Genomic DNA, 72,089 nt, shown 5'->3' on the forward strand with positions numbered 1-72,089 from the left:
GTGGAAGATTCACTTTGGAAATACGACCCATTTACAATGTTAGATTTTGGATAACTTCGTCATTGTAAATCGGATTTCCACAAAATAAAGGTCACCATTGCTTGCAGATACCTCTCTTTCTCCTTAAAATTGAAGACAGGATGAACTTCAGAGCGAGAAATAAGCCGAGGCGGCGGAGAGTTTTACAATGTTATTTTCCAATGTAAATGACAATATCGTGTAGTTTTACGAAAATTCATCAGAATTTGCCCAGATTTGTTGCATTCGAATGTTAACACCCTCTACCGACTGTCAAATCCGAAGACGTTTTAATTTCGAGCTACCCTTAGCTCGTGAGGTGGTTATGTCACATGGCCTGGTCAAAAAAAAGTGTTGTGGTTCTTCTTCTTCAGGCAATAACAACTTCTAGTTTCCAGACCGTACATCCAATCATCTTGAGATTTTGCACACTTGTTACTCTTCAAGACTTCTATTAGAGTATGAAATTTCACGTCGATCAATAAAGCGATTCAAGAGATATCCATTTTTAAAAAAATATTTTCGTTTAATTAATGGTATCTGCCAAACCACGTGACCTATCGCAAATTCTAAAATGACATTTTAGTAGACTGACATGCAGAACAGATCTGTGAATTTTCTCCTCGAATGGATCAAAAATGAGGGAGGAGCTAGGTTTTAAAGGTTCATGCTTAAAAACGTCATAACTCTGAAACCATGTGTCGGATGATGTCGTGCTAGGTGACTTTTTTGTTCGTCATGAGTATGCGATGCCGCTTGCAAAGTTTGGCCTCGATCTGTACAGCCTGTTGCAGAGAAAAAGCGGTTTTCGTGTTTTCACGAAAAACAATATGGCTGCCGAACCACGTGACCTGCGACGTCATATTTACCATTAAAATATTCTACAGACCGAGTCCCTCCTATGGTGAAAATTTTATCTCAATCGGCCCTATTATTGCAGAGAAAATGTTTTTAAAAGGAAATTAAAACTTAAAATGGCAATAGCACTCACTGTGAGACGTGGCCTGGCAGGACAAAATGGTGTGTTTCTTCTACTTTCAACAATAAAGACTTATCGCTTCACGACCGTACATCAAATCATCTTGAAATTTTGCACACTTGTTCCACCTGATGAGAGCTACATCGCATTAAAAATTCAAGGCGATCCATGCAGTGGTTCAAGAGTTACAAGCTTTTTAAAATTTAACTTCCATTATTTATTGCGGCCAAACCAAGTGACTTATCAAAACGTCTCAAGTAAGGATGAAACATCCCCCCATGAGGAACATTTGTGTAAAGTTTCCACTCGATACCTCCACAAATTATGGAGGGGATTCCTTTTCTAGTTTGAGATTTTAAAACGTCATAACTCTGAAACCACGTGTCGGATGACATCGTGCTCGCTGACTTTTTTGTTCGCCATGGGTATGCGAATATGCATGCCAAGTTTGGGCTCGATCCGTTCAGCCGTTGCGGAGAAAAAGGGTTTTATGTGTTTTTTCACGGAAAACAAGATGGCGGCCGAACCATGTGACGTATGACTTCGAAAATTTTCGCATTCTGAGTTTTTTTTAACTAAGCATCTGGGGAAAAAATCTCATTTTCGGGGGAGAAAAATTGTGTTTGACGAATTCTAACCTCTTAACGTTAGCATTTTTGATATACTCAATACACATGTTTTTTGTTCCCATTGCAGAGTTCTTTAGAACGAGCCATCCCTCAAATTTTTCCATTGAGCCGTTTCGGAGATACAGAGGGGCAAATTTGAAGGTGTTTTACAAGATGGCGCCCATACCACGTGACCTATGACGTCATCATTAGCATTAAAAAATTATACGATCCTAGCCGATCATTTGATGAAAATTTCCTGTCAATCCGACCAGCGGTTGCTGAGAAACTTAATTATGAATTTTTCGGAGGTGCAAAATAGGGTGGAAGAATAATAATAAGAAAAACTCTAGCAGTAATAATAGGTTACTCTCCATTTATGGAGAGTAAACCTAATAAGAAAAACCCTAGCAGTAATAATAGGTTACTCTCCATTTCATGGAGAGTAAACCTAATTAACGTCACTTGTTAATTGTAAACGTGACATTAGTGACGAATTGGTAAGTGTGTGGAGAAGGTATGGAGAATTGTTCGGCCAGGTGAGGTTCCACCTCCCTCTCTCTCCCCAACACTGCAGTTACACTGAAGCACTCCCGAGAATGCAAGTAATATTGGCAAGTGCAATTACCCATGAATCTACAGCCTTGTGCAGTTTGAGGTGGGCCCAGCACATATAACCTTTCACTTGTTGCTGGATAGTCAAATAAAGGGGCATCTTTGCAAATGATAGATAGGGTTATAACTGGCCACAAATTTGTTATATCCTTCCTTTCTCCATTACTATACACCTACATATTCAAATCCGCTGTTGTATTTCTTTGTTTCGTTTGTATAGTAAATTCCCCATTAACCAAGTAAAGCACAATCACTAGTAAAACCAGACTCAGTCTGAGTACAAACATCACCATCCCCAGGGAGTATCCGAAGAAGAATCCTTCTCCTCTTGGCTTTCTGAGTTCACATATGCCCTCTTGAAATTTATGGCAGTCCTCAGCTGCTGTTTCCGGAAGGGCTTCCTTCACCTTCAAATGAAATGCTCACACAGTTCTGGATAGTGCTACATAAAGAGAAAGCATTGAGGCATTTTAATAAAATCCATTTGCCTGTGTCCAAACAGTCCCATTGATGGTGGACGTGCCCCTTGACCGTCTATTCCTTGTGTTCTCCCTACTTTATGTTGCGGACCAATGACACACGTTTTGCAACACTGGTCTGCCACTGGAATAAATCCCAGTGTATACCATTCCTTAGCTACCATGGATACCATTCCCCTTTGCTCATGAGTTATATGAGCCAACCATGGTTACATGGCTTGCAGCGGTATTACACCGCCGTGGCTAGACATCCATACCTTAAAATCATCGTTAAGGAAACATCCATGATTGACCCACCTAGTGCATTTCTGATCAGTCATGGTATCCTGCAGAATTCCGATGTCATCCAATGTAGGGACTTGTTTAGTTGGTGTAGATATGCACTTGGTACTCGCCATTTCTCAATCCTCCGAAACTGCTTACTTACTGGTTTCATCATGGCAATTGTTTAGTAGGGTCTATCTTGATTGTTAACGGCTGTGCCCCCTTAATCTGCCCTACAACGTTCGGATGTGTTAGTCAGGTTCACTATGTTTTTTCGTTCATAATTTTGGTAGATTAGCAAAACTCTACATTTTTGGAATATTCAGAGCATGAAGAATCCAAAAATTAATGTTTACGTTTGCGTAGACACCTTTGCGAAAATGACACTCAGGACAGTGATGAAGATCTGTAAAAGCATATTCCTGAATGGTATAGACCTCGTAGATCCTGTGTATAGGACTTATACTTCAATCTGATACGACCTATAACTTCCTATAACAACCTATAACTTCAAAGGACTTGCAATATCATGTATTATGGAATGCAATATCTTCACAGTTGCAGCCTCAGGCTTCCCCCGTCGAAGGTTGTTCCTTCCTTCGCTGTTTTGCTAGCTTTTTTGATTTCCCCTTCTCCACCAAGCTTCGCCAAACATCTACTATTTGTCTAACGTTGTAAACCCCACACCCCCCCCCCCAAAACAAACAAAAAAAACTTTTATTTCCCTTTCCCCTCGTGTGCTTTTGCCTCTGCCCACGTGCGCTGTCTTGCCCCGCCCCCATTTTCCACTTGCCTTCCACCTTTTGCCCTGTTCAAGTGACTCATGTTCGTCGCTCTAGGCTTCCTCTCCCCATTGGTATTTTTGTGAATATAAGATTGTTCTTCACAGTTCTGTTTAAATATGTTTCAACTATCCCCTTCAGTGTTTTATTCAGTGGTTTATTACAACACGCTGTTTTTCTTCTTATTGAAAAAGGCTCCTTTCAATTTCCTCTTCAACTCATTCCATTTCAAAAAAATATTCAATCTTTTATGATTCCAAATCACTCCATGCTCTAAATTCTCATTCATTCCATCCCTCCTCCATCGTTCTTAAAAGAATCGCTAACTTGAAAATCACAACAAACCCAATTTGTTATATATGTTCATCTTTCATTAATCATCCACTTTCTAAACTCCCCCCTTCCCCTCCCCTTCAAATCTCCCCCCCAACCATCCCTCCCAAATTCTCCCTCCTCCCACCTCCTTCTCAAAGCTGCCGCCTCCTCCCCACTTCGTCTCCCTTCTATGTCATACCTCCACCTCCCCCAACCTTCTACTTTCCTCTGCACCCCCTCAAACAAACTCTCACTGTGCCTCATTCCATCACCATCAAACCTTTCGCCCTCCTCATCCATCTCTTTCTTGTAACTCTTCTGTAATCTCTGACACACTATCAACTGCTCTTCCTACATCCCCTCTCACCCTTCATCTGACCCTACCCCTCCCCTCCCTTGTCCTGCACCCAATGCTCCCCCTCTCGCCTCACTAACGGTATGGACCTCAAACATCCGGGGCCTTCACTCAAACCTGATTGATCTCTCCATTCAGGTTGCTTCTGAAAATCCAGACTTGATCTGCTTAACAGAAACTTTCCTCCTTCAAGATGTCTCTGATTCCTTAATATCTCTTCCTGGTTACTCCCTCCTCCGGTACGATAGACCTGAGCCTCGTCCTGGTGGTGCGGTGTCCATCTTTATCAAAAACTCTCTTCCTCACTCTCCCTGCACTGCCCTCTCTCCACCCCACCCACCGGAGTACCTCTGGCTACGGCTTCCTCTCCGCTCCCACCTTTTGTTCATATGTGTTCTGTACCGTCCTCCAAACAGTGATGACTCCATTTACATTTCTCTGTCGGACAACATGGACCAACTTCTATCAACTCATCCAAACTCTCTCTTCCTCATATGTGGCGACTTCAACTGTCATCATGCTAGCTGGCTGGGTGTGGGTTCATCTCTCACCAGCCATGGCACCTCAGCAAAGGAATTCTGCAACTCATTGGGACTGACACAATCTGTCAATTTCCCAACCCGGATCTCAGTCAATGGAGTATCTTCTCTTCTGGACTTGGTTATGACTAACTTCCCTGCAAATGTCTGCTGCTCTTCTTCTGCTCCAATCGGTTCTTCTGATCATGTGCTTGTTAAAGTGGACATCTCACTGGCCATTCTCAGAGAGCCTCCTCAGCGCCGACGAGTCTGGCATTTCACTCAGGCGGACTGGCACGGTCTGCAAGCAGCCATCAATCAACTGGACTGGTCTCCCATCTCTAATGCCTCTGACATCAATTCTTCCTGGGAATTCTTCCAAAGCAAACTGCTCTCTCTCATGCACAGATTTATCCCATCTCGTCTTCTGTTGTCTTACCCTTCCTCCCGTCCATGGCACACTGAATCTTGTGGTGAGGCAGTTGCCCTGAAACAACTTGCCTTTGCGTCTTGGAAGGCAAATCCAACTGAAGGCAATCTCAGTTCCTTCCACAAAGCTCGAAACAAGTGTGTTTCTACCCTCAGGAGTGCCAGGAAGCACTATCTCTCCACACTCAAGATTGAACTCTCAAACCTGTCTCCTTCCTCCAAATCCTGGTGGCGTCTGGTCAAATCCGTTTCTGGTGTTTGTTCCCCCTCCATCCCCTCCCTTACCTCAAATGGCTATACAGTTGACACCGCACGTGACAAAGCCGAATGCCTCAACTCTGTGTTTGCCTCAAAATCTTGTGTCCCAAACCCATCTCTCTCTGTTCTCACCTTTCCCAGTCGAACCCAACTGCTACTGGACTCTGTGTCCTTCTCTCCTGACAAGGTGGAGAAGTTTTTATCAAACCTCGACTCTGATTCTGCAACTGGACCAGATGGCATCAGCCCTCGGGTCCTAAAATCCTGTTCTGCCGCTCTATCTCACCCTCTCTCTGTTCTTTTCACCCTCTCTTTTGCTCAAGGTCATCTGCCAGCATCTTGGAAATCAGCAAACATTACTGCTTTACACAAAAAGGTGCAAAAACAGATCCTTGCAACTACAGACCAATCAGTCTGCTCCCAATTATCAGCAAAGTCATGGAATCCATCATTGCTTCGGATATCAAATCCTTCCTCTTCTCCAATGGCTTGATCTCTGATCATCAATTTGGATTCAGACCAGGCCATTCTACTCTGGACATGTTGCTTCTGCTGTCTCAACAATGGATGGAGGTCCTCAATGCCAAACAGGAAATCAGAGCTGTCTCACTTAACATGTCACATGCCTTCGATACGGTCTGGCACCCAGCTCTGCTCACCAAACTCACCTCCTATGGTATTCAGAGAAATCTCCACTCATGGCTTGCGGATTTCCTCTCTGGTCGTAGGCAACGTGTGGCCCTGAATGGATTTCTCTCATCTTCCCTTCCTGTTCTGGCTGGAGTTCCCCAAGGTAGTGTTCTGGGCCCTGTGCTATTTCTGGTCTTCATCAATGATCTCTCTGACTCTCTGGAAAATCCTCTCTATCTCTTTACTGATGACTCCACTATCTGCCGCTCCATTCCTCATCCCTCAGATCGGCAGTCTGCAGCCTCCTCACTCTCTGCAGACCTGGACAAAATCACAGACTGGTCAAACAAGTGGAACATGTCTTTCAATCCTGACAAATCTCACACTCTTACAATGTCTCTCTGAAAGGACCGACTGGAAAACCCTCCCATCTACTGTCTCAACAATCCTCTCCAAGAAGTTCTGTCGCTCAAGCTTTTGGGTCTCACTATCTGCCATGATCTTTCTTGGGAAAACCACATTTCCAAGCTGGCCTCCAAAGCCAGTCGCCGACTGGGCATCCTCCGTCGTGCGAAGTCCTTCCTTGGCACACCTGAGCTCCTCACCACATACAAGGCTTTCATCCGCAGCTCAATGGAATACTGTTCCCCCCTCTGGGCTGGTGCTCCTGCCTCACACCTTGCTCGGCTTCACGCTGTTGAGGCCAAAGATTTCAGAATCATTGGAATCTCCTGCGATGAAGTCAACTCCGAGGGCCTTTCACTCACTCACTGCAGGCAGGTTGGTGGTCTTTCTGTCTTCTACCGACTCCTCTCCGGCCTTGCTCCCCCAGCTCTCTCTGTGCTCTGTCCCCCCAATATTCCTTCAGGTCGCACAAGATCTGCCTGCAACCCTCTTATGGTTAAACTGCCAAAGTCTAGGCTCTCTGCTCACCTTCACTCTTTCATTCCCCTTTTCTCCCGCCTCTGGAACAAACTCCCCCACTCCCTTCAATCCCACTCCTCCCTCCAGGTCTTTAAAACAGCTGTTCACCACCATCTCTTATCTTGCCCCATCGAAAACCTTGATCTTTTCTACCCCCGGTAATTCACCCCAGAGTCCTTGCAGTGTTCATATGTTTTATTCCTCTCCCACCTCCCCCCAAGTCCTCCCGATGTCCCTGCTCACAAATGTTGTGTTTGTGTCCTTCCCCCTCTCTCCCCATCTTGTCTGCCGCTCCCATTGTTTTTTGTGTTTTGTGTGTCGGTTTGTCTTTTTGTGTGATTAATGTGAGCTCTTTCACGAGCCTCGATCTTGTATACAAAAAAACAAAAAAAACAAAAAAAAAAACGGTTATATCACAAATATAAAGACAATGGTTTTCAATTACCTTTGTTTGTTGCTTTTCTATAATCCTGAGCACTATTTTGAGGCCTTTATTGGATTCTTTGACCCAGAAAACATAGGATTAGCATATTTAATTAAGTCTCTAGGTTGACTAGAAGCCGAGATCGCGCAAAATATGTATTTTATGGCGGCCATTTTCAAAATCCAAAATGGCGGCCATGCAGGTGTCTGTGCAAATGCCAAAATTGGTTTTCAGATTCTCCATGCTCTGAAGATTCCAAAAATGTACAGGTTTGCTAATCCCAAAATTTTGAAAGAAATTATATTTGTTAACATATTGAACCTGACTATCTTCATCACTGTCCTGAGTGTCATTTTCGCAAAGGTGTCTACGCAAATGTAAACATTAATTTTTGGATTCCTCATGCTCTGAATATTCCAAAAATGTATAGTTTTGCTAATGTACCAAAATTTTGAACGAAATTATATTTGTTAACATAGTGAACCTGACTATGTAGTCCATAGTCGTTTAGGTACCTTCTCCAGTTCTTCCAATGATACTCCTATCATTGCCCGTGGAATTTGCACAATTCCTTAAAGTGCAGTCGACATCATTTTCGCTTTTCTTTCCCATACAAATCCAACTTCCAGAGATCTTTTCCAAAATAATCAACCATCAGTTGCCTCTCTTCTCTTGGCACTGCTTTCATCATTGTTACCATGGAACCAATTTCCTTAGAGGCAAGCCCTTCAGTTACAGCTAAGGTCAAATGTGGAGTTACATCAGTCAGTTGTTTTCACAGCCCCTTTTGGTGGTTGGACAGTTCTATCTCAAGCATGTTTACTGTCATACACTGGATTGTAAAAGCTGTGACCTTGAGGACACTCATTACAGCCAGGCTGCTTTTACATGCTGGTCTCGACTGAGGAATTAATAATCACTCTTAAAACCACTTTATTCACAACAAGTGCACTGTTACACACATATACACTAGTACTTGCACACAAAAGTATTTCACCAAATGTGGGAACAATCCGTCCTCTATTCCTTTTTCAGGCGGACTTACCTGACTCATCTTATAAAGTCTGTTCCTCCTCCTACTGACCTAGTGTATGAAATTAAAACAGTACAACACTTTACACAATCTGCAAATTAATGCAAGTCCAAATACAAAATACAAGAAACAAGAGCTCTATTCTTCCGAACTCTGTCAAAATCAAACACACAATTCCCCCACCTTCCAGAGGCAAAACAAAATATCCTTTTGGACCTTGGTTCCCAACCTGGGGACCATGGCCCCCTGGGGTTCCATGGTGTATTTCTCAGGGGGCCATGGGGGTAATTTGAACCATACTAAAAATTAAAGTTTTTTTTTTTTTAATATTGTTTTCACTTTGATATTGTTTTGTTTTTTCGTCATTGCAGATTTGACGTTATGGCTTCTGGGTGTAAAAAAAGAAAATATCTTGACGAATACATAAAGCTTTGATTCACGTCCATTACCGTGTCTGGCCAAGAGAAACCACAATGTGTGCTGTGTCACAAGGTTTTGAGTACTGAATCCTTGAGGCCATCCAAGTTGAAGTTGCACCTCGAGATGAATCATTCACAACATGCAAAGCAGGATCCCGAATTTTTCAAGCGGCATGAAAGATATTTGAAGCGACAGAAGTTGGATGAGGGAGGAGCTTTTCAACAACAAAATGTAGCAACTGTCCAGGCTTCTTATGAAGTTTCTCTTGAAATTGCAAAGAAGAAAAAACCCGACTCCATTGGGGAGACACTCATCAAGCCTTGTACCCTCCTCATTGTCAAACGGGTTCTCAGAAAGGCAGAGGCTCGCAAAGTTGAACAGGTGTCTTTATTGAATAACACAGTGCAGCGTCGTATCCATGACATGTCGGAAGATGTGAAACAACAGATCATCAATGAGATTAATGCGGCGCCTTTCGGCTTGTTTTCTTTTCAACTTAATGAATCGACCGATGTTAGTTCCTGCTCCCAGCTACTGGGATTCGTTCGCTATGTCAAGGGAGATGATATCAAGGAAGAATTCTTGTTCTGCAGTGCCCTGGAAACAACGACAAAAGCTAACGACGTCATGGAAAAAATGAAGTTGTTCATCGATGCGGGAGGAATTCAGTGGGAGAATGTATGCGGCATCTGTACTGACGGTGCTCCTGCCATGCTTGGTTCCAAATCCGGATTCCAAGCAAAAGTGAAGATGCTGGCACCACAAGCGAAAGGAACCCACTGTATGATTCATTGCTACGCCCTGGCTTGTAAGACTCTCCCTCTTTCATTGAAGAAAGTTCTTGAAGTCGTAATCAAGATTGTTAACTACATCAAGGCAGGGGCTCTCAACAGCCGAATGTTCAAGGAGCTGTGCAAAGACATGAACGCGGAACATGAAACATTGCTGTACTATACTGCTGTATGCTGGCTTTCGAAAGGGAATGCTCTGAACCGCGTCTTTGAACTTCATGCGGAAGTCAAACATTCTTGAATCTTCAAGGAAAACATGACCTCCTGCAGCATTACGACAAAGAATTGTGGAACGCACGACTTGCTTAGCTTGCTGACATTTTCAAGCAGCAGAACCAGCTGAACCTCAAGCTCCAAGGAAGAGCGACTAATATTATTCTGTGCCACGATCATCTCAGAGGATTTGTTGCCAAGCGCCAAAACTGGCGCAGGAAAGTGAACACAGGAAACATTGCTATGTTCGAAAGAATGTCTGAATTGCATGACAGCCTGGGAAAAGAGCTTGATCCCGTTCTGAAAAATAACATTCTTGAGCATTTGCTGTCACTGGAGCTAGAATTTCATAGGTATTTTCCTGCTTTAGACGACAATGAGGCAAAAAATTGTGAGGAATCCTTTTTCCGTCAACCTTTGTATGGAGAGCATGCCAGAGGCAATGCAAGATGAATTCCTGGATCTCTGAAACGATTCATTTTCCAAAGACACATTCGAAGAGAAGAGCTTGATGGAGTTTTGGGTGGGAATCGGTCGCTACCTTAATATCAGCCAGATAGCTATTCAGGTGCTTCTGCCATTCTCGTCTACCTATCTCTGCGAAGTGGGGTTTTCCATGCTATTGAATATCAAATCGAAACAGTGTAATCGGCTCCATGTGGAAGATGACCTCCTCTGTGCCATGACTGTGACTCAACCACGGATACCCCAATTGGTAGCTAAAATGCAATTACAGCCATCCCACTGAGTTTTTAATTCACTTTTACGGCGCATGCACCACGTCCCGAGGTTTGATTACCTGAGTTGTTGTCGAATTGAGTTTCTTTTTGTGAGATTATAACACTGCGTTAAATACAGACACAACAGAGGTTTTTAGTTTTCACATATTCTTGACTTGGAACCTTTTCATACTATTTTCTTGTGTGACAGTTCTATTTTATGCTGTCCATAGTGTTGCTACTGATAATATTAAAATCTCATATCAAACATGCATCATTCGAGTGATGTTGCTTTGTTTGCTTCTTTCAAAAACGATGTAGTTGGGAGCCAGTAAGGAACAGAAAAAAACGATGGAACAAAATGTCCATGTTGGCTGCTTGGAAATCCTCATTTTCTTTGTAATAATTTACCAATTCTCATACAAACAAAATAGCCAATTAAAGGAAAAAAACACCTCTCAGAATGCACCATTGCACCACAGAGCATCTCGAAATCAAAAAATGTAGGGGGGCCATGCCCCCAGACCCCCTTAGCCTGCTTACATGTGCTCTGCCGCTCGACCCTCGTGAAAGGGAGGTGGGTGCTGGGGATGTGCTCTGGGAGCCAAGGGGGCCATAACACAATAAAGGTTGGGAACCCCTGCTTTAGGCGTTATGGGGTACACCGAGACCTTCATCTTATCTCGCTTAATGCCCAGTTTGTCAATCAAACAATTCACTCACAAAAGTGCACAGCCACAATCATATACTGAGCAATGCCATGGGATTCCAGACCTTTAGTGCAATGGAACATTCGGATCAGCAGGATTCCAAATCCCTAAACCTAAACGGGTCAATGACCCGTGTTTGCATATTGTATGCATATGGGTCCAAGTCCCTATACGAACTCTGATCCTATAACAAATTTACAAGGATTTCAGAAATCAGCAGGAGCCCCTTGGTTCCCACACTTCAATGACTTCTAGGAACCTGTGAGCTTGAAGCTCCAGGGATTTCGATACTATATTACATTAGAATGATGGGTTTCCACAACCCGTTCCCTAAAAATAAATAATTCTACTCAATTTCTCAGGATCGCGTCACCCGTTGGGTTCAGAGATGGGGAGCACGACTTCAGCGAATGTGACACAACAAAAAGGACAGGAAAATAATCTCAGCAAGGTTCTCTTACCTTCCCTTTTTAGGCAGCCATTCACATTTAGGCAGACATTCACATCTGCATCACCTCAGCTGAACCACTCCACTCTACTCACGCCTTTCCCCCCTCATGCCCTACCCCTTCCCCCCCCCCCCCTCACACGCAGGGTTTTGCGATTCCATCCCCATCACCATTTACTGTCGCGGAATAACTCGAACCTCGATCAAGTCATACCAGTTCACAGATTGGTTGAATCATTTATTAAATACGTGCACATGGAGAGAGGTGCCAAAACAACACAGGGTCAGCACATGCGCACGTTCATCCTCTCTCGTGAAATGTTTCAAATGAACTACTTATATACAGTGAAATAAACAGAGATGTGCCAATTTATGGGGAAATCACAATTCAAGCCTCGTCCTGTTGACATTGAGGATTTTACACGTAAACAACAGATAGTGATCAGTAGATGGCAAACAAGAGACTCTGTGATCTGTTATCTTATACGAGCAGTTTTTACATTGCAAAGCTTTGAAACATAGAGATGAAAACAAAATGCTCATCACTTTTTTAGTACTAGCCCAAAATGCTTTGCAGCAATCACATGGTCTCTAGAGTTCTGCATTACCTTATAATTATGGTCATAAATTCTCTTTTTCAAAAAGAACCATCAATTGAACATTGTGAACTCATTATTTTACTTCCACGGTGGATGACTAATTAAAAGATTTTCCAAAACTTGTGCACATGTATGGGCTTTCTTCATTTTTTATTTTTTTTGGAGACACAGTCAAGGTTCATGAAAGAGTGAATACATTACACACGAAAACGTGCACGGACCCAAAAAACACACTTTAAATAAAGGGAGCGGGGGACAAGAGGGGGATAGAGAGGAAAGCATATAAGCACAACAACAATAAAGAACAGGGACGTCGGTAGATATGTAGATGGGAGAGGGCTGGGGCTGGGGTGGGGGAGGTGGAGAGGGAAGGGGTACACGGTATAAAGCAAAGGAACACTGCTAGGAATTTCAGGAAGGAAGTTGGATATTTCAAGGGGTTGATTTGGGATGTTTTAACGGGGAGTATAAAAGATCATGGTCCTGGATGGGGGAATATAAGAGATGGTGGTGAAGAGCTGTTTTAAAGACCTGGAGGGAGGAGTGGGATTGAAGAGAGTGAGGGAGTTCGTTCCAGAGGTAGGAGAAAAGAGGAATGAAAGCGTGAAGGTGAGCAGAGAGTCTTGATTTTGGCAGTTTCACCAGAAGATGGTTGCAGGCAGATCTTGTGCGACCTGTAGGAGTATTTAGGGGACAGAGCACAGACAGGGCTGGGGGAGGGAGGGGGTGGCTAGGCCAGAGAGGAGCCGGTAGAAGACAGAAAGACCGTCAACCTGCCTGCAGTGAGTGAGTGAAAGGCCCTCAGAGTTAGCTTCATCGTGGGAGATTCCAAAGATTCAATTCAATTCCGATGATTTTAAGCAAAACCATAAAAACTATCTGGGAAATTCCCTGAAGTGAGGGCATGGAGGCTAAGGGGGATGAAGGATTCCAGAACAGGTTCAGAAGGAGGAACAGAAGAATGGGAGATTGACAGCCAGGTAAGCAGAGAACAAAGAAACAGGGAGGTGTATATGCAATTGTTTTCGTATTTGTATGGACGTTCGCCATGAGGGAGTTTGTCTCTTTTTTAATTTTTCATTCATATATTTTGTTTTGTTTTGAAGGTGAAGGGAAAGTGGATCTGAGGAAGAAAGAGAAAGGTTGAAGGAGTATGTTGAAAACTAGAATTGGAAAGGTGAGTATCGGCTGGAGAGGAAGGAGATATTAAGGAAGGAGAGAAAAGGGGTGGGGTGAGACAACACGTGGTCGTGAGGGAGGAGGAGCCGCGAGGAGAGGAGGAAATTATTAATTTTGTGTTTTTTTGGGTTCCAGACTTTTAACAGAGGGTACGATGTTCGGGGGAGGTATAGGGTGAAAAGAAAAACAAAGACAAAAGCAATAAAATGAAAAAACGAAAGTAAATAAACAACAAAACACTACCAGGGCCCAGGCCCCAAACACGGCACAAACAAAACGACTATTACGCACAAGTATGCACGATTTACAAACCGAGATATAACTAGAAATTCACAGTAAACACATACACAGTATAATAAAGAGTACAAATTTGACAAAAACACAAACGTGAAAATACTTAACTTTGGTGACCTGGAGAGCTCGGATGAACACTACTTCGCCGGCGGAACCGGAAGCCAAATGTAATGTCATGTGTGAATTGTCATGTGTGATTTCATGGAGGATGGCCGATTAAAAGTTTTTCCACAACTTGTGCATTTGTATGGGCGTTTAACCATTGTGAAATGTCAGGTGTGATTTAAGGGTGGATGATTGATTAAAAGATTTTCCACAACTTGTGCATTTGTATGGGCGTTCACCATTGTGAATTCTCATGTGTGATTTAAGGGTGGACGATTGATTAAAAGATTTTCCACAACTTGTGCATTTGTATGGACGTTCACCATTGTGAATTCTCATGTGCCTTGTAAGTTTGGATGAATTAATAAAAGATTTTCCACAACTTGTGCATTTGTATGGACGTTCACCATTATGAATTGTCATGTGTGATTTAAGGTGGGATGAATTAATAAAAGATTTTCCACAACTTGTGCATTTGTATGGACGTTCACCATTATGAATTGTCATGTGTGATTTAAGTTTGGATGAATTAATAAAAGATTTTCCACAACTTGTGCATTTGTATGGGCGTTCACCATTATGAATTGTCATGTGTGATATGAGGTTGGATGAATGCTTAAAAGATTTTCCACAACTTGTGCATTTGTACGGCCGTTCACCATTGTGAATTTTCATGTGTGATTTAAGGGTGGATGATTGATTAAAAGATTTTCCACAACTTGTGCATTTGTATGGACGTTCACCATTGTGAATTCTCATGTGCCTTGTAAGTTTGGATAAATGATTAAAAGATTTTCCACAACTTGTGCATTTGTATGGGCGTTCACCATTATGAATTGTCATGTGTGATTTAAGGTTGGATGATTGATTAAAAGATTTTCCACAACTTTTGCATTCATGTGGACGTTCACCATTGTGAATTTTCATGTGACGTTTAAGGTTGGATGAGTGATAAAAAGATTTTCCACAACTTGTGCATTTATACGGCCGTTCACCATTGTGAATTTTCATGTGTGATTTAAGGTTGGATGATTGATTAAAAGATTTTCCACAACTTGTGCATTTGTATGGGCGTTCACCATTGTGAATTCTCATGTGCCTTGTAAGTTTGGATGAATTAATAAAAGATTTTCCACAACTTGTGCATTTGTATGGGCAATCACCATTGTGTTTTCGCAGGTGTGATGTAAAGCTGGATGAATGACTGAAGGATTTTACACAAATTTTACATATGAATGGGCGTTCATCTTTCGCTCCTTTGTGAGCCTGGTGAAAATTATTCCGTGCAAACAATTCATTACTCGTTTTGCTGTGTTTCGAAAAAGTCCTCTTGTATGTTTCAGTTGGCGAGTCTTGCAGGCATGTGTCTCCGCTGTTCATAAAAGTAGGTGCAGTCTCCCTTGTAGATTCAATGAATCCACCTGTAAATACAACATCACATGACCTGTAAAAAAAATGCAATTCTGTTCAATACTCGTGATATAATTTTGACAAACGTATACAAAAATGTACATATTGTCCTGTCGCCCAACGATTAAGACCACTGGGTGACAAATGGCCCATCGTTGTTACTCCCGAGGTGGCAGCCCGAAAATTGGCAGTACTTTTTGGCGTGCACATGGGACAGAAGGCGGCGAGGTGCTAACCTGAACAGAAGCCACACGGGTTTATTCCTGAACCCACGAACAAGGAAAAACGACACAACAAATGAAATGCAACACAATAATTTAATGAAAATAAATTAAAGAGGTGAAAAAGAAAGATGAGGTGAAACTAAATCCTAATTTGAGACATCTACACTCAGTCACAAAAACACACAGGGGAAAACATAATCAAAATAAAATGCTTCCCTTTTAGGCTCCCCCAAAGAGCACCACTAACCAATAGCGCCCCCTGCTTCAACGTTGCAAAGGTTCCACAAAGCTCCGAAAAGTCTCCTCACAAGCGCACATGAGCGAGCCGCAGCCGAAAGCTCTAGAGTCTAGACCAAAGCGACCGAGAGAACGACTCTTCTTCTTTCTTCCTCTCAAACCCTCTCGATGATGTCACTCTGGCCAATCCCGAGCCCCAGCGAATCACCCTGTCTCCACGACCAATGACGAAGCTTGGGGCGTGGCCTGCCCGTTACAATCCTCTGGCGGCGGGGTATAGTTGCCGATCGAGAATGTTTGGGGTTCTGACGGCAGCTATGTTGGTTATGGTTGGTTAATGGATGGTTTTATGGCTGGCCTTGTTGTAATTGTAAAAACATAGGGAAAACCCACCGAGGGCAATCACATTCTGGGGGAAAACTAATCTTAACCCCTATCTAATTACCATAGCTTCACCTATCTAATTACCATAGCTTCATGAGGCCCCATTAGACCTTAAAGACCCCTTTATACCATCAAGACCCTTTGATATGAGCCAAGATTTTTAACAACTTAGGATGAACCCTTTGAATACAGCAGGAATGCTACGTCACAGACAAGGTTTCTTATATCTCAGCTTGCCTTTGCTGAGACTAAACATTTCATAACACGTCACATTTTGTGACGATACATCGTTTTCTACAGTAGTACGATTGCTTCATGGTTTTCCATAGTAGTATAATTGCATTCGTGATCCACTCACTATTTTGTGTGGTCCCATATGTGAAACAACAATACATCCAAATTGTTTTAGTTTCTACTTTTAGTTATTCTGTCAATATTTCATCATTTGTGGTGAAGAGCATTAAATCATTAATTTACAGTAGATGTGTCACCTTTCCCATTTCTTTGGATGTTATTTGATTGGTTGTATGGGTATATCCACGTCCTTCTTTGGTGATGAGGTTACTGCATGTGTGTGTGTGTGTGTGTGTGTGTGTGTGTGTGTTTACAAAAAGTGATCACATGAGGCCAAATATGGTTGAATTGTAATCTTTCCACCAAGGCTACAAAGTTCACCACCATATCATGCCATCCACTTCCCCACCCAATATATTATCGAGACACATGAACCACAACCCAACAAAACACGAATATCGGCTGACTGTTTCCTCCCCTTCTCCTCTTGCTGTTACGACTTCCTTGCGTCCGTCCAACTGTGGCCTGACTGCCTTACTATCAATTTGTTGCCTTTTTTCTCTGTCACCTCATTCTTCGATGAGCCAAGATCATATTTAAACATGTAAAAGAAATCCATGAGAAAAAAAAAGAAGTAAAATGTCATAGTCCCCATGGTTTTACTAATTTTGCCATACGGAGTTAAAGGCCGTCAGTCGGCCATCTTTAGTTGGATTGCAACACAAAAACTTCTGCATATGTATACTCTCATGCATTGTCGTTGTGCCAAGTTTGAACAAAATCAGTCCATGCATGTCATAAATGGTTGGGGACACAGTTGAGGAACAAAATGGCCACCAATCAGCTATCCTGGATCGAATCTCGAAAGCTAAGGATGTGCATATGTATCCCATCATTCATTTTCTGTGTTCCAAGTTTGAACAATATTGGTAAATGCATGTCCGAGAAATGGTTGATGATATGGTCAATATTGAGTTTTTACAACAAAAATGGCTGCCAGTCTACCTGTCCGCCATATTTGATAAGATCACAAAATAAAGTGAGGTGCACATATATGCCGTCTTGTGGTGCTTATGACAAGTTTGATCAAAATCGGCGATGCATGTTCAATAAATGGTTGGGGATATGTTTAAGGAACAAAATGGCTGACGGTCGGCCATTTTGGATCTGATCTCAAAGGAAAATGACGTGCATATGTTAGCCATCATTCCTCATCTGTTTTCCAAGTTTGAACAACATCAGTAAATGCGTGTCCGAGAAATGGCCGAGGAAGTTTTCAACACAGTGTTTTTACACCTAAAATGGCCTCCAGTCGGCCATCTTTGATTGCAAAGCAAAACAAAATGATGTGCATATGAACACCATCATGTGTTGTCTTTCTGCCAAGTATGAACAAAATCGGTCCATACATCTCTGGTATATGGTTGCAGACAGGTGGACGAGACCCAATCCAAAAACCCCCGTTTTGGACAAAGTCTAACGGGGGCTATACTAACAGGTGTCAAATGAAAATGCAATCAGAATTGATTGTACAAATTAAGGAAAATAAGATACAACAAGGCATATTATTGTTGGTTAAAATATTTGATATAATAATGAAGGGGATAATTTATGTTTGAGAAATTGATCGACCATCATTATTATTTCTTAAAGCAATTAAATCAAAACGTGGTTATTTTTTCTTAACACCAGAGTTCGTCATGAAACTGTTCGAATCAAAATGTGTGGACATCGACAGAAACCTTCATGGGGATGGTTCTCGAGGACAGAAGCCTCAGCATCATTTGGTTCAGGTCGATCCAGGTGGACATCAATGTCGTGCTCAGTTTTCACTTCCACTTTCACAAATAAATCTGGAAAAGTAACTTTTATTAAATGCAGGCACTCTTGTGTCACATGTAAAGCTGGTTCCACACTCTTAAAATATATAAATAAATATTGCATTAAAATCGTTAGAAAAAACTAAAATCTCGATCAAAACATTAAAATCTTCCCTGAAGAGAGAAAATAAAACATTTCCCTCGGTAATGGCGTCATGTAAAAACATTACGATATCAAAGTATAATGTTCTGCCTCAAATATGAACTCAAATACAAACTGCCTCGATGTTATGAGATGCTTCCTCCCTGACCACATCTTCAGCAGAATTTCACCACCACCGAAAATCACAACCAGCAAAACAGAGAAGGTAAGAAAAATGTACAGCGGCGAAATAGAGGTTTTCTTCACCAAACTGCTTTTATTGTCAAATTATAAACCATTGCGATCCAACATGCAACCTTTTTGTCTCGAAAGAGTGTGGCAGGTTAGCATGTTGACAAATGCAGATAATCTTCTTGCAATATAGCAAACGCATATGGTTATGTTTGTTTGTTTGTTTGTTTTTGCGACCAAAACGTCTTCTTCTTCAAAAAAAAAAATTTACACACAAAACACAGTCCGTGAACACTCAATTACATTTAGACTGCTGAGACCCCTCAGACCTTTGACGACCCTTTAAGTCCTTTTTGAAATACCTACTTCTTTTTGAAAAAACCTTTTTGAAAGGCCGACTTCTTTCCTGGAAGTCGGAGCAGTGTCCATGTGTTTTGTACCTCTTCCAACCCCCACCCCCTTCCCATGCCTCCTCCCCCCAGCCCTCTCCCTCACACAGATCTCCCGATGTCCCTATTGTCTACAGTTTCCATGTTCTCTGCTGTTGTACTTGTGTGCTTCCCTCTCTCTGCCCATATTGACTCCCACTCCCTGTATCATATGTTTTATGTGTCATTTTGTGTTTTTGTGATTAATGTTAGCTCTTATGTTAACTCTTCTATTGTTGTTTCCCCTTTCTATTTTATTCCCTTCCATTCTGCTCTAGGTCTTTGAGGAGCCTCCATTCAGTATCCAAAAAAAAGCGCACTGAACAAACACAGATATCATCAGATTCACACAACTCACCATTCGGCTGGTTGCTTTGCTCCTCAGCCAGACCAAAGGAGTTCACATCCTCTATCTTTATCTGCAGAATCTCGGGAAATGCTTCCAGCTCCTCAACCTTCATTCCACACACGAGCACAGTCAGCTGTTCCGATTCCAGCTGCACATCACAGGAAGCCTTCTCACAGCGAACTTGAGCATACATGGTTCGTGAACCTTGAGAGGCAAAAAACATCCCACTCTTCCTGATGTTTGCTCCACTCTGAGTGCCTTGATCTAACAAAGTGCCAATATATGAAGTACCTCTGCACTTGAGGCATTATCTTCTGTTTAAATCAGTTACAGTGCTTTAAACGTTCACCACACTAAGGCACACACTCTGACCCCCAAAAAAACAAAATTGCATATCTTAAGACAATACTGTAATTGTATTACATGTTAATGTGAATGTTGATTTTGCCAAATGTAATACATTAAAAGTTTCGAAATTTATGTAAAATCTCGGCCTGTTCAGAAATTTTACGATGAAGACATTCAATGGTGGGAAGGCCACACACACAAGCACAGGGGATGTGTATGAAGCCTGGGTATTTGTGCTCAGATGTAATCCATGCCACAGATTTGCTAATATGCAGACAGTTTCCCCACATCAATAACTTTCTGGAAATAAATAAGAAACCAGTTTTAAGAAATCGGATTGAACAACAACATTTCTGTGGAACTTGTTGGTGGGAATTCAGTTCGTCACACTGGCAAGTAGCACTTCGTCACCTGTATTAAAGATTTAAAGGAAAACCATTTGTATCATGAGATAATTTGAACACTGGAGGAAAGTGAAGTTTATTTGGAAATTCAATGACCGTATTCTCACAGGAAAGAGGAAGAAGAATCGCCGAGTCCCAAAATTCAAAATGTGAGGGGGAAGAGGTTGCCAGATCGTACTTTCAGAGAGAGAGAGGGTGAAAGAAAGATTTGTCAGGGGTGAAGGACATATTTCAAGTGTTTGACCAGCTTGTGAATTTTTTTTCATCGAATTTATTAAACACAATCTCCCTTTGATTTATTAAACCACAAATCCATACCGGCTTTGGGAAATAAATTACCAAGTGGTTCTGCATCTCTCCATGAGCAGTCTCCAACACCGTCCCTCTGTTGTGGAAAGGTCAACATTCTCCATTGCTTCTCATAATTTCCGATGCAAGAACAATAAAGTGACACAATAAACTTTGATGCAGGAGATCACTTGGCAGTTTGACAGAGTATCCTCTGTTTGCGGGAGCATCAGGCTGAAGGTAATCTTCACCTTGTCGCGTTTATTGAGCATCTTAAAGGTCTCCATGTCCATGCATTCAGGTGCACCTGCAGCCAATTGTTGTTGTTCTCCTTTGTATATTTCCCAAGGAAGCAATATTAATTTCGACGGACTCCACAGAGCGAGTATATTCCAAACAAGGTCGTACAAAGGCTTTATGGAGAACGACGAACAAATCGTCATCGAGGAACATAAAGGTGCTTCTGACTCTTTCTTCGGACTTTTGTTTTGCTTGCTTCACTCCATCTCATCTTCCTTTGCTTTTCTTGCATTGCCAGTCTTCCATGTAATCCCCTTCAGACCTGGATGAGTCTATTCCTCTCAGCGTCTCAACCCATCAATTGTATTGTCCTGTCATCCCTGGCGGTTAACACCATTGGGTGATGAATAGCCGAAACGGTCCTTAATTCCGACAGTTGGCCTGTCGCACGTGGTGAGGGAAACAAGGTGCTTACCTGGATGGAGCCACATCGGTTTATTCTCGAACCCAACACCATGCAAACAGGATACATCAAATCAAAGTACCACGGTAATTATTTACTAAAAGTAATTGTACTTCGAAAAAAATGAAAGGTGAGGTAAATCTAAAATCTAATTTGAGACGTCTCCACTCAGGCACAGAACAGACAAAGAGATAGATGAAGAAAATGAAGGTTTCTGTTGGAAGGCCGGCATTCAGCTTGCTCAATGAGATCGTTGAATGAAGTCAGGACGACAAGGTGGCCCGAAGCCGCTCACACGGGAAACGTACAAAATGGCGCAAAGTTGCTCTCTTCAGCCCCACAAACGTGAGGTAATTTGTGCGGCCAGTTATCTTTCACTCGTCTCTTCCTCCAAACTGCAACTCAGCTTCAAAAAGTTCTCACAATCGCACACAAGACAGCCGTGGCCAACCGAGACAAAAGGCAGACCGAGAGAGAGCTCCAAAGACTGAGAAAGAAAACCTGAGACTCTTCTTCCTCGAGGTTTCAACAGTCAGAGGCTACTGAGCCAGAGCCAAGAGATGCGCTCTTCTTCCTCCGCTCCCTCTCCTCCAAAGTGCACAAAAGTACTCGGGCAAGGGACTTCTGTAACTCATTGGGACAATACAATCTGTCAACTTCCCAAGCCGGATCTCAGTCAACGGAGCATCTTCTCTTCTAGACTTGGTTATGACGAACTTCCCTGCAAATGTCTGCTGCTCTTCTTCTGCTCCAATCGGCTCATCTGATCATGTGCTTGTTAAAGTGGACATCTCTCTGACCATTCTGAGAGAGCCTCCTCAGCGTCGATGAGTCTAGCAATTCACTCAGGCCTACTGGCACGGTCTTCAAGCAGCCATCAATCATCTGGACTGGTCTCCCATCTCCACCACCTCTGACATCAACTCATCCTGGGAATTCTTCCAAAGTAAATTGCTCTCTCTCATGCACAGATTTATCCCACCTCGTCTTCAGTTGTCATACCCTTCCTCCCGACCATGGTTCACGGAATCTTGTGGTGAGGCTGTTGCCCAGAAACAACTTGCCTTCGCCTCCTGGAAAGCAAATCCAATGGAAGGAAATCTCATTTCCTTTCACAAAGCCCGAAACTAGTGTGTGTCCACACTCCGGAGAGCCAGGATACAATATCTCTCCTCTCTCAATACTGAACTCTCAAACCTGCCCCCCTCTTCCAAATCCTGGTGGCGTCTGGTCAAATCTGTTTCTGGTATTTGTTCCCCCTCCATCCCCTCGCTTACCTCAAACGGATACACAGCTGACTCCGCTCGTGAAAAAGCTGAATGCCTCAACTCTGTGTTTGCCTCCAAATATTGCGTCCCAAACCCATCCCTCTCTGTACCCACCGTACCCAGTCATACCCAGCTGCTCCTGGACTCTAGTGTTTTTTTTCTCCTGACAAGGTGGAGAAATTTCTGTCAACCCTCGACTCTGATTCTGCAACTGGACCTCACGGCATCAGCCCACAGGTCCTAAAATCCTGCGCTGCTGCTCTTTCACTCCCTCTCTCTGTTCTCTTCACCCTCTCTTGTGCTCAAGGTCTCTTACACTCTCTTATGCTCAGAAGAGTGTGACTCCTCCCATGATTTTAGTGTTACCTCTGAGATCCTGTGAGGTGCGATCGAGAGCCTCAAATGCAAGTCTGTGAGACATTGTGCACTTATCCCATACTATCAGCTTGGCCTGCTTTAGAACCTGTGCCTGTCCAGATCCTTTGCCAATATTGCACACAGGACTCATTGTGGGCCTGGTTGAGTGGCAGCTTAAAGGCAGAATGAGCAGTCCTGCCACCTGTGAACAAAGTTGCAGCAATTCCAGATGAGGCCACTGCCATAGCAATCTGCTGGAGTGAACGAACTTGTGCCAAAATTAAGTTGATCAAAAACGTTTTGCCTGTTCCACCAGGGGGCATCAAGGAAAACAATTCCACCCAAGTCAGATGTCAACAATTGTTTGATCCTTGTATAAGCTTCTTTTTGATCTGGAACCAAGAGTGGTTCATTTTGGTGGACATACTGTTGCAGCTGTTGAATGTCATAGGTGGTTGCCTGAAGGATCTCTCGGCTGAGAGTTGCAGGTTCAGTTCGTACAGGAGCAGGCAGTCCACACTGTTGAAGATCCTTGCCAGCCATGGACTGTACAGTATTTTCAATGAGTACCAGTGCTTGGTTGTACATGGCAGAGGTAAACTGCAGGTTTGGTTTTTTTTTAATCTTGTTGTGCTTGATACAGTATGTCTTCTGTCATGCTGTCCTGGTGATTATGCCAAAGTTGCTCAGGGTTGGATGGTGAACAGGCACAGATAATGACAGCAAAGAGGCTCCTCATCTTGCTTGGAGAATGCGAGACTGCAGCCTCTTCCAAGATACTGTTCCAGTGTGCATCATCTTCCAAGAGACCTCTTCTCAGGCAAGCTTCACGGTATGTTGCCCAGACATATCCAGCAACTGTCTTGAGATCCTGGAATGAGGTTGGACCATGAATGTTGTGCAGGAGGAGTCTGAGATAAAAGTTCTCAGAGTTGCTGGGATGAACAGTGTAGACACAACCTAACACTTGACTTGATCTGATGTGAGGGTGTCCAGGGATTGTTGCACCTTGCTTTCTTGGCTGAAATGCCTTTTTCCCTTCTTGCCAGGTGTAATATCCAGGCATTTCCCAGTGTAGAAGGCTTCTAGCAAAGGAATCCTGTTTGCACAAATCAAAGAATGCAGTTAGTTTGGTCCTAGGTGGCTGCTGGGCTCGCTGCAGCGTGGTTTTTTCTGTGAAGTAAACTCTTTCCCCATTTTCCAAATGGATCTCAAGATGCATAACACTGGGGTGGCGTTCATGAATGGGAAAGTTGAGAATACGCCACACAGCCTCATTACTGCTGATGTAACGACCCATCTGATATGCTGATACCTCATCATTTTTGGTTTCCTCTCTCTGCAGACCAAAGACTGCCTGATCAGTACCTTTGTTGATGTACTTCAAGACATACTTGACTGAGTAGCATGCTTCAACATTGATGTGTGATTTGAAGATGCATGAAAGGAGAGGGTTGAAGGGCACCACCCACTGGTTGTCAATGACAATTTCTTGTTGTTTCACTCTGAGAGTAGTGGTGAAGCCCCCATCACCTGGCTTTCTTCTTCTGTACAAAGTACATCCATCCTGATCTGTCTGAGTTTCTGTAAGAAGAGGTCTGGGGTATCGTTTTGTGCATTTTCCCGCTTTCATGCAAGGAGAATGAGTGTTGATGTGACCACGTGACACGAAGTGCATAAACTCGACTGTCGAGGACACAATTGTGGGAACGTTTCCATGTGTTACCTCCAAGGCTGTGGCAATCGTAGTGAGGAGGCTTGCATGCTCCTGTGACCCTTTGGGCCATAATGGCGGGAGCTTTGCTCCTGGTAGGCGTTACCTCTCTCGGCAGGTCAATGGACGGTGTTCGTAAATAAGACCAGTTCTCTTTGTTACTCCAGTTGGCGGTTTATTGCAACTTCAACAATGAACACGGTCTGAAAGACATAAAAAGAAACGTAATGATCAGTAATGATTAAGAATCCTCTAACCACAGGGACCATGGAGCATGTGCTTCACCACTACTTCGTGCAATACTTTGTCCTCGGTAGGATTTGGAATCTCTGCACTGATGATATCATCTACCTGAGCTGGACGAATCTTATCCTTAAGCCAGACCAAAATGTGGATGTGTGGCAATCCACGCTTTTGCCATTCAATGGAGTACATGTAACATCTGCAATCTCCAAAAACAGCACCTTTTGTGATGATATTCATAAGTGACACTAGAACGCCACTCAGTAGAGCGCATAGTCCTGCCGTGGGTCAGGTTGGAATCGTACGATTTTACAAAATTTGAGGGAGTAGTTCAGTGACAACACAAGACAAGACAACACAAGACAGACACTGCACAGATATATATTTAGAATATATAGAAGATAATGTTTAAAAAACAAGGCAATTTCACTTACATTTTCGGATTCAGCATTCAATTCTAGTGTATTTTGAGGCATGTGTGACTTCAAATAAAATTGGAAGGAAGGAAAAACGTTCGTTTCATTCCTTAGGGATACAACATGTAAAACTGGCCCAAACGTCAAAACAAAACTCGCTCATTTTAAGTCGTACAAGCTAATGCGACCACTCATTCTTCTGGGAAGAATCCCGTGCACATGCTGGTCACACTTCTAAGTCACCTAAGCCTTTATAAGTTCATCAAATACTGACACCGCGATTGACATTCGCTGAGGTAGATGTTGATATCTCTTCTGAGGTAAAAACAAAATAAACAAAAAAAAACAAGCACAAAAAGTTTTAATTAAAACAAAAGCCACGTCGATGTTACACAATGCCTAGATGCAGCTGTGCCTATAACGTCGATGTTATAGGCACAGGACATTCCTATCGATTCGATTACTTGATGTTATTTTTCCATGCCATGACCATGCCGCGACCATGCCGCGATTTAATGCCGCGACCATGCCGCAATTTAATGCCATGCCGCGACCATGCCGCTTGCTTGTGGACTAACTATGGGGGGCAAACCTTTAACCTTTAATGATGTTATTTGTACACTTCTCAAAACCGCAACAATATATATATTTGACAAGTATGTTGATCACTCTGGTTTGTGTATGTTTTTGTGTTTGTCTGTTCGCTCACTTATACTTGGCGACAGATCACAATTTTTAACTCATCTCCACGAATATTCATGAAATGGTAGATTTGGTGGTCTGACAGATTCCTATTTATTTGGAGGTCAAAAAGTCAACATAGACCAAAGGTCAACAACCTTTTCAAATTTTTTTAATCCTCAATTTTCATATGATTGAGACTTGAAATTTGAAAAGGATTTTCATATCAACGAACTGAATTCAACCACCATCTATTTATGAGGTCAACATAGGTCACAAGGTCAACATCGACCAAAGGTAAACCACCTTTTCAAATTTCTAAAACCCTAAATTTTCATGTGATGGACTTGAAATTTGAAAAGGATTTTCATATCAGCGAACTGAATTCAACCACCAATTATATTTGAGGTCAACATAAGCCAAGATGTCAACATCGGCAAAATTTCTAAAATTGTCAATTTTCATCCCGTTCACTTAAAATTTGAAGACTATTTGCATATCACGTCACTGAATTCAATCACCGATTATTTTTGAGGTTAAAAGGATGCTCTACTGAGTGTCATTCTACTGTCTGTGTTTCACCCCTGTCTGTTTGTTTGTCTGTTTGTCTGTCGGTCTGTTTGTTTGTGAACAAGATACTGTATCTCCAAAAAATTGTGGACAGATTTGGACAAAAAAAATATTGGACAGATTTGGACTTTTTTTTCTTCAAATTTTGGATTCAGACAACAATTGGACATGTGGTTGCTGAGAAAAACGAGCTTTAGCCTGTACGGACAACACAAAAACATACTGCCTCTGGCCACCTTCAGGGCGATGAATCGTTACTTCTTTCCCTCCATTTACCAGCGATTAATCCATATTTCCTCCCATCCATTTACCAGCGATGAATCAATGCTTCCTTCCCTCCAGTTACCAACAATAAATCGATACTTCCTGCCCTTCATTTACCAGCAATGAATCGATACTTCCTTCCCTCCATTTACCAGCGATGAGTGCCTTCAACGCCAAACAGGCCATCAGAGCCGTCTCTTGACATATCTCGTGCCTTCGATGGAGTCTGGCACCCCGCCGTGCTTACCAAACACTCCTTTTATGGTATCCATGGAAATCTCCACGCATGGCTCGCGGATTTCCTTTTCTGTTGAAGTCAACATGTGGCTCTAAATTCTCTCATCTCCCCTTCCTGTCCAGACTGGAGTTACCCAAGGCAGTGTTCTAGGCCCCGTGATTTTTCTGGTCATCATCAATGATCTCTCCGACTCTGTGGAAGATCCTCTCTATCTTTTAGCTGAAGACTCCACCCTCTGCCGCTGCATTTCTTAACCCTCAGATCGGCATTCAGAAGCCTTTTCACTCTCTGCAGACCTGGATAAAATCACAAACTTGTCAAACAAGTGGAACATGTCTTTAAATTCTGACAAATCTCACACTCTCACTATATCTCTCCGAAAAAACCGTCTGGACAACCCTCCCATATACTTTCTCAACAATCCTCTCCATGAAGTACTGTCACTCAAGCTTTTGGGTCTCACTATCTGCCATTATCTTTTCTGGGAAACCCACATTTCCAAGCTGGCCTTCAAAGCCAGTCGGTCACTGGGCATCCTCCGTCGTGCGAAGTCCTTTCTTGGCACGACTGAGCTTCTCACCACATGCAAAGCTGTCATCTGCAGCTTGATGGACTACTGCTCTCAAATCTGGGCTGGTGTTCCTGCCTCACATCTAACTCAGCTTCACGCTGTAGAAACCAAGGCTTTGAGAATCACTGGTATCTCCCACGATGAAGCTGAATGAGGGCCTTTCACTTTCTCAACGCAGGCAGGTTGGGGTCTTTCTGTCTTCTACAGATTCCTTGATATTTTCTACCCCCATTAATACACCCCAAATCCACCTTCAGCTGTGTAATTCCAGCCAGTTCTGTCACGTTCGACTCGAGTCCATCAATGTGTTCACTTTAAAATAAAATACAATCAGTAATGGTGGTTTCTCGCTCATCACCACAATCACCTCAGTCCATGGACCCAGCATGGATCTCAATGAGGGTCTGACGGACCAAGTGTTCGAATTCAACCTTAGAAAAGGAGGATCTCTCGGACAGATTTCAAAACGGAAACAAGCTAAACGGATAAAGATGGAATATGATAAGTTTGATACTCGAGTTCACAGATCCGATATTATATTCTTCTTCTTCTTCAGTCGCCATTATCGGTGTCATGTTGACGAAATGAACGAACATGTGAATCAAATATGGATATGGCTCCCACTTCTTTCCTCATCATTGTACATTTGTTATGTTGAAACATTTCCCCTCAACAAACACAATTGTCATACATTTCTCATCAATAGCTTGATAATTATTCCTAAACCCGGTCACGAGTACAGACACGTTCCCTCACCTCCGACCGAAGCGTTTTCAAGTGAGGAAGCAAGATGCGCAACTCCCTAGCCAATAAGGAGGAGGTTCTACCCGTGACGTCATAAACAACGCGATGACGCACCCTCGCACAATGAGAGCAGGTTCTCCAATACAGTTCGTTTCACAGAACGCGATGTACTTATCTCATTATAATAGAGCAAACGTTCGTGGTTACGTTTGTTACTTGCAAAATCGAAGATTTTTCAAGTATATTGGTCGGTTCCGTTTGCGGTTCTGTCTGTTTGTCTGTCTGTCTGTCTGTTTGTCTGTCACCGGCCTACAGGTCACAATTCTAAACCGATCGTCACGAAACTTCACCACGTTGTATAAGTCGTCCCAATTGAGAAGCCGATTGATTTTGAGGTCAAAGCTCATCTGGAGGTCAAATATTCTAAAATCGCCATTTTAAATCCGATTGACTTGAAAATTGAATAGCATTTGTATATCATGTCACGAAATTGGGAAACATACTATTTTTGAGGTCAAAAGGTCAAAGGTCAACTTAAGGTCAGATTTTTTAAATCATCAATTTTCATCTAAAAAGCCGTTAATTCTCAACCGATTGACTTGAAAAATTGAACAGCATTTGCATATCGAGTCACTAAATTGGGAAAGATACTATTTTTAGGTCAAAAGGTCAAAGGTCAACTCAAGGTCAAACTTCCAAAATCACTTTTTATCTGAAAAACCGTCAATATTCATCCGATTGACTTGAAAATTGAACAGCATTTGCACATTGAGTCAATAAATAGGGAAACCAACTATTTGTGAGGTCAAAAGGTCAAAGGTTAACTCAAGGTCAACCTTCCAAAATCATCATTTTTCATTTGAAAAATCATCACTTTTCTTCCTATTGACCCAAGCTTTGATCAAGATTGTCAATTTTAATCTTGATGAAATGGACAATTTGCTGCATCAATGGAATTTTTTTTCTTGGGGAGAGGGGGGGGGGGGGGGGGTTGCAAGTATCGTCGTGCTCTGCATGACGTCTTCTTGTTTCTTGCACAATCAAAGATTTTTCAAGTATATTGGTCGGTTGTGTTTGTGGTTCTTTCTGTTTGTTACTTGCAAAATCGAAGATTTTTCAAGTATATTGGTCGGTTGTGTTTGTGACTCTGTCTGTCTGTTTGTTTGTTACTTGCAAAATCTAAGATTTTTCAAGTATATTGGTCGGTTGTGTTTGTGACTCTGTTTGTTAGTTTGTCACCGGCCTACAGGTCACAATTTTCAACCGATCTTCACCAAACTTCACCAAATGGTAGAGTTGGTCAAATGCCAGAAGCTTATTGTTTTTGGCGTCAATAGGTCAAAAGGTCAACATAGGCCAAAGGTCACCAACTTTGCTAAATTTCTAAAATCCTCAATTTTCATCCGATTGACTTTAAATTTGAAGACCACTTGCATATCTGGTCATTGAATTCAACCACCAAGAATTTTTGAAGTCAACATAGGCCAAATGGTCAACATAGGCCAAATTTCTAAAATCCTCAATTTTCATCCAATTGACTTGAAATTTTGAGAGGACTTGCACATCTGGTCACTGAATTCAACCACCAAGTATTCTTGAGGTCAATATAGGCCAAAAGGTCAACATAGGCCAAATTTCTAAAATCCTCTATTTTCATCGAATTGACTTGAAAATTGAACAGCATTTGCACATTGAGTCACTAAATAGGGAAACTAACTATTTTTGAGGTCAAAAGGTCAAAGGTCAACTGAAGGTCAACCTTCCAAAATCATCATTTTTCATTTGAAAAATCGTCACTTTTCATCCTGTTGACCCGAGCTTTGATCAAGATTGTAAATTTTAAACTTCATGAAATGGACAATTTGCTGTATCAATGGTAAACTTTTGGGGGAGGGCGTATTTTGCAAGTATCGTGCTACGCATGACGTTTTCTTGTTACTTGCAAAATCGAAGATTTTTCAAGTATATTGGTCGGTTGTGTTTGTGACTCTGTTAGTTTGTCACCGGCCTACAGGTCACAATTTTCAACTGATCTTCACGAAACTTCAACAAATGGTAGAGTTGGTCAAAAGCCAAAAGCCTATTGTTTTTGGGGTCAAGAGGTCAAAAGGTCAACATAGGCCAAAGGTCACCAACTTTGCTAAATTTCTAAAATCCTCAATTTTCATCCGATTGACTTGAAATTTGGAGAGGACTTGCACATCTGGTCACTGAATTCAACCACCAAGTATTCTTGAGGTCAACATCGGAAGGTCAACATAGGCCACATTTCTAAAATCCTAAATTTTCATCTAATTGATGTGAAATTTGAAGAGGACTTGCATATCTGGTTGCTGAATTCAACCACCAAGTATTTTTGAGGTCACCATAGGCCAAATGGTCAACATAGGCCAAATTTCTAAAATCCTCAATTTTCATCCGATTGACTTGAAATTTGAAGAGGACTTGCATATCTCGTCACTGAATTCAACCACCTAGTATATTTGAGGTCAACATCGGAAGGTCAACATAGGCCACATTTCTAAAATCCTAAATTTTCATCTAATTGATGTGAAATTTGAAGAGGACTTGCATATCTGGTTGCTGAATTCAACCACCAAGTATTTTTGAGGTCACCATAGGCCAAAAGGTCAACATAGGCCATCATGTATCATTGGAAAACTTTTGGGGGAGGGTGGATTTTGCAAGTATCGTGCTACGCATGACGTTTTCTTGTTTGTTTGTTTGTCACCAGCCTACAGGTCACAATTTTCAACCGATCTTCACCAAACTTCCCCAAATGGTAGAGTTGGTCAAAAGCCAGAAGCCTATTGTTTTGGGGTCAATAGGTCAAAAGGTCAACATCGGCCAAAGGTCACCAAATTTGCTAAATTTCTAAAATCCCCAATTTTCATCCGATTGACTTGAAATTTGAAGACCACTTGCATATCTGTTCGCTGAATTCAACCACCAAGTATCTTTGAGGTCAACATAGGCCAAAAGGTCAACATAGGCCAAATTTCTAAAATCCTCAATTTTCATCCATTTGACTTGAAATTTGGAGACGAATTGCACATCTGCTCACTGAATTCAACCACCAAGTATTCTTGAGGTCAACATAGTCCAAATGGTCAACATAAGCCAAATTTCTAAAATCCTCAAATTTCATCCAATTGACTTGAAATTTGAAGAGGACTTGCATATCTCGTCACTGAATTCAACCACAAATTATATTTTAGGTGAACATAGGCCAAAAGGTCAACATAGGCCAAATTTCTAAAATCCTCAATTTTCATCCAATTGACTTGAAATTTGAAGAAGACTTGCATATCTGGTCACTGAATTCAACCACCAAGTACCTTTGAGGTCAACATAGGCCAAAAGGTCAACATAGGCCAAATTTCTAAAATCCTCAATTTTCATCCAATTGACTTGAAATTTGAAGAGGACTTGCATATCTCGTCACTGAATTCAACCACCAAGTATATTTGAGGTCAACATCGGCCAAAAGGTCAACATAGGCCACATTTCTAAAATCCTAAATTTTCATCTAATTGATGTGAAATTTGAAGAGGACTTGCATATCTGGTTACTGAATTCAACCACCAAGTATTTTTGAGGTAACCATAGGCCAAAAGGTCAACATAGGCCATCATGTATCATTGGAAAACTTTTGGGAGAGGGCGGATTTTGCAAGTATCGTGCTACGCATGACGTCCTCTTGTTTGTCTGTTTGTCTGTCACCGGCCTACAGGTCACAATTCTAAACCAATCGTCACAAAAACTTCACCAAGTTGTATAGGTCGTCCCAATTGAGAAGCCTATTGTTTTTGGGGGTCAAAAAGTCAACATAGGCCAAATGTCACCAACTTTGCCAAATTTCTAAAATCCTCAATTTTCATCTGATTGACTTGAAATTTGAAGAGGACTTGCATATCTGGTCGATGAATTCAACCACCAAGTATATTTGAGGTCAACATAGGCCAAAAGGTCAACCTAGGCCAAATTCTAAAATCCTCAATTTTCAGCCGATTGACTTGAAATTTCAAGAGGACTTGCATATCTGGTCACTGAATTCAACCACGAAGTATATTTGAGGTCAACATAGGCCAAAAGGTCAACATGGGCCACATTTCTAAAATCCTCTATTTTCATCTGATTGACTTGAAATTTGAAGAGGACTTGCATATCTGGTCACTGAATTCAACCACCAAGTATACTTGAGGTCAACATAGGCCAAAAGGTCAACATAGGCCAAATGTCTAAAATCCTCAATTTTCATCGAATTGACTTGAAAATTGAACAGCATTTGCATATCGAGTCACTAAATTGGGAAACATACTTTTTGAGGTCAAAAGGTCAAAGGGTCACGATCGGGGCGGTCACGGATTTTCGAAGCTGTTCCACGATCTTCACGCACGCTCGAAGCTATGTCATTGTCACATTTGTATTCTTGTCTAAACTGTTTATCTTACGTGTGTGTACCTTTTAAGTGTCCCTCGGAAGTTTTATCGGGGTTAATCTTTCATACCTGTAAAAAATAGTCGAGTATCTCATGCCGCGCGCGGCCACGCGGCCTAGTTGTTGAAGCTTCCGACCTGGAGGCTTGGTTTCTCTCCGGGAATCCAAAGTGGTTATTTTTTCATTCGTGTCTTTGTCAAATTTCAACTCGTTACTTTATCGTCCATGCTTTATTGTTTGTTTATAGTTAGTTTTGGTTTGAATTTCCTGTAACTCGTAATTAATTAAGCCTGTTCTGCGCCTCGTGTGCGGCCTTGTACCCCCATCGGTGTTTGTTAACTTAAGTCCCCTACATCATGTTTTGCTTGGCTCTCAGTTTTTCCCTTCTACACCGAACGTAATACTCTCTGTCTAACGTTTTAAATCCCCACCCCACCCCACCCACACCAAAAAACAACAACAACAACAACAAAAAAACATTTATTTTTCCTTTCTCCACGTGTGCCGTTTTCTCATCCTGTACTTTCTGTCCAGGTGTATCGCGGTGCTTTTCGCCCCGCCCCCATTATCTCCTTGCCATCCACCTTTTGCCCTGTTCACGTGACTCGTGGTGGTCCCTCTTGGCCCTCCCCCCGTTGGTATTTTGTGCATATAAGATTGTTCACGGTTCTGTTTAAATATTATTTTAAATATGTTTAACCTTTCCCCTTCAGTGGTTTATTCAGTGGTATATTACAACACGCTGTTTTTCTTCCTATTTAAAAGGCTTTTTTCAATTTCCTCTCCAACTCATTCCACGTCAAAAAAAAGAAATTCAATATCTTATACGTCTCCCTCACTACATGGTTTAAATTCACATTCATTCCATCCCTCCTCCATCGTTCTGAATCGGATTGCTAACTTCAAAATCACAACAAACCCAATTTGTTATCAATGTTCGTCTTTCATTAATCATCCACTTTCTAAACTCCCCTCTTGCCACTCCCCTCCAAATCCCCCCCCCCTTGCACCTACACTCCTAAACTCCCCCCTTTCCCCTCCACTCTTAAACTCCCCCCTTGCCCCTCCACTCCTGAACTCCCCCCCTGCCCTTCCCCTACTAAAGTCCCCCCTTGCCCCTCCCCTCCAAATCCCCCCCTTGCCCCTCCACTCCTGAACTCCCCCCTTGCCCTTCCCCTCATAAACTCCTCCCTTGCCCCTCCCCTCCAAATCCCCCCCCTTGTCCCTACACTCCTAAATTCCCCCCTTGCCCCTCCACTACTAGACTCCCCCCTTGCCCCTCCCCTCCTAAACTCCCCCCTTGCCCCTCCCATCCTAAACTCCCGCCTCACTCCTCCCCTTCAAAACTCCCCCCCAACTCCTCCCATTCAAATCTCCCCCCATACCATTCCTCTCAAATTCTCCCTCCTCCCCCCTCCTCAAAGTTGCCTCCTCCCCACCTCGTCTCCCTTCTATCTCATGCCTCCACCCCCCCAACCTTCTACTGTCCCATGCCCCCCCTCAAACAACCCCTCACTCTGCCTCATCCCTTCACCACCAAACCTTTCATCCTCCTCATCCTTCCCTTTCTTGGAACTCTTCTGTAATCTCTGACACACTATCATCTGCTCTCCCTACCTCCCCCTCTCATCCTTCATCTTACCCTACTCCTCCCCTCCCCTGTCCTGTACCCGATGCTCCCCCTCTCTCTTCTTTAATGGTATGGACCTCAAACATCCGGGGCCTTCGCTCAAACCTGACTGATCTCTCCATACAGGTTGCTTCTGACAATCCAGACTTGATCTGCTTAACAGAGACTTTCCTCCTTCAAGATGTCTCTGATTCCTCAATATCTCTTCCTGGTTACTCCCTCTTCCGGTATGATAGACCTGAGCCTCGTCCTGGTGGTGGGGTGGCTATCTTTAGCAAAAACTCTCTTCCTCATTCTCCTTGCACTGCCCTCTCTCCTCCTGACCCCCAGGAGTACCTCTGGCTACGCCTTCCTCTCCGCTCCCACCTTTTGTTCATATGTGTTCTGTACTGTCCCCCAAACAGTGATGACTCAATTTACATTTCACTCTCTGACAACATGGACCAACTTCTATCCACTCATCCCAACTCTCTCTTCCTCATATGTGGTGACTTCAACTGTCATCATGCCACCAGGTTGGGTGTGGGTTCCTCTCTCACCAGTCATGGCACCTCAGCAAAGGACTTCTGTGACTCACTGGGATTGACACAATCTGTCAATTTCCCGACCCGGATCTCAGCCAATGGAGTTTCTTCTCTTCTAGACTTGGTTATGACAAACTTCCCTGCTAATGTCTGCTGCTCTTCTTCTGCTCCAATCGGTTCTTCTGATCATGTGCTTGTCAAAGTGGACATCTCTCTTGCCATTCTCAGAGAGCCTCCTCAGCGTCGAAGAGTCTGGCATTTCACTCAGGCCGACTGGGACGGGCTTCAAGCAGCCATCAATCGTCTGGATTTGTCTCCCATCTCCACTGCCTCTGACATCAATTCTTCCTGGGAATTCTTCCAAAGCAAACTGATCTCTCTCATGCACAGATTTATCCCATCTCGTCTTCAGTTGTCTTACCCTTCCTCCCGTCCATGGTACACCGAATCTTGTGGTGAGGCAGTTGCCCTGAAACAACTTGCCTTTGCCTCTTGGAAGGCTAATCCAACTGAAGGCAATCTCAGTTCCTTCCACCAAGCTCGGAACAAGTGTGTGTCTACCCTCAGGAGTGCCAGGAAGCACTATCTCTCCTCACTCAAGAACGAACTCTCAAACCTGTCTCCTTCCTCCAAATCCTGGTGGCATCTGGTCAAATCCGTTTCTGGTGTTTGTTCCCCCTCCATCCCCTCCCTTACCTCAAATGGCCACACAGTTGACATCGCACGTGACAAAGCCGAATGCCTCAACTCTGTGTTTGCCTCAAAATCTTTAGTCCCAAACCCATCTCTCTCTGTTCCCACCTTTCCCAGTCGAACCCAACTGCTACTGGAATCTGTGTCCTTCTCTCCTGACAAGGTGGAGGAGTTTTTGTCTAGCCTCGACTCTGATTCTGCAACTGGACCAGACGGCATCAGCCCACGGGTCCTAAAATCCTGCTCTGCCGCTCTATCTCACACTCTCTCTGTTCTTTTCACCCTATCTTTTGCTCAAGGTCATCTACCAGCATCCTGGAAATCAGCAAACATTACCGCTTTACACAAAAAAGGTGCAAAAACAGATCCTTTTAACTACAGACCAATCAGCCTGCTCCCAATTATCAGCAAAGTCATGGAATCCATCATTGCTTCGGATATGAAATCTTTCCTCTTCTCCAATGGCTTGATCTCTGATCATCAATTTGGATTCAGACCAGGTCACTCTACTCTGGACATGCTGCTTCTCCTGTCTCAACAATGGATGGAGGTCCTCAATGCCAAACAGGAAATCAGAGCTGTCTCCCTCGACATATCACGTGCCTTCGATACGGTCTGGCACCCAGCTCTGCTCACCAAACGCTACTCCTATGGTATCCATGGAAATCTCCATGCATGGCTTGCGGACTTCCTCTATGGTCGTAGTCAACGACAACGTGTGGCCCTGAATGGATTTCTCTCATCTCCCCTTCCTGTTCAGGCTGGAGTTCCCCAAGGCAGTGTGCTGGGCCCTGTGCTTTTTCTGGTCTTTATCAATGATCTCTCCGACTCTCTGGAAAATCCTCTCTTTCTCTTTGCTGATGACTCCACTCTCTGCCGCTCCATTCCTCTTCCCTCAGATCGGCAGTCTGCAGCCTCCTCACTCTCTGAAGACCTGGACAAAATCACAGACTGTTCAAACAAGTGGAACATGTCTTTCAATCCTGACAAATCTCACACTCTAACTTTGTCTCTCCGAAAAGATCGACTGGACAACTTCTCCCATCTACTTTCTCAACAATCCTCTCCAAGAAGTTCTGTCGCTCAAGCTTTTGGGTCTCACTATCTGCCATGATCTTTCTTGGGAATACCACATTTCCAAGCTGGCCTACAAAGCCAGTCGCCGACTGGGCATCCTCCGTTGTGCGAAGTCCTTCCTCGGCACACCTGAGCTCCTCACCACATACAAGGCTTTCATCCGCAGCTCAATGGAATACTGTTCTACCCTATGGGCCGGTGCTCCTGCCTCACACCTAGCTCGGCTTCACGCTGTTGAAACCAAAGCTTTCAGAATTATTGGAATCTCCCGCGATGAAGCTATCTCTGAGGGCCTTTCACTCACTCGCCGCAGGCAGGTAGGTGGTCTTTCTGTCTTCTACCGACTCCTCTCCAGCCTTGCACCCCCAGCTCTCTCTGTGCTCTGTCCCCCAAATATTCCTACAGGTCGCACAAGATCTGCCAGCAACCCTCTGATGCTTAAACTGCCGAAATCTCGGCTCTCTGCTCACCTTCACTCTTTCATTCCTCTTTTCTCCCGCCTCTGGAACAAACTCCCTCACTCCCTTCAATCCCACTCCTCCCTCCAGGTCTTTAAAACAGCTGTTCACCACCATCTCTTATCTTCCCCCATCCAAAACCTTGATCTTTTCTACCCCCGCTAATTCACCCAAGATCCACCTTGTTTGAAATTCCAACTTCTTTCCTGGAAGTCCTGGCAGTGGCCATATGTTTTATACCTCTCCCACCGCCCCCTTCCCATGCCCCCCCCCCAAAGCCCTCGCCCTCTCTCAGATCTCTCGATGTCTCCATGTCTCTCGGTCCCTGCTCTCAAATGTTGAGTTTGTGTCCTTCCCCCTCTCTCCCCATCTTGTCTACCGCTCCCGATGTTATATGTTTTATGTGTCGGTTTGTCTTTCTGTGTGATTAATGTTCGCTCTTTCACGAGCCTCGATCTTGTATACAAAAAAAAAAGAAAAAAAGAAAAAAAAAGAAAAAAGGTCAGCTCAAGGTCAACCTTCGAAAATAATCATTTTTCATCTGAAAAATCGTCACTTTTTTCCTATTGACCTGAGATTTTATCAAGATTGTCAATTTTAATCTTGATGAAATGGACAATTTGCTGTATCAATGGAATTTCTTTTTCTTGGTGGTGGGGGATGGATTTTGCAAGTATCGTGCTCCGCATGACATCTTCTTGTTTGTTTGTTTATCGGCGACCAAAACCTCTTCTTCTTCTTCAAAAAATAAACACCAAAAACACAGTCCATGAACTCTTAATTACGTTTAGACTGCTGAGACCACTCAGACCTTTGAATATCCTTTAAGGCCCCCAAGACCCTTAAGACCACCAAGACCCCTGAAGACCCAAAATACCCTTAAATCCCAAAAGACCTTGAAGACGCAAAATACTCTGAAGACCCCAAAAGACCCTGAAGACCCAAACTACCCGTAAAGGCCGTGAGGATCCAAAAGACCCTGAATATCCAAAACACCCCCGAAGACCCAAAACACCCCGAAGACCCAAAACACCCTGAAGACCCAAAACACCCTGAAGACCCAAAACACCCTGAAGACCCAAAACACCCCGAAGACCTAAAACACCCCGAAGACACAAAAGACTCGGAAGATCCAAAATATTCTTAAAGACTCAGAGGAACCAAAAGACCCTTAAGACCCAAAAGCCCCTGAAGACCCAAAAGACCCTGAAGACCCAAAACACCTCAAAGGCCCAGAGGATCCAAAAGACCCCCGAAGACCAAAATGGCCCCAAAGACACAAAAGACCCCAAAGACCCAAAATACCCCGAATACTCAAAATACCCGTAAGACCCAAAAACCCGAAGACCCAAAACATCCAAAGACCCAAAAGACACCGAAGACTAAAAAAGACCCAGAAGACCCAAAACACCCCGAATACCCAAAAAACCCAGAAGACCCAAAAGACCCCAAAGACTCAAAACACCATGAAGACCCAAAACACCCTGAAGACCCCAAAGACCCTTCAAGACCCTTTAAACCCAAAAGACCCTTTAAACCCAGAAGACCCTTAAATACCCTGAATAACCAAAGCACCCTTAAAGGCCCAGAGGATTGTTCGGGAATTAATTAATTTAGTCTTTAATGATTGACAGAACTCAAAAAAGAGTCAAATCAACATCAAAGACATCCAAAAAGAGTCAAATCCCCCTGAAAGAGGGAGCCAAATCAAGACAAAATCAAGACAACAGAAAAGCACAATCAATCAGATCAGAAATCGACAACAATCAAAGGAAGGAACAGTCAAAGGCACAATCAAAGCAACAATTCAACCAAAGCTACAATCAATTCAACACCAATGTACCTCAAACAGATCAAAATCAGATCAGATAAAATCAAATCAGGGAAAATGCAATCAACACGCACACAACCGTCCCTCCACGCACAACACACTTGAATAAGCACACAACTCACTCAACACTCATACCAGATCCGGCTGGATATCAGTAACCAAACGTGTAAGCACACAACGGTCACCAACTGTGACAAATAATCAAATCAACCACATCGTACAACAAATCACTGTTTTCACAATCTCTCCTCTGCAGTAAGACTAGGTTCGTGATACAGCTGAACCACCGCTACCAATTGCGGTCACCTGTGCTTAACAGCCAGAATCAGTCCAGATCTGTCCTAACGATCAAACACATCAGGGTATTTCACTTGATCAAAGTCCGGTGTCCCCAAACCGAATCATTGCATGGCCAAAACCAGATCTCTATCACAAATCACTTATACATAACAAAAACGAATGCAAGAACAGGCAAACAGATAAACACACACACACACAATAAACATAATACACGGTCATCAAAAATCAGCAATTGGTTCTTTGATACTCTTGCGGTTTTTAGAACCTTCACATGTAAATTTAGTAGTAAATTCCCTTATAAATAAACCCCTGTGTACATTTCCCCGTAATTGGCTGTTAATTGAAATAATTGCACCTTAGTTAGTCCACATTGCAACACGTCGGACACCATAGGACCTCTCAATAGTTATATCATTAGTATGTGTTTCAGTTAAGGACCTGTTTCCAATAGTTGACTCTCCGTTGCATCAAATCAAAAAAGATAGGATCCCTTACCATATCCCCATGGCCTCCTAAAAGCGCCAGTACGGCGGCGTTCGCCGCTACTGCTTTGGGTTGTTTTCAGCGTCTGCAAAACTCCATTGCCCATGAGGTAATCATGGAGAAGAAGGGCCTGGCCCCACCCCGTCATCAAAGGTGGAGCCAGGGAGCCCCCTAATGACCAACCAGGAAACGGTGGGCATGGCTTGAGAGGGCGTGGACAGAAAGATCTAGCAGGTTCGTGAAGGTTCCACAGGGGTGGATATAAAACCCTGGGCGCAAGGCCCCCACCAGACGACGCATGAGGCAGAGATGCGCAGACGAGCAAGGAGAAGGTACGAGCGGATGAGCTTCAGAGGCACACGAGAAAGGAGCACTGGAGAGTCGCATAAGGAGGCTGACGACCGGGGTTTTTGCGACTGAACCAAGAACAAGTGCGTGCCCGTTGGACACCAATGGCATGTCGCGATTCCTGGACCTCCCTGCCGCCCGTTCTGCATGGACCTGAACCTTCTCCTTCCAGCCATTCATTCCTGCCTGCAATTCCCCATTCGTGTACGTGAGTTTGTGCTGTCTGTGTTGTCTGGGGATCAATAAGTAAGCCTGTTTAAGAATTGCCCTGTGTATCTTCTTCTTCCTCTTCTGTAAATTACGTTCGTTTCTTCTCTTTCTTTGGTTTGTTGTACATAATTAATAAATACCTGTTCCTCCTTACCTTGGTTTCTTTCTCATCCGATCGCTTTAGTGATTTCCCGATTGAGTACCTGTGGCACAATTTTGGCCGAACCGCTTCGCAATCGGGTTTAGTCATTGTTACCCGCTCGTGCCGCAGTTTGCTTCGCTCGGCGCAATCCATCAATTACGCTGCGGCACGAGCGGGAGTATTTCCTCGCTGACGGCCGGTGGTAATACTTAGGTATTAAGACTAATTGGGCTTACGACCCTACGTACCATCGGCCGGAAGTGACGTCATACTTCCAGGACTGGCGGAGACGGCCAGCTTAACAGGAAAAAGGGATTAACCCCCCCCCCCCTTGCTAACAGGAGTGCCGTCCCCCGGATTCCGTAACAATATGTTTCCAGATGTCGTGGAGCGAGAAGAGAGAGATTGTAGAACGTGCGAGGTGAAGACAGCTTTATCAGGGTACAAAATTGGTCCCTTACCTTCAAATTTAGGCTCGATCTCTTTGCATTCACCTCCACTCACTTCTCTGCTCTCCTGTCACTCCAGATCGCTCCAGTGTCAGCATCCTGTGTCACCGTCACCATTATTGTTGGGGAATTAATTAATTTAGTCTTGAATGAATGACAGAACACAAAAAATTAAATTGTCCAAACCTTTCAAAAGATAATTGACTGATTTTTAATGCAACATGGAGGACTTCACATCAGTTACAAGGAAGATATTACTCAAAGGAATGCAGAAAGCCACTTGGCAAGAAAACAAAAAGAACACACACACACACACACACACACACCAATTCCTAAGCAAAATCCTGAAGCATTGGTGCAGCACAGTCTTCTTATACTTTTGTGAAGCACAAGGACGATGGGGTGGGGGCTGAGGGGAGGAGAGAAAGAGGGAGGAACTTAGATAGTGGTATGAGGGAAAGAGATAAGAAAAGATGCAAGAGATTCAGGAAACTTTTACAAATTAACAATGAAGGCAGCAGAATTTCGTGGTCTCTCAGCACCATCTGTTGGATCCATCCATGGTACTGCAGGTTCTTTCCATTGTCGATTGAAAGGACAGCACACTAGTTATCTCTTACTCAGTCATAAATGTCACCAATTATTGAAATGGTATTACAAAGAATCTGGTCTGCCTTGCAATTCAGTATCAACCAGTTCTGTGACTTTTAAGATAACATCTGGGTTCTTGATGAAGACCAGATGGTGGCCCAATCTCCCGCCTGGAGAAAAGAGGGTTACAAGTGTTCAGATTCAGAGGGTTACAAGTTATTGTTACAAGTTATAGTTACAAGATTCAGTTCAGAGGGTTACAAGTTACAGACTTACTAACAATTAAATGTTTGTTCCATAGTTTGAATCTTTAATATATGAGTTAACGTTTTAAATCCTTTTCAAAGGTAACATGAAATCCTATGAATATTTAATTAAAACAACTTCAAACTGGTCGATGCGCTGATAAGCCATTCTTCGACGAGCAGGCTGGTTGCCTCATGGGTTTGCACACGAGCCAGACCTGCGAGAGTTCATCAGTTGCACAGATTTCAAACTTGTCCAAAAGCTCTCAGACAAATAGTTACTGTTGAATAAAATGGAATACACTTAATGCTGATTAATACATGTATTAATTAAGCTTGAGCAAGTGTTACGTGCTCCTTCCCAAACCCGGTCACGGTGTACCTCCGAGCCCCGAAAGGAGTCACGGCAGAAAGATGTGTTATTATGTGTGTCAATGACCAATGGTGAAACCACACCAACTGATTGTTACCAAAAAACAAGTATTGTATTAATGTCACACAAGAATAACAGCACAAGTAGAATATACTTTCAATTGCACAACCAAAATACCATATTATTCCGATGATGGTACCATCAGTTTCTTACTCGATAACTCACTGTGCTCCAAGTGAACGAAAAGAACATTCCCCAAAGTCTCTGTCCCGGCACCAAGCCAAAGTCGATCCACGCTCCGGTGATCGCAAGAAAAAGGTCGTATCGAGACCAGAATCCAGGTCGGCTGACAGTCAACGCTGCCAAAGAGGTGCAAAGGTGCACCCAAAAGGCGACTGGGAAATCACACCTTCGGGTATGAACGTTCAACGGCTCCCAAATGGCGAACCACAAATTCCCACTCGAAATCCACGTTACACACGAAAACCAGGCCAACGGCTGTGTGCGGTGAAATGGCTGGAGCGAGGTGAAAAGGCTGGAGCGATGCGAAATGGCGGGACCGAGGAGAAATGGTGGGCGGGCCCATAATGGAGGCGTACCTGCTCTCCAACAACGATTCTCTTCGGAATCAACAGCAAAACCCGTCACGCAGGTTTATCTGTCACAGCGATAACCACTCTGTCACAGGAATCCCTTTCCCGGGAAAACCAAAGTTCGCTCGTGAACCCCGTTCACCAGTGTCTCATCGAGACCTCAAAGCAGCTCGGCTTTCTTTCCCGACCTCACTTGCGCCGCTTTTTCCTCCCTCTTCTTCTTCCGGTTCCTCCCGATCTGGTTTCCGGTTTCTTTTAAAACACTATTTTTTTACCTTTTGAAAACAGTTATCTCCATTTCACTTAAAACATTAACAATAATAGTACATGGAACCAAAAATGATTACAGTGGATGAAAACCACAACGATGGAAGTGACAAATCCGTAACACTCCCCACCCTCAAGAAAGAAAGTTTGAACATTGTGAAAACTTTCTTTTCATGCAAAAACCCTTTTTAACAAACAAAAGTAAAACTCACACCCAAATGATAAATTCACATGAGCAATAATAATTAATATTCCCCAGAAGAAAGCAACAAAACTTCCAAACACCCTACAGGAATTTTCAAAGTTAGTTCACTCTGGATAAAGCATCAGCAACGACATTGTCCCTGCCCTTTACATACTCAATTTCCAAGTTGAACTCCTGCAAAGACAAACTCCATCTCATCCACCTCTGATTTTTATTTTTCATTTTTTGAATGAACGTTAAGGGGTTGTGATCAGTGAAGACTTTTATAGGAAAGGTAGTAGTTCCCAGATACACATCATAATGCTGAAGCGCTAACAGGAGAGCAAGGGTCTCTTTTTCCACAGTGGCATAATTTGCCTGGTGTTTGTTAAACTTTTTGGAATAGTAGCACACCAGTTGATCCACGCCATCCTCATCTTCCTGTAATAGAACTGCCCCATCCCCCACATCACTTGCATCAATGGCCAACTTGAAAGGTGCTTGAAAATCCGGGGCTGCTGGGACAGGAGAGCTCATTAATATTGCTTTGACGTGGGCAAAGGCAGCCTGGCATTTGTCATCCCAAACAAACTTGGTCTCTTTCCTCAGCAAATTCGTTGATGGGGCTACCACATCAGAAAAATTCCTGCAGAACTGCCGGTACCAACCAGCCATACCCAAGAATCTCATAAGCTCCTTCTTCCCTTTTGGAACTTGGAAGCGATCAATGGCTTCTATCTTGGCTGTCACGTCACGGTGTACCTCCGAGCCCCGAAAGGAGTCACAGCAGAAAGATGTGTTATTATGTGCACCTGACCCTGACGTACTACATGGCCGAGGAACACCACCTGTGATTTTACAAACTCACTCTTAGATAAGTTGATGGTCAACCCTGCCTCGGTCAGTTTCTTGAAAAATACATGAATTTGTTTAAGATGATCTTCCATGGTCATGGTGTGGATGATGACATCATACAGATAAGCCTCCACCCCCTCAAGGTCTGCAATAAGCTTATTAATCAGCCGTTGAAATGTAGCAGGCCCGTTTTTCGTTCCAAAGGGAAGAACCTTGTACTGATACAACCCATTTGGTGTGACTAAAACCGAGATTTCCTTGGCTCTATCAGTAAGAGGAATCTGCCAATACCCTTTCAGCAAGTCAAATTTAGTTACAAATTTAGCTGGGCCTATTCTATCAATCCAGTCATCAATCCTCAGGATGGGATATGAGTCGGTCTTGGTCACTGCATTAACCTGTTTTAAATCTGTACAACAGCGAAACTGCCATCGGGTTTTGGGAACAACACACATGGTGAGCTCCATTCACTGCTGCTTGGTTCGATGATGTCGTTCTCTAACATATACTGAACCTCCTTCAGAAGATACTCCATCTTCACAGGGTTCATCCGATCGGGGTGTTGCTTCACAAGAGTGGCTTCCCCCACCTCAATATCATGATATACCAAGTCGGTACGACCAGGTACATCTGTGAATAAATGTGCAAACTCAAAAATTAGGCTGGATAGTTGTCATTGTTGTTCCCTCGTCAAATAACTTAATTTCTAATCTAGATTGCTCAACACTTCCGTGTTCGTCAATCTGGGACAAGCCTGGTCATCAATGTTATCAAACTTCACAACAGCCTCAACCTCTGGATTCTCTTGCACCCCAACTATAGGCACGACAGGTGAGACAGGAACCATTTTTCCCACAGGCTTCCTCTCATAATATTTCTTCAGTCGGTTGACATGACACAGCTGCCGCTTTTTCTGTCGGTCGGGAGTTGTCACCACATAATCTGTTTCATAAACCCTCCTTTCGATTGTATCGGGACCAAAATACCTAGCCTGCAGTGGCTGACCTGAAACTTGAAGCAACACTAACACCCGGTCCTCAGGAATGAAATTTATTATCTGAGATTTCTTGTCATGTCTCACTTTCATTTTATCCTGTGTCACTTTCAAGTTTCTTCTCGCAACTTCACAAGCCTTTGCCAATCTGTAACTAACCGTTGACACATACTCTACCACTGTTGACTGTGACTCCTCCTGTAGCCACTGCTCTTTCACCAATTTCAATGGTCCTCGAACTGCGAGTCCAAACACGAGTTCAAAAGGACTGAATCCCAATGACTCCTGAACAGATTCCCTCGGAGCAAACAACAATAAGGGTATTCCTTCATCCCAATCCTTGTCACATTCAAAACAATACGTTCTAATCATATTCTTCAATGTCTGGTGAAACCTTTCCAAGGCCCCTTGGCTCTCGGGATGGTAAGTACTTGATCTTACTTGTTCCACTCCCAACAGGTGTACCACTTGCTGAAAAAGCGTTGACATGAAATTGGAACCCTGATCAGACTGGATGACCTTAGGTAGGCCAACCAAAGTGAAAAATTTAATCAAGGCCTTCGCAATTACTGCTGCAGTAATTTTTCTATGGGGCACTGCCTCTGGGAACCTCGTGGAAGCGCACATGATGGTCAGCAAATACTGATGTCCAGCCTTAGTTTTATGTAAACGGCCGACACAGTCAATAATGACTCGGGTGAATGGCTCTTCAAAAGCTGGAATTGGTTTTAAAGGTGCGGACGGGACTTTCTGATTAGGTTTTCCCACCAGCTGGCAAGAGTGGCAAGATTTACAGAACTCCGCCACATCATGTCGCAATCCTGGCCAGAAAAAATGTACCAAAATTCTGTCACATGTCTTGTTCACTCCAAGGTGCCCGGCCAAAGGTGTCTCATGGGCCAAACTCAATATCTCTTTCTGGTAGAGCGGTGGCACCACAATTTGGTAATGAACTTTCCATTCATCATTTTCTGGCACCTCCGGTGGTCTCCATTTTCTTATGAGTATTTCCCCTTTCATGAAGTAACCCACAGGTATCTTCATAGCCACTTCCTCTGTAACGGCTTTACCAATCAAACTCCGGAGCTCCGAATCTCTGTGTCGTTCTTCAACAAGTCTTTTTCGGACCAGCACCGTTTGTTCAGCCACGTTCCCAGATGTCTCCGACTGACACTCCATTTCCTCTATTGTTCCAGATGCCACCTTTTCCTTAGGGTTCCTTGATGTCACTCCCTTTCCTATTATTTCTTCCAGACTTTTCCTCCAATATCTCCAAGGAACCCAAATCCACATCGCCTTCCTTCTCCTTCTCTTCAGAGCGCTTCCTACCCATAGCACGAGTCACTTCACAGGATGGAAAGATACCCGGATTCTCCTGCTCTAACTGTGCTGTGTTCTTTTCCATACTGGCCTTTTCAATCAACATCGGATTACCAGAAACGCGACCACCGGCCAAATCATTCCCGATAATAAAAGAGATTCCCTCCACAGGAAGAGTGGTTTGTAACCCCACAGTGACTGGTTCTGACACCAAATCAGACTTTAAATGGATGACATGAAGAGGAGCTTTAACATAGCCCCAAAACCCCTGTAAAAGAACGCTAACCCCGGTTGCCGTCTTCTCCGACTATGGCAAAATGCCCTCAAGCAGCAAAGATTGATGTGCTCCTGTGTCCCTCAATACCCTAACAGGTCTCTTGTTAGTTCAGTCCCCATCCAGTGACACAAACCCCTCAGAAATAAAATGTTTGTAACCCTTTTGGACAAGGTCGTTCTGTGATTCCGTAACTTTGGCACGGGAACCCTCACAATGCACTGTTCTCAAAGGACGATTCCACGCATTGGCCAACGCATTCAGAGTTGCACTAGTCTGACTCTGCTCCTGATTTTTCCTTTTCAGGGCGTAACATTGGGACATCAAATGCCCAGGTTTCTTGCAAAAAGCGCAAGTCGGCCCAGAGGAAAAACTCCTGGTCTGCCTCGGGCCCCCTAGAAGATAGCTATGTCTTGGAACTGCAGTCTTCTGATCCCTAAAAGTCACGGTATCAGATTTGTCCCCATAGTCCTCTCTCGGCCGCCTCCATGAAAATTAGTTTCCGAACCAGATTTACCGTAAATCCCCTGGCTAACTCTAGGCGGGAGGTTAGGTTTGTGGAACCCCATCCGGTGTGTCAAGGCATAGTCATCTGCCACTGTTGCTGCCTCATACAACTCCGGTACCTTTTTTTTCATCCAGATGTTCTTTATTGTTCACGTGGATACACTGTTTGAATTCCTCTACCAAGATCAATTGTCGTAAAAGGTTGAAGTCTTTCCCAATCTCCTTCGAGTCACACCACCTATCAAACATAGTTTCCTTCATTCTGGTAAATTCCACATGGGTCTCACTCTCCATATCCCTGGCATTCCTGAATTTTTGTCGGTAAGCTTCAGGGATCAATTCATAGGCTTTGAGAATGGCTTTCTTCACTATCTCATAATCTGCACATTGGTCAATCTGTAAAGCCGAAAATACATCTTGAGCTTTACCCACCAGAACACTTTGTACAAATATAGTCCAGGACCCCATAGGCCATTTTAACATTTCAGCCACCTTCTCAAAGTGTAAAAAGAACTTGGCTACCCTCCTTTTCATTGAAGGGTGGAACCAACATCACATGCCTACCAACATCCCAAGAGTTCTGACTGGTTGTCGAACTAGCCCGGCATGGATACTACTTCTCTCCGCTCCCCCAGTAATTCCAGCTCTTTGAGTTTAAGTTCCCTCTGATAATCCATGTCCCGTTCCTTTAACTCCCTTTCAGCTTTCCTTTCTTCTGCTCTTTCCTCTGCTCTTCTCTCCTCGAGTTCTCGTTCGTGTTCTGCTCTTTCCTCTGCTCTTTCCTTTTCAGCTCTCCTTTCCTCTGCTCTTTCCTCTGCTCTTCTCTCCTCGAGTTCTCGATCCCGTTCTGCTCTTTCCTTTTCCAGTTTCCATTCCAACTCTTTCAACCTTTCCTGGCTCTGCAGTTGCATCTCCATTTTCTGGAGCTCCACACTTCCTTTTTCCTCGGGTAACCATTCCAAGGCTACCTCTTCCCATGTTCCTTGTCCCACGAGAGATTCCACCACCAATGTCTGCATCTCTGCTTTTTTCATACTAACTCGGACCTCCAAGTTACAATATTTGGCCAATATCATTTAGTTCCAATCTTTTTAACGCCTGGAACTGTGCCTCATTGGGGATGTCGCAAACTTTTCTGCGTCAAACACCATGGTGACTATTAGTTAGCACCTGTTAACCTTCACACAAAAATTTCCCAATTTTCAGAAAAAATTGGGAATGTTAGAAAATTCCAAATTTGCGAATTTTGGGAATGTTAGGGAATTCAATCCTGGACGAGGCCCCCAATTTCTGTTACGTGCTCATCCCCAAACCCCAGTTATCGTGTACCTCCGAGCCCCAAAAGGAGTCACGGCAGAAAGATGTGTTATTATGTGTGTCAATGACCAATGGTGAAACCACACCAAGCGATTGTTACCAAAAAACAAGTATTGTATTAATGTCACACAAGAATAACAGCACAAGTACAATATACTTTCAATTGCACAACCAAAATACCATATTATTCCTATGATGGTACCATCAGTTTCTTACTCGATAACTCACTGTGCTCCAAGTGAGTGAAAAGAACATTCCCCAAAGTCTCTGTCCCGGCACCAAGCCAAAGTCAATCCACGCTCCGGTGATCGCAAGAAAAAGGTCGTATCGAGACCAGAATACAGGTCGGCTGACAGTCAACGCTGCCAAAGAGGCGCAAAGGTGCATCCAAAAGGCGACTGGGACATCACACCTTCGGGTATGAACGTTCAACGGCTCCCAAACGGCGAACCGCAAATTCCCACTCGAAATCCACATTACACACGCAAACCAGGCTAACGGCTGGGTGCGGTGAAATGGCTGGAGCGAGGTGAAAAGGCTGGAGCGATGCGAAATGGCGGGAGCAAGGCGAAATGGTGGGCGGGCCTGTAATGGAGGCGTACCTGCTCTCCAACAACGATTCTCTTCAGAATCAACCGCAAAACCCGTCACGCAGGTTTATCTGTCACAGCGATAACCACTCTGTCACAGGAATCCCTTACCCGGGAAAACCAAAGTTCACTCGTGACCCCCATTCACCAGCGTCTCCTCGAGACCTCAAAGCAGCTCGGCTTTTCTTCCCGACCTCACTTGCCCCGCTTTTTTCCTCCTCTTCTTCTTCCGGTTCCTCCCGATCTGGTTTCTGGTTTCTTTTAAAACACTAATTTTTTACCTTTTGAAAACAGTTATCTCCATTTCACTTATATGATAACAATAATAGTACATGGAACCAAAAATGATTACAGTGGATGAAAACCACAATGACGGAAGTGACGAACCCGTAACACAAGCAATTAAACAATTAAAACTTAAGTGTTTGCAACAACAGTTGGAGGCTCAAGAAAATCCATTCAATTATACAAATTACGTACACAAATAATTACTTTTCTTCCACAGGTGACACACATGGGGGAGAGTGGGTCAAACATGCGGTGAAGAGTGGGTCACACACAGGGGAGAGTGGGTCACACACAGGGGAGAGTGGGTCACACACAGGGGAGCGTGGGGGTCGCTTTACTCCTCCTCCTCATTCCTTTCCAACTCCTCCTCACACCTCTACCCCTCCCTCAGTGTCCTCTCCCCCTCCACCAGTATCCTCTCCCCCTCCCTCAGCCTCCTCTCCCACTCCCCCAGTCTCCTCTCCCCCTCCCCGGGTCTCCTCTCCTCCTCCCGCAGTCTCCTCTCCTCCTCCCACAGTCTCCTCTCCTCCTCCCACAGTCTCCTCTCCTCCTCCCGCAGTCTCCTCTCCTTCCGCAGTCCCCTCTCCCCCCCCCACCCCACTTGAACCGTATCCCCCACAAGGTTCACTGCAGGCATTACCGTTCCAGTCTTCACACTTACCGACTTAATTAGCACGTAGCACGACTCCCACCAAATTAGCACGACTCACACTTAATTCGCCTACGAAATCAATCAGGAGGGCTGTGAGAAGCGAGCCATAGCTACTTATCTATTCTTCTTAACGTTCTATCCCCTTAAGCAACAATTCACATTTCAAATATTTACAAAGCTTGAAGTCCCTGCTCCTAACTCCTGGCACAGGAAGAAAAATATCAAAGCTCACAAAAACCTACCTTAACCACAAAACTTATCTGAAAATGCCCCAAAAAAACAAAAAACATTTATACAACCCCTTCCAACAGACCATGTCCCCCGATGGATGGCACAATACCCAACGTTACCTGCAGAGCCATCCCAATGGGGCCCAAATTTCCTCGGGCCCTGTCCAGGTGTTACAGGTGAATGACATGGCTCGGTGTATTTCTACCCCATTCACTCACACAAATCCCATAACCATTCTCACACATTTCAATAATCATAAAAAAAACATGTATTTCACCCCCCTGCAAGACCATGGCATATATATATACAGATTTGGCATTTAATATGGAATATTTTTTATAGTGGGGGTGAACTTACTTTTCAAGATGACTTAGAACCAAAAGTTCATTGGAATTATGTTGAAATTATTCCAGATTTTGTTAATGTGACCATTAAAAGAAACAAAAACCACATTTGACATTTCGAAGCAAATAAATTGATCCTTGAAAGTGATGTAAACTGATATCGAACTCAATTCACGGACAGTACTGTGTTAAACTTCTGTACGTTTTCCAGAAGTATCTCTTTATTTTGCACATTAGCCAAAAAAAAAATTCAACAAAAACAAAAGCTAAATTATGACTGGGATTAGGGACAGTAAAATTACAGTTCAGTACTTCGTGTAACCCCCACGAGCATTCACGAGAGCACGTACACATTGAGGCATGCTGTTCACGAGATTTGCCAAGGTTTGGACAGGAATCGCTTGCCATGCAGTGACAATAGCCTGCTGCAATTCACACACAGAGGTCGGCTGCTGGTCCAAGTGGTCGATTTGATGCGTTAATTCTGCCCACAAGTTCTCTATCGGATTCATATCCGGGGACATGGCAGGCCACTCCATATGCTCTACAACATGGTCAGAAAGAAAGTGTTGGATCATGCGAGCACGATGAGGCCGTGCATTGTCATCTTGGAAGACAAAGTTTCCTCGAAAGGCTGCACGACCAAATGGAAGCAATGTTTCTTCCAGAATGACCCTGTACTTGAACTGGTTCAGGTTTCCATTCCGAACAACCACGTCAGTTTTGCCCCCGGCATGAAAAGCAGCCCAAACGGTCACCCCACCACCTCCAGCTTGGACTCTTGGCACTATACAATCTTTGTTGTGGGCTTCATGCACTTGTCTGTGCACTCAGACGCGGCCATCTTGACGATAGACCAGAAATCTAGACTAGTCACTGAAGGTCACATGATTCCAGTGTCCTGGCTGCCATTGGCGGTGCTCTCTGGCCCACTGCAATCGGCGCTGGCTGTGTTGTCTGGTCAGGCGTGGCTTTCTCAGGGGACGCCTGGCACGATAGCCTGCTTGAATCAGTCGTTGGTTGACTAGCCTTCTAGATACAGGCAAATTTGTCAGTTGCTGCCACTCAGCCCTAAGCCGATTAGCTGACTTGGTACGGCCATTGCAGACAAACCGGTGCAGCTGGCGATCATCTCTCCTTGTGGTTCTGCGTGGAAGTCCTGGCCTCAGTATTGTAGTAGGGACACCCCTCTGAGCATTTCGTTTCAGGATCTTTGACACCTGAACTTGAGTGATGCCATACTGTGTTGATGCCGAGCAATAGCACGCTTTTTCATGCCAGAATTTCGTAAAGCCACCACTCCATGACAAACAGCATTGTCAAGTTGACGGACCATCTCCAGAGGAAGCCGCAACAACTTTTGTAGACGTGCAGCAGTTGTTTTCCACTAATACAGAATGCAACAACCCTTATATACCCGATTGTAAAGCCAATCGTCAAATGTACCTGTCCTTACATTTTGTCACGCCACCTGTGATATAATCGTGTTATTGACTTCTTGCTGTGAAAGACAATCAGTGACATGGTTCTTTCAACAAAGGCATCACCGAAGGGTAAAAGAAACTCATCAGATTGATATACTGAGTTCAGAAAGTAAACCCACGTCAAGAAAAAAAATATATTCCATATTAAATGCCAAGTCTGTAGTATGACAGTTATGTGCAGGAATTGTGCCTTTGACGATACAAGTATGGCATTTGGCACACAGTCAGAGTATGTCCTAAGAAAGATATTTGGCTCTCGGGTCATGACTCGGGTCAAGATCTCGGATCTCGGTCATGCTCTCGGGTCAAGATCATGACGTCTCGGACGTCTTCATCCCTCCCCCCTTTAATTATTGTCCCTGTGACAGCCAAACAGCTCCTTTAACTGTCATCCTGCAGGGGAGGTCTCCACACCAGGCTCTGTTGGCTCAGGCTTTCACACAGCCTCATGGGTCGCCACGGGTCTCCACACTACAGGGCGCCAACCAGACCCCAAGGCCGAGGGGCTCCCAATTTCCAGACATCACTGGCTGCCAGAGGCAATTAACGCAGAGGAGGCCGCAGTCACCGCTCCTCCAGAGCTTGATCCATACTTGCGGACACATACACCTTCCCCACCCATAAAATCCATTTCCTTTCCCGCTGCCATTCAATTCTCAACCACATATTTCCAATAAAAAGATGTCACAAAAAGATACTGCTTACATGTGACATGCTGCTTACTTGCATGACATTACATGTATGACATGCATGCATTGTGACATTACATCTGCTTACATGTGGAATCCCCATTCACATTTTAAACACATCACTCCAACATAACTCCATCATAACTCAGTCTCCATCCTCACGACCACATCAAAACACATAACCACAACACTAACACAAACGCCACCCACAAGCCTCTGTGGCACACATTCTAATCCCTTCACTGGCCATGACGTCACTCTCACCCGTCCCCTATTCCAAATTACTCATGTCCCAATTTAAATGAGCAAGTACCGAAGCCTGGGACAGTAAACATCAAGGCCTTACCTTTACCTTGATGTGCAGATAGTTGCAGGTTGGTCGGGTCCAGGAGTGTCATCCACCACACCTAGTTTGCCATCCCGCACCCTGCCAATCCACCCAGGAGCCCCACGACCCAGGTAGGGGCTCAATCTCTCCCTGTGGACTATCTGTGGAAGCTGCATGCAGGCCCAACAGAATTTTGAAAAACACATCAGTCACCTGCCGAAGCACCACCCCGGGGCCCTTCCAGGGTGAGGTGAGTTTTGGGCACACACCCTACTTCCGCCAGGGCCAGAAGAGCCAAATAATGTCTCCGGGAAGGAACCGAGGTGAGTGTGCCCGGGCGTCTTACTGCAATTTCATATGCGAGGAAGCCAAGCCAATTTGCTTCCTCGCAAACTCGTGAGCCTTTTCTATGCTCTTTTTCAAATTGGTTGCATAACTTTCCACAGATGCTTCACCCGGTTCCTCTGGTGAGGGTCCCATCAACAAATCTGTGGGGACTAGCATCTCCCTACCGAACATCAACAAGGCGGGGGTGCACCGAGTGGTCGCATGCTGTGCGGTCCGGTATGCCATTAGTACAAAAGGAAGATGCTCGTCCCAATCCTGCTGGAGATCGGAGGTGAAGAGGGCCAATTGGGTTAAAAGGGTCCTGTTGAATCGCTCCACCATCTCATCCGATTGAGGCCTAAGTGGGGTCGTCCGGGTCTTATTCATTTGGAGGAGCTCGCACACCGACCCAGGAGCGCAGATTCAAAGTTCCGGCCCTGGTCGATGTGCAGCTCCCTTGGAATACCAAACCGGGAGAATAATCCCTCAAATAGAACCTGAGCTACCAGCCGTGCTTCCTGGTTGGGCAATGGGTAGGATTCTGACCACTTGGTGAAGTAGTGCATTGCCACCATAATGTACCGGTTCCCTCCGCGGGTGGCTGGCAGGGGCCCCACCACATCTACTGCCACCCGCTCAAGTGGTGCTCCCACGTTGTACACCTGGAGCAAGGACTTGCACGCACGTGGGGATCCCTTCTTACCGTGGCAGAGGCGCAGGATCTCTCCCAATTTTGAATGTCCCTGCCCGAATTCAGCCAGTAGAACCTCTGCCGTAATTTGGACAAAGATTTAGCCACGCCCAAATGTCCCATTGTTGTAGTCCCATGTACGTGCCCCATAACCACTTCCTTCAGTTTGTCCAGTGCAACTGTCAACCAGGAAGCCACATCGCCCGTTGGTGTTACCACCTTTCTATACAAATGGCCATCATTCAAACCCAACATCTGCCATTGTGCCCAGTAGGCCTTTACCTGGGCCCCGTGTGGAGCAATTTCTTCCCAAGAAGCTCTTTTGTCCTCCTCCAGCCAATGAAAAAGGGGGCCAAAAACAGGATCCTCCCTTTGATTCTCTCACCAATTTACATCACCAAATTCAGGTGGGGGTTGTGGCAAAGTTTGTCTTGTCACCCACGCTGCATATAGGCATGCATCAATTTGGTTCTGCCCAATTGGATCCTTGGCTTCCTGCCTGTCACAAAATTTGCACTGTGCCTCCCAACAGGGTCGCCGAGAGAGAGCGTCTGAGTTGGCATGTGCTTTGCCGGGCCGATGTTGCACCAATGACGTCATCGGCACCATAATTATGGCACCAATGACGTTATCGTTAACAACACCTATTCCCCATATGGAGTTCTTTACAATGAGCCATGTTTCAATTTTTTCATGCAGCAGTTTTGGAGATAAAGAGGTGCAACATTTTTCGGTTTTTCCAAGATGGCGCCTGTACCACGTGACCTATGACGTCATAATAATCCTTTTAATATTCTACAGGAGGAGGCGCTCTTATGGTGATAAATTCATGTCAATCGGATCAACGGTTGCTGAGAAAATGAATTTTTTAAATGGAGACACGGCACACGGCACACGTACGGAACTGAATGCTTAACCCTGCTTTTCGTTTCGCGAGCGCAGGATAATGAGTCCACACTAATAAACTGTACCCGGATGTTCAACCTTTTCTGTACAGTTTATAAACATGTCAGTTATTCCCAGTCCTGGATGATTCTCCTGAAGCCATAAATAGAAGTCACATTTCTGGTTCTAAAACTTGTTGGAAAAGGAAAACCTTTTTGACTCGCCCTCATACGTATTGTTATGTCGGTAGGGTAGTGATATGTAGAGCCTGATAGATCTGTGTAGGTAACGTGCTTCGTCTGTCGCGGTAAGGAATCTACCTTGTAATAAGTTTCATGAGTAGGCGTTTTGTCGGTTAAGAGTATACCTGTGAGCATACCAGGATGTTCGAGTGATAAGTAGAGTAGGGATTAAAGAGTAGCGCCCCTGTGGGTCACACCTCGTAGCTAAACCTTTGTCCCTTATGGCAATGCACACCACTTAGACACTTAGTTAGGATCTCCTTAGTGCAACACTAAATAACTCCCTTCCCTGACAGTGACTTCGGAAGGAACAGGCAAAGAAACCAGGCCGGGGCACCGCTGATGATTGCCGCCGCCAATTACACCTCCGACAGGCCTAACTACATCGAGTGCCATGCACTATCACCACGCTACACGCTACGAGCTATCGCAATGCTACGGTCCTGTGATTGGTCGGCGCGCTGGGCGTGAACCTCCAGCCAGCGAGTGCGAGAGGCGCGAAGCTGGAAGGTTCGGTGGAAGTCACTGGTTGGTAGTGCGCCAAGGTTGACGTCACCAAAAAGGTTATTTAAGGCAGAGACGGAGGGAGGGAGAGAGCACATCCGGTTCTTGTTTTGTGCAGCTCGCTATTGCAGCTCTTCTTCGTCTTGCGCAGCCCGAGTTGAGTTGAGTCATAGCCCGAGTGGAGTTCGCTTGCTTTTTGCACGTTTGCTTCGGGAGAGCTGACTGGGACGTGGCAGGCTGATCGTGTGTGAAGATCGACCTCGCTTGGAGCTGCTAGCCTGCGTTGGACGTGCGGTGCTTTTCCTGCTTTGGGGCCTCGTGTGCGAACAGAGTGGGCATTGGCTGGGGCCTTCGCGTTGCTGTGGTGCTGGAGCGAGGGGCCTCATGGTGTGCGGCGGAGCTTGGGGACGCACGACGACAGACGAGATAAGGCCGCATCTGCAGAAAATTTTACAATTACATAACGGACGCTTTTCTTTTTATTAATTCATATTCCTGTGTCTCGTTTCTGAAATTGGTGCGTGGGGACGTCCCGATTAGGATATTTATTACCGGCATGTGCTTTTTCCTGTCCTTGCCTTTTTACTTGAATAAATCCTTGTATTATTTTGCTGTACATACTTGAACGCAGTTTCCCGTGTGATTGATTTAATAGGTACGGCTGCAGGGCTCTCGCGCCCCCCTCCATCCCGCGCGCTTTGGTGTAGCTTTTTGGTTCCAGAGTCCGCCATCGAGTTTTCGCCTCAGGGGTTAAGGCCTTCGCGATCGGCTTCCGTGACCATCTGATATTAATCAAAGATGGCCGCGCGACAATTGGTAGTCAGTAGTGGGATTGGACCCTAACAAAACAATTGGTGTCAAGCAGTAGGGATTCGAACCTAGCGGTTAATGTTTTTGGCCAGAGGCAGCGAGTCGATGCCGGCTGGGTGAAAAACCCCACCCAGCATTTGGAACCGAAATTTTCATCGTCGAGGCGGATAAATTTGTATAGTCCATTGGACATACGAAGCGCGATATCGCGTCTTCAACAAATTTAAATTTTGTTTTGGAATTAAAATAAATACGCACGCGGGAAACGGCCTTCCTCAAAGCGGATGTCGGAGGTCGGTGAAATGGAGGTGCATAGCGAGGCTTCTGGCAGTTTCGGGAGTGAGCCGGAAATAGGGGAATTGGAGGTTAGTCTTGGAACCTCCCCCGTCCCGAGCACCAAGTTATCCCCCTCCCCTACCGGGGAGCCGGGAGAAATGGACCTTATGCATTGACGTCACGAAGCACCTAACAACCAAACGCGACGCCACCTTAGAGGGCAAACAAAGGCCCTGACGACACGTTCATGTGTGAGTCAACTGCGATCGCAACTAATTGCATCAAATAATTGCGTCAACTAACTGCGTCAACTAATTCCACATGGTGAATGAATCATAAAAATTATTTTTTGGTGAAGTAACAATGGATGTAGTAATGTTTGAAATGTTTCTGTAGAAATTTATATGCTACATATTGTTGCGGATTTCAGAATCCTGTGTTTTTGTAAATACCACCCTCTGTAAATGTAATGATTCTTGTAAAGACCTCCGTTTCATGTAAAGATCAAAGGTCGTCCTTTTAGTTAGTCCATCACACACACGTAGAGAACTATAGAACCTCCCTATAGTTATTTATTTATTATGTGTAGTAGTTAAGGCTCTGTTTTCCACTAGTTTACATTGCAATGCACCAAATGAAATAAGATAGATCCCCTACAATATCGCCGTGGCTTCCAAAGTGGCGTTTCACCGCCGTTGCATTGGGTGGGGTTGTTGGCATCATAATCGCCCCCAAACTCCATTGAACACGAGGTAATCTCGGAGCAGAAGGTGGGAGGAGTCAGCCAAGCGCCAGGAACAAGGCGTGGCTTTGCCAACGCCTCATCAAGGGGCGGGATCGGTGAACCCTCGCGACCAATCAAGGCCTAGGCGAGCTCAACAATGGGCGTTTCCAAAAGGCCGGCGGCTTGATCGCCACGCGCCTCATAAGAGGAGGTTGGGAGGGACTGCTTAGGCAGATGAGTGAGAGAGCCCCCACCGGAGAGTCGTGGAAGAGTTCCGTGGCAAACAGTTCTGTGAAGGGAGGTGCCTGAACAAGTGACGAGGGAGGTGTGCTGAACCGAGGGAGACGCTATCCCAACCAGCCTAGCCAGGACAAGCTCCGACGCATTGCTACGAGCATCCCGGCGGTGTGGACCCGAGGGTGGAGAGCCGGTGACTACTCGCTCCCATCCCGGCCGTTCTGTGGACCGCCTGATCCTTTTTCTCTCCCCAGCCATTCCTGCTTCATTCCCATTCGTGTAAGTCTGACTGTCGTCTGTTTGTCTGTGTTGTCTGGGATTTAAGTTAAGCCTGTATAGATAAGCTAGAATTGCACTGTGTCTTCTTCCTCTTCTGCAATTATTTTCGTTTCTTTCCTTCTCCCTTGGTTTCTTTGATTTGTACATAATTAGTCATGAATGCCTGTTCTTCCTACCTTTGCCTTTTTTCCTTCACATCCGTTCGTCTTTGTGATTTCCCCCATTGAGTACCTGTGGCACGATTTGGCCAACGCTCAGAATCGGGTTTAGTCTTTGCTAATGGTTCGAACCGCGGGCTGCTAAAAACAGCGCGGCAAATAACATCTTGCCCGTGGTCTCGAGCGAAGTTACCCACCTGCCTTGTGGAGGGATTACCAGAGGTGTACGGGAATCCCTTGACCAATCACTTCGGGCAATCCAGCCCCACAAGGGAGCGGGGTATCTTCAGGACCGGAGACGGCCAGTGCAAATAGAAAGGGGATTACCCCCCCCCCCCCAGTTAAGGGGAGCGCCGTACTCCTTTTCCATAACAATTGGTGTCAGGAGCGAGATTCGGACCCAAAGTGCGCTTAACGTATTCAAAATTACGAGTGGCCAAAATTTTATTTTAACATCCTAAATTTAAATCGTGCCATGGAAGATCAAGGCGACCGGATGCCGGTGGGGGAGTTAGAAGAAGGGTTAGAAGCAGCCCAGGACTCCAGGGAAGAGGTGGGAATCATGGAGGAGGAAGGCAATATGCATTGGGTTGCGGGGGTTTCAGGCGCACAAAATGGCGGCGGCTCGCACATGGCTGTGGCGGGGGCCACGCCCGCTGCGCAGATGGGGGTGGTAGATTTACAATCATATATGGACACCTTTATGGTACAAATGAGGGCTTGTATGATAGAGTCAGAGCATAGGATGGCTGCTCAGGGTAAACAAGTGAGCGACCAAATTGGGAAGTTGGACAGTAAATTTGGGGGATTGGAAAACCAAATCGGGGGATTGAGAGATGGGTTAAGTAAAATGGGAAATCAAATCGGGGGGCTAGAAGCCAAATTTGAGGGTTGAGACAATAAATTTGAGGGTTTAGACAATACATTTGAGGGGTTAGACAACAGTTTGGAAGGGCTAGAAGGTAAATTGGGGGGCCAACTGGAGGACGGCAAAGCCAACTAAGTGTCTAATTTGGGGGGCCAAATTGGGGAAATGAAGGAGGGGTTAACGGGGTTGGAAAACAGAATGGCTGCCCAGGAGAAACAGATGGAAGGGGTGAAGAATGGGTTAGAGGGGTTAGAAAACACCATGGAAGGCAAATTGAGGGGAAATAGGGGAGCAATCCACCTGGGAAATTAAACAGATGGGGAATCAGATAGAGGAGTTGAAAATCGGGTTAGAAATCAAATTGGATGCCCAGAGGAATGATTTGGAGCAGATGAGGGCGGCATCTACCAAAGAGATGGGAGAAATGGGGGAGGAGATCAGACGAGGTGTGGGCGAAGAGGTCGCGGGGGTACGCGAGGAGGTAAAGCGGGGTGAGGAGCGTATGGAGAAAGAGGTGAGAAATGGGACGGCAAAGTTACAAGGTGGCATAGAGGAGTTGACGCAGGGGGTGGGGCAGCTGAAAGTGGGACAAAAGGAATTAGGGGAGCAAGTGGAGAAGAACACTGCGGTAATCAGGGGGTTGAAAGTGACACAGAAAGAAATTTAAAAAATATGTTATAGCGACAAAGAGGGAATGTCAGATGGTACATGAGGGACTGACAAAGAGGTTGGACGAGGTGACATAGGCAATGGAGACAAAAGAATGGGAAGTAAGAACGCACATAGAGATGACCAAGATGGATTAGAGGAAGAAATTGAGGGGGCGCACCGGGAAATAAAAGAGGTGAAACAAAAATTGGAGGAAGTGGAAGAGGGGGTGAGTGAAATTAAGAAGAGATGGAGGGAAACTCAGAGGGAGATAAAGGAGGAAGTGATGGATTATGTACAAGGTCTGTGCTCAAATCATGATGATGTGCTCACTGACCAAATTAAGAGTTTGCAGGTGGCGGAGGAGGAGCGAAGACGAGGTGCCGAGGTGAGTGGTGATATAATCGGAAATGTATATGGTGTGAGGGGAGATTCAAGGGGCTTGGGTGTTGGTTTAGATCCGGGCGTTTGTGAGAGGCCGCTGATGAGGTGTGCGACAGGTGCAGAGTGTGTGTAAGGAAGAGGTGTGCAAGGAGGTCCGACTATGGAGAGTGAGAAGGAATGCACGACAGTGTGGTGGTGAGAGTGACATGGAGTACGGGTTGGTTGTGGCAGGAGAGAAGGAATGTACACCTGGAATGAAAGGATGCACACCTGGAATGGTCGAGCGTGTGCGGGCATATACACCTGAGTTGGTGTTGGGGCCCGTGCGAGAGGGCACATGGAAGCGCGTGATTGTGTGTGCAAAAGAGTGCACACCCATGGTTGTCACAGAGGGTGTGACCGAGGAGTGGGCACGAAGAGGTGTGTTGATGATGTGTGCGAACGATGAGTGTGTGCCAAGGTGTGCGGTGGTCAGGTGTGTGACAAAGTCTGTGAGCGTAATGAGTGTACCTGGGTGGTGTGTAAGAGAAGGTACAATAACGAAGTGTATGGAGACACCTGGATGTGTGAATAAGGAACGGAAAGCATGGTGTGAGCATGCAATTGAAGCATCGACGTTAAACGGAGCAGCGGTTCGGTCGACGGTTATCCGACGCGAGCCCTCAGTTCGTGCCAGGCTTTGGGTGCTGCGGGAACCAGCGGGGATCGTAACCACGGCAGTTTCAAAGGAACCGCCGTGCGCGATCCACGCCGCACCTCGCTCTGCACTGTCGCGTCCGTGCTTCGCTAAGCGAAGCGGGCGGTCCGGGTCGAGGGCAGGTAGGAAGGGTCGGCACGGCGACCCCTTGTGGTTGCGGCGTTCTGGCTCGGCGAGATCGGGCCATCGGGCGGGAGACCGAAAGGCTCCGTGCCGAGGTGGGCCTTGGAATCTCGGCCCGAGCAAACCCCCTCCCCTGAACCGAATGCCGGACGGATCCAACTGCAGGAAACGAACCACCCACGTTCATTGCTCGGCTTGGCGAAGCCGAGCTTTGCGAATGTAACGACGCACCGAGGCTCAAGTTAATGGACATTTGGTAGGGATAGGGAATTGATGATTGGCAAAAATTGATCAGCAAAATTTGATTGGCAGATGATTGGCAAATTTTGGATTGGCAAGAATTGGAATTGAATGGGAAAAATTGATAATGGAAGATGCCCGAGGTGGTGGGATGGCAAATCCACCATCCCTCACACGGGGCACATGAGCACTAGCTATGGGGTTTGGCAGTGTAAGCTCGCCGAGGGAGGGTTTGGATAATTGTATAGAGATCTAGAGAAATGACCATAGGTAACTGTACAGGTAAGTAGCGACATTGTACAGGTAGTCGGGGACATAGAGAGGTTAGAATGGTTGTTAATGACGTGGTATGTGCTTAGTTTAAAGGGAAGATGGGGAGCACCAAGTTATAAGGGCACCAGATAGATCAGATGATGCCGTGGGTGTGTGAGAGTCTTAGTATTGAGCAAATGAGGAATTGCTAGGCAATGCTCGGGAAAGATGTGTCTATGAGCGTGGGAGAATTTAGGTGCCTGAGGCAATGGTTTGGAGAGTTAGAAGTGTATGGTGAAAAGTGTGACTGTGGGTTGTCTTGAGCATGGAAGTGTATGGAGCAGTGTATGAGGAATAATTGTGATTGTGCATTGTATTGAGTGAATGAAGAAGCCTGGGAGGAAGGAGGGTGCAGGTGGCACCAGGTGTGTGAGCACAGGTGTACAAGTGAGTGAACAGGGGTATGGAGAATGGTTGAATAAATGGTATGGAATACATGAAGTGTGGAATGGATGGTGTGGAGAGAGTATGGTGGAAAATGTGGAGTGGTTGGTGCGAAGGGAGTGTATGGGGAGGATGGACCCCTATCATGAATACCCGGAGAGGGTAGTTTAAGAGTTAGGTAGAGGGTATAGGTAGATTGTGGTTGGATATTGGCATCTGTGGTGCATGTGGAAGAATGGTGTTTGGATGGGTGCATTAGTGACGTGGAAATGGCTGGGGGTGTGGCCTGTTAGTGTGTGTAGTTAAATGGGCACTCCGCCACTGTGAGGATGTCGGCCAGGTGAGGCCGCAGGTAGGCTCTGGGAGCCAGTTAGAGTTCAATGGGGCCCCAGGATCCAGAGGAAGGACCCGGGTAGCCCAGTGCCAGAGAAGGCACCGAGGGGGGTAAGCGCCAGGGAGAGCCTTCCCCAGATAGGTTAGGAAAGGAGCAGGTAAGCTCGGAGGCAACTGCAGTGGTGGAGCTGTGCAGGTGGGTAGACCTGCTGGGAGAGCCACACGACCCAGTCCTGAAATTGTGCAAAGGCACAGGGAGATGAACCAGGGGAGTGAGACTGCAAATTGATAAAGTACCACAGTTTGGTCAATGGGAATTTGGTTCTTAAAACTGCATAGAGTGTAAGATGGCCAATGGATTGGCAGGGAAAGACCCCAGGTAGTGTAAAGTGTATTAAAGTCATTTAGAGGATAGTTAGGATTAAGAATCTCCTCGCACCATCTACATCCACTCACCTGGGGTGACAGAACTCCACACCATGCCATGGTTTGGTTCTTTTTGTGCAAATGTTTGGATTGTGAGACGCATCATGATGTGGGTGTGACATTGTGCTATATGTTCCATCTCTCCCTCCTTAAGAGGGATTGATGATGAATTGGTGATGGCAAATTTTGGATTGGTGGGATTGTGACGAATTTGGTATAGGGGAGATATGGGGAAGACGTGACATTAGTGACGAATTGGTAAGTGTGTAGATTTTGTAAATACGGGGGTAAGGGGCAAGGGTAGAACAGGTGACGGGTGGGGTGACGTACGATAGGGATGAGCTTTTCTCCGCTCAGTCTCCAGGCGCACCTCACCTTGCATTACCTTCATTGATGTGTACCCCTGTGACCTTACCCCTCGCTAACCTGTCATCTCTGTCTTCCTTCCAAGACCCGAGGATCGTGCTCTCTGGGCATTGAGGGGGAGCGTGCGAGAGGCCGCGTCTGTGTGCCCGAAATTCTCACAACCAGCTGCCTGCATCCACGCACCACTTATGGACCACATGTCTGTGGCTGAGCACCACTCATGGACCCCACGGGTTGGGGCATGGCCCCTCTGCTGGGACCGGCCACGATGGCCCAAGATCTTGCTTGCAGACCCGGTGAGGTGGCACCAAGCCCACAGGTGAACCACCCATATTCGGCCCCTGTGGGCCATAAATAAAAATGGACACGGTTTGTGTTTTTATTTATTATCATTACAACTAGGCAGCAAGCCATCAAGAATGACAACATCTGGAAGAACATCGGCCAGCAGAGGGAGCCGAAGAGCAAGACCACCAACAGTGTGTTTGTTTTATTGAACTGAGGTGCACTGCGGTGCGTTTTGGTGATTATTGGTGCTGGTGCGTTGATGCAGTGCCTGCTGTCTCCTCCCCTCCCACAGGATTTTCTTTTTGTTTCCCCAAAAAGAAATCGCAGGTCCTGGGTTGCGTTTTGTAAATACAATTAACGTCACTTGTTAATTGTAAACGTGACATTAGTGACGAATTGGTAAGTGTGTAGAGAAGGTATGGAGAATGGTTCGGCCAGGTGAGGTTCCACCTCCCTCTCTCTCCCCAACACTGCAGTTACACTGAAGCACTCCCTAGAATGCAAGTAATATTGGCAAGTGCAATTACCCATGAATCTACAGCCTTGTGCAGTTTGAGGTGGGCCCAGCACAAATAACCTTTCACTTGTTGCTGGATAGTCAAATAAAGGGGCATCTTTGCAAAATGATAGGTAGGGTTATAACTGGCCACAAATTTGTTATATCCTTCCTTTCTCCATTACTATACACCTACATATTCAAATCCGCTGTTGTATTTCTTTGTTTCGTTTGTATAGTAAATTCCCCATTAACCAAGTAAAGCACAATCACTAGTAAAACCAGTCTCAGTCTGAGTACAAACATCAGCATCCTCAGCGAGTATCCGAAGAAGAATCCTTCTCCTATTGGCTTTCTGAGTTCACATATGCCCTCTTGAAACTTATGGCAGTCCTCAGCTGCTGTTTCCGGAAGGGCTTCCTTCACCTTCAAATGAAATGCTCACACAGTTCTGGTTAGTGCTACATAAAGAGAACGCATTGAGGCATTTCAATAAAATCCATTTGCATGTGTCCAAACAGTCCCATTGATGGTGGACGTGCCCCTTGACCGTCTATTCCTTGTGCTCCCCCTACTTTATGTTGCGGGCCAATCATACACGTTTTGCAACACTGGTCTGCCACTGGAATAAATCCCAGTGTATACCATTCCTTAGATACCATGGATACCATTCCCCCTTTGCTCATGAGTTATATGAGCCAACCATGGTTACATGGCTTGCAGCGGTATTACACCGCCGTGGCTAGACATCCATACCTTAAAATAATCGTGAAGGAAACATCCATGATTGACCCACCTAGCGCATTTCTGATCAGTCATGGCATCCTGCAGAATTCCGATGTCATCCAATGTAGGGACTTGTTTAGTTGGTGTAGATATGCACTTGGTACTCGCCATTTCTCAATCCTCCGAAACTGCTTACTTACTGGTTTCATCGTGGCAATTGTTTCGTAGGGTCGATCTTGATTGTTAACGGCTGTGCCCCCTTAATCTGCCCTACGACGTTTGGATGTGTTAGTCAGGTTCCCTATGTTTTTTCGTTCAAAATTTTGGTAGATTAGCAAAACTGTACATTTTTGGAATATTCAGAGCATGAAGAATCCAAAAGTTAATGTTTACATTTGCGTAGACACCTTTGCGAAAATGACACTCAGGACAGTGATGAAGATCTGTAAAAGCATATTCCTGAACGGTATAGACCTCATAGATCCTGTGTATAGGACTTATAGTTCAATCTGATACTACCTATAACTTCCTATAACAACCTATAACTTCAAAGGACTTGCAAGATCATGTATTATGTAATGCAATATCTTCACAGTTGCAGCCTCAGGCTTCCCCCGACGAAGGTTGTTCCTTCCTTCGCTGTTTTGCTAGCTTTTTTGATTTCCCCTTCTCCACCAAGCTTCACCAAACATCTACTATTTGTCTAACGTTGTAACCCCCACACCCCCCCCCCAAAAACAAACAAATTTTTTTTTTATTTCCCTTTCCCCTCGTGTGCTTTTGCCTCTGCCCATGTGCGCTGTCTCGCCCCGCCCCCATTTTCCGCTTGCCTTCCACCTTTTGCCCTGTTCAAGTGACTCGTGTTCGTCGCTCTAGGCTTCCTCTCCCCATTGGTATTTTTGTGAATATAAGATTGTTCTTCACAGTTCTGTTTAAATATGTTTCAACTATCCCCTTCAGTGTTTTATTCAGTGGTTTATTACAACATGCTGTTTTTCTTCTTATTTAAAAGGCTCCTTTCAATTTCCTCTTCAACTCATTCCATTTCAAAAAAATATTCAATCTCTAATGATTCCAAATCACTCCATGCTCTAAATTCTCATTCATTCCATCCCTCATCCATCGTTCTTTAACGAATCGCGAACTTGAAAATCACAACAAACCCAATTTGTTATATTTGTTCATCTTTCATTAATCATCCACTTTCTAAACTCCCCCCTTGCCCCTCCCCTTCAAATCTCCCCCCCAACCATCCCTCCCAAATTCTCCGTCCTCCCACCTCCTTCTCAAAGCTGCCACCTCCTCCCCACTTCGTCTCCCTTCTATGTCATACCTCCACCTCCCCCAACCTTCTACTTTCCTCTGCACCCCCTCAAACAAACTCTCACTGTGCCTCATTCCATCACCATCAAACCTTTCGCCCTGCTCATCCTTCCCTTTATTGTAACTCTTCTGTAATCTCTGACACACAATCAACTGCTCTTCCTACATCCCCTCTCACCCTTCATCTGACCCTACCCCTCCCCTCCCCTGTCCTGCACCCGATGCTCCCCTCTCTCCTCACTAACGGTATGGACCTCAAACATCCGGGGCCTTCGCTCAAACCTGATTGATCTCTCCATTCAGGTTGCTTCTGAAAATCCAGACTTGATCTGCTTACAAGAAACTTTCCTCCTTCAAGATGTCTCCGATTCCTTAATATCTCTTCCTGGTTACTCCCTCCTCCGGTACGATAGACCTGAGCCTCGTCCTGGTGGTGGGGTGGCCATCTTTATCAAAAACTCTCTTCCTCACTCTCCCTGCACTGCCCTCTCTCCACCCCACCCACAGGAGTACCTCTGGCTATGGCTTCCTCGCCGCTCCCACCTTTTGTTCATATGTGTTCTGTACCGTCCTCCAAACAGTGATGACTCCATTTACATTTCTCTGTCGGACAACATGGACCAACTTCTATCAACTTATCCAAACTCTCTCTTCCTCATATGTGGCGACTTCAACTGTCATCATGCCAACTGGCTGGGTGTGGGTTCATCTCTCACCAGCCATGGCACCTCAGCAAAGGACTTCTGCGACTCATTGGGACTGACACAATCTGTCAATTTCCCAACCCGGGTCTTAGTCAATGGAGTATCTTCTCTTCTGGACTTGGTTATGACTAACTTCCCTGCAAATGTCTGCTGCTCTTCTTCTGCTCCAATCGGTTCTTCTGATCATGTGCTTGTTAAAGTGGACATCTCACTGGCCATTCTCAGAGAGCCTCCTCAGCGCCGACGAGTCTGGCATTTCACTCAGGCCAACTGGCACGGTCTGCAAGCAGCCATCAATCAACTGGACTGGTCTCCCATCTCTAATGCCTCTGACATCAATTCTTCCTGGGAATTCTTTCAAAGCAAACTGCTCTCTCTCATGCACAGATTTATCCCATCTCGTCTTCCGTTGTCTTACCCTTCCTCCCATCCATGGTACACTGAATCTTGTGGTGAGGCAGTTGCCCTGAAACAACTTGCCTTTGTGTCTTGGAAGGCAAATCCAACTGACGGCAATCTCAGTTCCTTCCACCAAGCTCGAAACAAGTGTGTTTCTACCCTCAGGAGTGCCAGGAAGCACTATCTCTCCACACTCAAGGTTGAACTCTCAAACCTGTCTCCTTCCTCCAAATCCTGGTGGCGTCTGGTCAAATCCGTTTCTGGTGTTTGTTCCCCCTCCATCCCCTCCCTTACCTCAAATGGCTACACAGTTGACACCGCACGTGACAAAGCCGAATGCCTCAACTCTGTGTTTGCCTCAAAATATTGTGTCCCAAACCCATCTCTCTCTGTTCCCACCTTTCCCAGTCGAACCCAACTGCTCCTGGACTCTGTGTCCTTCTCTCCTGACAAGGTGGAGAAGTTTTTATCAAACCTCGACTCTGATTCTGCAACTGGACCAGATGGCATCAGCCCTCGGGTCCTAAAATTCTGCTCTGCCGCTCTATCTCACCCTCTCTCTGTTATTTTCACCCTCTCTTTTGCACAAGGTCATCTGCCAGCATCTTGGAAATCAGCAAACATTACTGCTTTACACAAAAAAGGTGCAAAAACAGATCCTTGCAACTACAGACCAATCAGTCTGCTCCCAATTATCAGCAAAGTCATGGAATCCATCATTGCTTCGGATATCAAATCCTTCCTCTTCTCCAATGGCCTGATCTCTGATCATCAATTTGGATTCAGACCAGGTCATTCTACTCTGGACATGTTGCTTCTGCTGTCTCAACAATGGATGGAGGTCCTCAATGCCAAACAGGAAATCAGAGCCGTCTCACTTGACATATCACGTGCCTTCAATACGGTCTGGCACCCAGCTCTGCTCACCAAACTCACCTCCTATGGTATTCAGGGAAATCTCCACTCATGGCTTGCAGATTTCCTCTCTGGTCTTAGGCAACGTGTGGCCCTGAATGGATTTCTTTTATCTTCCCTGCCTGTTCTGGCTGGAGTTCCCCAAGGTAGTGTTCTGGGCCCTGTGCTATTTCTGGTCTTCATCAATGATCTCTCTGACTCTCTGGAAAATCCTCTCTATCTCTTTGCTGATGACTCCACTATCTGCCGCTCCATTCCTCATCCCTCAGATCGGCAGTCTGCAGCCTCCTCACTCTCTGCAGACCTGGAAAAAATCACAGACTGGTCAAACAAGTGGAACATGTCTTTCAATCCTGACAAATCTCACACTCTTACAATGTCTCTCCGAAAGGACCGACTGGAAAACCCTCCCATCTACTTTCTCAACAAGCCTCTCCAAGAAGTTCTGTCGCTCAAGCTTTTGGGTCTCACTATCTGCCATGATCGTTCTTGGGAAAACCACATTTCCAAGCTGGCCTCCAAAGCCATTCGCCGACTGGGCATCCTCCATCGTGTGAAGTCCTTCCTTGGCACACCTGAGCTCCTCACCACATACAAGGCTTTCATCCGCAGCTCAATGGAATACTGTTCCCCCCTCTGGGCTGGTGCTCCTGCCTCACACCTTGCTCGGCTTCACGCTGTTGAGGCCAAAGCTTTCAGAATCATTGGAATCTCCTGCGATGAAGTCAACTCCGAGGGCCTTTCACTCACTCACCGCAGGCAGGTTGGTGGTCTTTCTGTCTTCTACCGACTCCTCTCCGGCCTTGCTCCCCCAGCTCTCTCTGTGCTCTGTCCCCCCTATATTCCTTCAGGTCGCACAAGATCTGCCTGCAACCCTCTTATGGTTAAACTGCCAAAGTCTAGGCTCTCTGCTCACCTTCACTCTTTCATTCCTCTTTTCTCCCGCCTCTGGAACAAACTACCCCACTCCCTTCAATCCCACTCCCCCCTCCAGGTCTTTAAAACAGCTGTTCACCACCATCTCTTATCTTCCCCCATCGAATACCTTGATCTTTTCTACCCCCAGTAATTCACCCCAGAGTCCTTGCAGTGTTCATATGTTTTATTCCTCTCCCACCTCCCCCCAAGTCCTCCCGATGTCCCTGCTCTCAAATGTTGTGTTTGTGTCCTTCCGCCTCTCTCCCCATCTTGTCTGCCGCTCCCATTGTTTTTTGTGTTTTGTGTGTCGGTTTGTCTTTTTGTGTGATTAATGTGAGCTCTTTCACGAGCCTCGATCTTGTATACAAAAAAAAACAAAAAAACAAACATTATATCACAAATATAAAGACAATGGTTTTCAATTACCTTTGTTTGTTGCTTTTCTATAATCCTGAGCACTATTTTGAGGCCTTTATTGGATTCCTTGACCCAGAAAACATAGGATTAGCATATTTAATTAAGTCTCTAGGTTGACTCGAAGCCGAGATCACGCAAAATATGTATTTTATGGCGGCCATTTTCAAAATCCAAAATGGCGGCCATGCAGGTGTCTGTGCAAATGCCAACATTGATTTTCAGATTCTCCATGCTCTGAAGATTCCAAAAATGTACAGGTTTGCTCATCCCAAAATTTTGAAAGAAATTATATTTGTTAACAAAGTGAACTTGACTATCTTCATCACTGTCCTGAGTGTCATTTTCGCAAAGGTGTCTACGCAAATGTAAACATTAATTTTTGGATTCCTCATGCTCTGAATATTCCAAAAATGTATAGTTTTGCTAATCTCCCAAAATTTTGAACGAAATTATATTTGTTAACATAGTGAACCTGACTATGTAGTCCATAGTCGTTTAGGTACCTTCTCCAGTTCTTCCAATGATACTCCTATCATTGCCCGTGGAATTTGCACAATTCCTTAAAGTGCAGTCGACATCATTTTCGCTTTTCTTTCCCATACAAATCCAACTTCCAGAGATCTTTTCCAAAATAATCAACCATCAGTTGCCTCTCTTCTCTTGGCACTGCTTTCATCATTGTTACCATGGAACCAATTTCCTTAGAGGCAAGCCCTTCAGTTACAGCTAAGGTCAAATGTGGAGTTACATCAGTCAGTTGTTTTCACAGCCCCTTTTGGTGGTTGGACAGTTCTATCTCAAGCATGTTTACTGTCATACACTGGATTGTAAAAGCTGTGACCTTGAGGACACTCATTACAGCCAGGCTGCTTTTACGTGCTGGTCTCGACTGAGGAATTAATAATTACTCTTAAAACCACTTTATTCACAACAAGTGCACTGTTACACACATATACACTAGTACTTGCACACAAAACTATTTCACCAAATGTGGGAACAATCCGTCCTCTATTCCTTTTGCAGGCGGACTTACCTGACTCATCTTATAAAGTCTGTTCCTCCTCCTACTGACCTAGTGTATGAAATTAAAACAGCACAACACTTTGCACAATCTGCAAATTAATGCAAGTCCAAATACAAAATACAAGAAACAAGAGCTCTATTCTTCCGAACTCAGTCAAAATCAAACACACAATTCCCCCACCTTCCAGTGGCAAAACAAAATATCCTTTTGGACCTTGGTTCCCAACCTGGGGGCCATGGCCCCCTGGGGTTCCATGGTGTATTTCTCAGGGGGCCATGGGGTAATTTGAACCATACTAAAAATTAAAGTTTTTTTTTTTTTTTATATTGTTGCGGATATGAGGACTGTGTATTTTTTTATTGTGTGCTTTATTATTGTGATTATTGTTTATTCTGTGCCTCCTGCCTCCGGAGCTGTGTAAAGACCAAAAGGGCGTCCCATAGTCCGCAAGCATACACGTCAGCCAAGTAATAGAATATACCTGTTGATAGTTATCTCTTATTCTGTGTTTTAGGGTAAGGCTGTGTCTCCCATTAATTGAAGTACTCCATTGCACCAGTGAAAGAGAATAGATCCCCCTTCCTTCCCATCCCCGAAACCTCCATTTCCATATTACATCCCCTCTCGTCACTGCTGAGCCTCGATTGCCCATATTACCTCCCCTCCGATCCAATTGCCGCCATTGGCCACGAGGCAGGGTTGGGGAAGAAAGGCGTGTCTCCACCTCGTCATAGAGGGGGAGGAGTGAACCAGCCCCGCTCGACCAACCATGAACAAGGGGTTTGGCTTGAGAGGGCGGAGAGAGAACGCTTGGGGGAGGTTCGCAAAGGTTGAGGGGCGGGCCCTATATAACCCGCCGCGGGGCGTTCCCCAGAGAGATGAGTTGGTCTGAGTCGGTTGCCAGAGGAGGGTCAGTGGTTGCGGTGGTGAGGAGTGAGAGAAAAGAAGAAAGAGTGAGGGTTTGGACCAGACGAGTGGGAGAAGGCCTGGAAAAGCACGCGACGTACACGGCAGCCAAAACAGCAGCTAAAACCGCAGCGTGGGGCCTGGCCTGAACGGCGGCTGCTAAACGCGCCAGTTGTGCTGCGGGACCCCCCTTTGGACATCCCTCTCCCTCCAGCCCTCCACATCCTGCGATTTCTGCAATTCCCCGCGTGAGTCAGTGTTCTGTTTGTTCTGTCCTGGGTTAATTAAGACTGTTAGATAAGCTAGTATTTTCCCTGTGTCACCTGCGTCTGATGTGCTTGTAAATAAACGTGACTGCTTTCTTTTTGCTTGTGTGTAAATAGTCAATAAATTCCGTAGTATTTCCAAACCTTTCTTTGCCTTCGTTTTCCTCTTTGCATTCGTCGTTTTTGTCTTTTCCCTCATTGAGCAGCTGGGGTGCGATACAACCAACGTTCGGGTGGAATCGGGTGAGTTTTGTTAGGTCGCGGTTTTAAACCACCGCTCGGTCTATAACATCCTAACCGCGATCTATAACAATTGGTGTCTGGGAGTGGGATTCGAGGCCCGACCAAATTTTAAAAAAAAACAAACGAATAGAGAAAAAAAAAAAAAATTGGTCAAAATTTGGAGCAGACGAAATTTGTTTTGTTTTACAAAACCTGAATTTTGTGGAAATCGCGCCATGGCTGTTCAAGGCGACGGGATGCCGGTGGGAGAGATAGACGGGGTAGAATCGACCCAGGACTTAGGAAAAAAAATGGTGGAGGAGAGTAAGGAAGGTGTGGTTGAGGGTGTATCAGGTGCACAAAATGGCGGCCTCCCGTACGTGACGGCGATAGCCGGACCCGCAGTGCCAATGGACTGGGGTGTTTTGATGATGCATTTCAGTGCCGCTCTGAGGGGTGACA

General features: G+C 44.9%; 1 protein-coding gene across 1 annotated transcript; it reads right to left on the reverse strand.

Moving 5' to 3' along the window:
* Positions 1-13,633: 13,633 nt before the first annotated feature.
* LOC137419444 (uncharacterized) lies at positions 13,634-28,456 on the reverse strand. The gene is made up of 6 exons (XM_078770234.1): positions 28,411-28,456; positions 27,311-27,379; positions 19,599-19,822; positions 18,401-18,511; positions 14,322-15,530; positions 13,634-14,238 (listed from the first exon to the last, which is right to left on the reverse strand). Exons 2-6 carry the CDS (start codon positions 27,328-27,330, stop codon positions 14,204-14,206), a joined length of 1,599 nt encoding a protein of 532 aa, XP_078626360.1. The 5' UTR covers positions 27,331-27,379; positions 28,411-28,456; the 3' UTR covers positions 13,634-14,203.
* Between the last annotated feature and the right edge of the window lie 43,633 nt (positions 28,457-72,089).

This window comes from Myxine glutinosa, chromosome 1 (assembly GCF_964187855.1).
Source record: "Myxine glutinosa chromosome 1, kmMyxGlut1.1, whole genome shotgun sequence".
Lineage (NCBI taxonomy): Eukaryota > Metazoa > Chordata > Myxini > Myxiniformes > Myxinidae > Myxine > Myxine glutinosa.

Bases quoted from the DNA above. Each gene is read 5' to 3' on its own strand.
- LOC137419444 (XM_078770234.1), bottom strand. From the start codon at position 27,330: ATGCAGCGGCAGAGGGTGGA. The intron at 18,512-19,598 runs GTGAGTTGTGTG...TTACTTTTCCAG, and splicing joins GCAAAGCAACCAGCCGAATG to ATTTATTTGTGAAAGTGGAA. The intron at 15,531-18,400 runs GTTTCTGTCGAT...TTGTATTTACAG, and splicing joins CGAGAACCATCCCCATGAAG to GTGGATTCATTGAATCTACA.